The 64,502-nt window shown below is 47.9% G+C and overlaps 2 protein-coding genes, 1 long non-coding RNA gene and 2 pseudogenes across 3 annotated transcripts; 4 read left to right on the top strand and 1 right to left on the bottom strand.

Moving 5' to 3' along the window:
- Window positions 1-4,950: 4,950 nt before the first annotated feature.
- On the bottom strand, window positions 4,951-5,374 carry LOC123183103 (uncharacterized). The gene is made up of 2 exons (XR_006492432.1): window positions 5,187-5,374; window positions 4,951-5,101 (listed from the first exon to the last, which is right to left on the bottom strand). It is a non-coding gene; the product is annotated as an uncharacterized lncRNA (long non-coding RNA).
- Window positions 5,375-10,121: 4,747 nt separating this feature from the next.
- LOC123070559 (disease resistance protein RGA5-like) lies at window positions 10,122-17,478 on the top strand. Its single transcript, XM_044493814.1, has 4 exons — window positions 10,122-10,924; window positions 14,273-14,480; window positions 14,763-15,742; window positions 17,055-17,478. Exons 1-4 carry the CDS (start codon window positions 10,122-10,124, stop codon window positions 17,476-17,478), a joined length of 2,415 nt encoding a protein of 804 aa, XP_044349749.1.
- Window positions 17,479-27,470: 9,992 nt separating this feature from the next.
- LOC123070550 (disease resistance protein RGA5-like) lies at window positions 27,471-31,942 on the top strand (annotated as a pseudogene).
- Window positions 31,943-41,424: 9,482 nt separating this feature from the next.
- LOC123070540 (disease resistance protein RGA5-like) lies at window positions 41,425-45,515 on the top strand. Its single transcript, XM_044493792.1, has 3 exons — window positions 41,425-42,227; window positions 43,113-44,959; window positions 45,466-45,515. Exons 1-3 carry the CDS (start codon window positions 41,425-41,427, stop codon window positions 45,513-45,515), a joined length of 2,700 nt encoding a protein of 899 aa, XP_044349727.1.
- Window positions 45,516-56,685: 11,170 nt separating this feature from the next.
- Window positions 56,686-61,119, top strand: LOC123070531 (disease resistance protein RGA5-like; annotated as a pseudogene).
- The last annotated feature ends 3,383 nt before the right edge of the window (window positions 61,120-64,502 follow it).

The raw sequence follows: 64,502 nt of genomic DNA, 5'->3' as shown, positions 1-64,502 counted from the left end.
TAACAGTTCGTTCATCTCTTGTCTCTTTCTTCACATATACTCCTTTGCTTCTCATGGAAGGTGAAGTGTGTGTAGCGATGGTTTTAAGAGACTGCAATCAATATTGAAGAAGAGTGCAGGCTAGTGAAATAGCAACAGAGACTCTGCATTCCTGTCATTCCAGAGCAACAGCAGGGCGCTAGCTAGCACCCTGAATTGGTTGGAGGCCCGTGAAGCTACATGGCCTTGTAGGAAGAGTGATTGTTTCTGCAGCTGGCTGCAGAATAAATGGATTGTAAGCAAAATCCAGAGTTTTGTGGAAGGCTCACTTTACATGTTTCCTGAAGCAGGTAATGACCCAGTTATCTTTCCCCATTGGCAATGCAATTTTCTTGATGTTTGATGCTTAACTTCCACTTATGTTTTTTAAGAATTACAATTTAAGATGAAGTGAACTCTGTATAATCATCTTTCTTGAGAGTGGTTCTTCTACACCCACTCTCGATGCACCCACTCTGCTAAGTGGTTTTCCCAAATATAAACTGTGGTTTCTAGTCACGGATCTGAATTAGAATTGAGAATGAATGCTTGTAGTAAAAATGCAGAAACCAATAGTTCCCTCTTGGTTTGGTCCTGGCCCATATGTAGTTGCTGCCATGAATAGTGCTCGGAACGTAGAGTGCAACAATCTTTTATGCTTTGTTGATGGATGAATGATATTATCTTCAAGTTCGTTCTTCTGATCCAGTGGTCTTGTTTCACTTCGTGACAGAGAAGCTGACATGACAGTGAAGGCTCTGATGAACCTTGGACTCTGGCTGAGCTGGGCCTGATGGTGCTCGACGCAAGTCACCATGGCTAATTTTCATATGGCCTCTGGGTGCTCCGCACTCTGGTCTATGGTGCTGGCCAGTGATCGACCGTCAATGTTTGCTGTAATGTTTTGGCTATTTTTTCATAAGCCCTGCCACGTTATATGGCTGCTTCTATGGTTTTGTCGGCTACCAAGTTCTGTCGAAACTTTATGGATTCCTTGAGACTTGGCATCAGCGTATTGCGTACAGGTGCACCGCATTATAATCTATATTGAGTCGGTGCCGATTAATTGGTTATTCAAACCTGGGACTTGTTCATATATATTGTCCAGTCTTGTGTGTACCTGTCTGCAGGTGGCAGAGAGCAGAGAGCAGTCTGCAGGTAGTACGTGTACATCCCAAAAGGAGGGGCTATGCACAGGTACGCATGCCGACCAGTGCGTTGCAAGTAGGCAATATCCATAATCCATTCCATGGCCGGGACACGACTGCAATGCAACGGCCTCCTCTTGCTCCACCCTCCACCCTCGAGAACCACGCGACAGTCAATCCCGTCAACATGGTTAAACCAAACAGCTCAACACTCCTCACTCAACAAAAAGAAATAGAACCAAGGTGGTTCAAACAGTCCCGTTACATCATAATTCAATTACAGTAATGCATCACTTCAATATACATGTACGGTTTTGTACTACGCTGCCGTACTTACAAGGTCACTCTACATTTCTTACAAACAAAGACATGGTTATTTTATTTTAATGAGGTATCTACTCACACCTAGATGCCATATATACTTCACATTATTATTATTATTATTATTGTTGTTGTTGTTGTTGTTGTTGTTGTTGTTGTTGTCGTCGTCATCATCATCATCATCATCATCATTATTATTACTATTATTACTAATAGAATGCCCGTGCGTTGCTACGGGCTACAATGCATATAAGTAAATAAATAAATGATTAAGGTCGTCTTCAAGGTCGAAGTTCATTTTTCTCTCGTACGTCCGGACGTGTACAGATGCCCAGCGGGCTCGCCAAAATTGAACCGTTTGTCTGGGATCCCCCAAATCTAAACCATATGTGTGAGAGAAATGTGGTTGTCCGGACTATCCGATATGTTGTCTCCAACACGCGGGCCCAACACAAGAGGAAACCAACCCATGACTCACCCTTTTCTTTTCCTACAGGACCATTCTCTTCCGGCTCGGTTTCCCACTACAGGGACATTTCTCGTTGGAGCCCTCTCCTTCAAAACCCACCTCACTTTCACCATGCGTCTACTATGACAAAGAAATGTTCATGTGTTTTTTTTAATAAAGAAATGTTCATGTGTTACTATGGGTAGAAGGCGAGAAATACCACGAGCACATTACAACAAGTGCTAAAGTGCCTCTCGCATATCCCACCTTCCCATTAACCATTGTGATTCTCTAACATGCTTAAGTTTTGACAATTAAATGAGGAGGCAAAATTAAAGCACTCTCAAAGTGAAGTAAATCATATGATCCGATAGTTAGCTGTATTTTGTTTTAATTATAAAAAAACATCGTACTGGGTTGATGAACCCCTTTCTTCGATGTAATCTCATAAATAATGCAAGAGAGCCATGATGGCCTTCCTTAGAAAAACACAATGCTACCCAAATCCCACTCCAATGCCTATTGCAACAGGTAGGACAAAAAACGATCATAATCAACCTAATAAAAAGGCGTAAGACAAAAATAGATCTTAATCAACCTAACTGAATTCTCATGTGTTGCCACGAAACAACAAAAAATAGGATAATTAAATAAATATTCTAATTGGGAAATGTGCATCGATTCGTTCATCGATCTCCTCTAGTTCTCTTGCTTGGCGACGTCACCATGAAGCTCATGCGTGAGCGCGAAAACACCCGAAGTTCCGGGGCTCTTGTATGTAGCAAGATCAACCGGGCCTATTTTGTGGTGGTCGACGCGCGTCGGCACGTCCATCTTCATCTCTTGCCGCATTAGAGATGCCGGGAGGACTGGTGATGGGAGAGATGGTACCGCCAGAGAAGAGAAAAGAAGAAGGCGAGCAGGCAAGCCGATCATGTGTGTTACTTTTTTTTCCTTTCCCCTCAACGGGTGATATGTGTGCAATTCAAATTGGCCATAGGACAATAAAACATATAGTACACCATTATTCAAACATATAGCTCTCATCATGTATACTTCTCCAAGCAAGCTCACCTTCTCCTCCTCCAATCATTCATCCATGCACGGGAAAGCAGAAAGGAACTCTATTCTTCGTCCGTTGGCCGTGGCGGCATTAGTGATGTCCGACCACCTCCTCGCCCTGAGAGTGTTCACTCTAACACCAGCTCAGAGTTTGCCAAGTGAATCCACCGTGCCTCCGTTTCACTGAGTAATATGGAGTATGATTCAACTATATTTGTTTAATCTAATTTTTAAAAATTTGCAATTTCTAAGCATGCAGTCCGGATTCCAGCTAACATAACCTACAAAATATTGTGTTTATTCTTATGGAAAAACAACACTGAACTAATTCAGTTGCAAAATGTTGTATTTATGCATCCTATGCAATTGAACCATTTTGCTTTTTCTTTCTTAATCTCACAAAAGAACATGTACAAGGAGGCATGATGAAAAAGGAAAATTCTTTATTCCCAGTATGACAGGGGTCAGTCGTACGCTCACATCAGAATTTGAAAACTAAAAGTACATTATGTTGATATGGTACAGATAACCAATCTACTCATGTCTCCTTAGGCCTTGTACAATGGGAGATGCTTAGGGAGGTGCTTAGAAAAATAAACCGGGTTTTTCTGAAGCACCGGTGCCTATTTCTATAGAAGAGACGCTTAGTTAAGCGTCTACCCTGTACAAATAAGCACCGGTGCTTAAGGAAATCCTGGTTTATTTCTCTAAGCACCTCTCCTAAGCACCTCCCATTGTACAAGGCCTTATTGAACCTTTCCCATCCCACTCATCACACATACTATATCCCCCATTTTCAGTTCACAAAAATGAATATATGTTTGCACTACCAGGAATACCTGGGGCCACTAATCCATCACCAGTTTCAAGATGATACTGCTATTTTATGTAGCTTATAAGATAATGAACAAAAAATAACTGCAAGTTCCTTATACTATGAAGTTAAACCAACACGACTTGATCCATCAATACAAAAAAAACTGAACTTGTCACCGACGAAAGTGGAGAGGGAGAAAAGTACTTACTTCCATGATATTTTTCAACAGCTTGTGTCTTTAGCTATAAGATAATAAGCGACCCTAAACTCGATAAGATCATAAGCTATAACAATTATTAGCTAATAGTGGATCAAATATTAAGATTTATTGATCCATAAATGTTTCCAAATCTGGTTCATGGGTTCATCTCGAGAATATTCAGAGGATATTTGCCATGGCGTTTCGATGCCTTCAACCAACGCTCCTGAAAATTCTGTAGAACATCATAAGCTGTTGGATCATCAATTTTTGAATGCAAGTCATACCATGGTTCCCTAGGGCCGCGGGCATCATCTGACTGCAAATGGAGGACAAGGATAATTACTTTCAGTTTCCCTAAATAAAACTTTCAGAACAACAATTCAAATTAACACTAAGCATAGGAGAAGATGTAACTATTCTTCCTGTCTATTATGATCTCATTGCAGTGATTAAGAACCAAACATAACATAAGTTTCCTACTCCTGTAAAAAAAATAGACTCCAATAGCTGTTACATGAGAAGCTGCAAAAATACACAAGTACACGACAAAGGAGTCAGAGACTTACAACAAAGTTTGGATAGTAAAGTTTGAAGCTTGCCCAGGTATGTCGTAGCCTCTGATAAAAGCAACTATTTTTCTCCTATCAGCTCGAGCATCAACATCCACGACAACTGTTTTCTCGTGATGACTATAAGCTTTCTGTTCTCTCAAACAAAATTTGGACTACTTCTCTCAAACAAATTTTGGACAATAGTGAGAAATAGTCTCTGAATATTATCTACTCTCTCAGTCCCGAAATACGTGTCTCAACTTTTTACTAACTTCAGTACAAAGTTGTACTAAAGTTGAGACACTTATTTTGGGACGGAGGGAGTATGTCACAGCTGCATATTTAATTTCAGATGATAACCACAGATATAATGGTGAATTTTCAGCACATATTTAATTTAAAAATCTGTGAACCTTGGCCAACGGGGATGTATGTACCTTGTTTGGGATAGCTTAATCAGCCCAAGGCTTCTTCAATAGTCGGGCGCGAAGATCTGGGTGCTCAGGCGGCTGGTAAGCCAGACAACTTCTTCATCTACAAATAGAAGAGATAGTTTGTTTCTGTTCATCCAGCTCGACTGAAGATTGGAGGAAGGAAAGAGAAGGGGAAAAAACAAAACCTCGGTGGTGCAGAACAATGGCAAGCATGGGGTGGAGCATCCTCGTCGAGGCCGTGCTGGCCGGTCACCGGCTAATGTCACTGCTCTGTGCAGCCATGCTCGCCTATGCCTACTCCTCATGCACATCAAGTTGTCGACCTTAAGTCCAGCCTGCTTCTTTTTTGCTCTTTCCAACCAACTTCTTCACCATCTCCAAGTCTGCATCAATTAATTTTCTGTCCAGTTATAAGCATAATAATAATTCTCAGCTATGTTAAGGTGTGAGGTTGTGAACTAATTGACGAACATAAACTATATGCAACTCAAAAGCAGAGTGTTCAAAATAAGCAGAGAGGCACAGTTAACATTGATACTGATTTAATGAGTCTCTGCTGCCAAGTCAACCATGTGCATACACAATAGCCTCTTATAGGACAAGGTGAGTACTAACCCGACCTTGTTTTTTAGAGCACGCAAATTTCTTACAATATTTATTATAGAAGGAGAAAGCAAGTAATGCTACAAGAGAGCTGTCGTAATAATAGGAACACCAATAATACATCACTCCTAGATACAAATGGAACTACTCCCACATGCAGCAACTCCGGTTCCTCTGGCCAGCTTCCAAAGAAGCATATCAGATAAGATTTGAGTGGTCACATATTAGTGTTGGCAAATAATAAAGGCTCCAGCCGGTTAACATGACCAGAGAATCAAAACCTCACCGCTTCTTCTTTGAAATGAGGACCCTGCTCGTGATCCACCACTCTACCAAGACGTCAGAGACCAAGGGGAGGATGATGGTGTTCTCCAATCAGACATCCTCAAGGCAACAGTGCCAACCCTGCCTCGAGTAGATGCATTGCATTAGTAGTGAGATATCTAAGAAGTATGGCCAGCATAGTCCTTGCATTGGTCGCAGAGGAAACACACTAACCCCGCCATTAGAGTCAAGGAATGAATGGTATTGAGATATATATCTAAGTACATAATGTATGGTAATATGAAAACGTTGAATGCTGAAACCCCAACAAAACAGTGCATTCACACCTAGAATTTTGCTTGCAAAGTAAGTTATCTACCTATCCTGCTCATCCACTTAACGCACCACTCTATTAGCGATACTACCTAGAGTGTTGGTCTAGTTCCTCCAGCAATGGTAAATTAAGAAGAACCCAAGAACTCCTGCAAGTGTAGGATCAAAATGTTGATGTCATCTGCAAGTGCAGGATCAAAATGTTGATGTCATCTATAGGAAATTGCTTTCGAAAGCCTGTATGAGCGGAAAAGGGGGTGTTGTTCATACCTTAGATGGATCGGCCTGAGCCTTCTTCAAGAGGTTGGCGCCGAAGCTCCTGGTGATTGGGTGATTGATCCCCGTCGGCAGTTGGATCTTGCTGTTGCAGTGAACAAGACAAGATTCAGTTCAGTCCAAAGAACGGAAGAACAAAAAAACAGAACATTATTCGATCCTTGCGCTGATTTTCTTACCCGTCGAGGACGTTCACGTGGAGAACGTCGCCGATGTCCCCGAGCACCCGTCTGTTTCCTCTCACACAGGGGAGGCCAGCGCTGGCGCCGGCGTCCTTCTGCTTCCCTATCGGGTCTGCGGCACCTGGACATCACGAACGAGAAACATGAGTAAAGATCAAGGAATTGCTAGTTGACACACGAATCGGGCAGGAAACTCTCTCGCATCAGACTGTCCTGGTTGGAAACATTATTAATGAAAATTTGGTCTTGACGAATTAGACTATGAACATCAGAACTCAACTGAAACAAAGCCGTGAGAAACCTAACGGCGCAGCCAGGACCGAATCGAGAATCCCTAGAGCGGTTGTTTCCCATGCAGCGTGGCGAGAAAGAGAGATTATGTTGATGGGCGGACAGGCGACTCACCTCTGTTGGCTGGCCGTGGAGCGACTGCCGCGTGCTGGTTATGCGCCTGGTCGCCATGGGGATTGTCCCAGTGAGGTGCTTCCGGCGAACCCTGCCCCCGATTCCTCTCTGCTCCTACTGCTACATGTTCTCTGGTGGGGAGGAGGTGCAATGTTGACTTGTGGAAGCCCTAGAACGGGAAGGGGCAAGACGTTGGACAGCGGAGGCATGGAACTGTGGTCCCGTGATGGCGGCGGCGGCGGCGCCATCCCATAGCCACAACCTAGCAAAAATATCGAGGATAGGATCGAGAGAGGAGTTGGCGGCGTACTGTTTTTTTTTCTTTTTCGAGAGAGGAATCAAATGACCCATTCTCATATAATAGTAATGATTTATGATTGATCAAAGGTTGATCGTGATTTATTCATTTCCATATAAAAGTTACCAAATACTACCCAATTTTTTTATGCTTGATTAAAGATTGATCATGAATTATTCCTTCCATATAAAAGTTACCGAAAATTGATCTTATTGGCATATAAATTTGGTTTAAATAGATCGTGGGTAAAATTCCGTTATTTGTTTCCTTAAAATTCGTTATTTTATTTCCTAAAGTAAATTGCATTGATGGGAGGAATAAGTTGATTTAGGTAAGTTAGGAAAGTTAGACCTGCGATTTTTTGTATCTTAGGAAAGTGTTGGTTTACAAGAAAAGAATGGAGACGAAAATAAACCCGTAGAAAAGGGGTGGGGGAGGGGACGAAAAAACCAGACGAAAAAAAAACCAGACGAAAGTGGTGGGACTATTCAACCAACTCGTCCATTAGGAGTAGAGATTTGAACACTTGATGTCCAAATCTAGGACTAGGATGGAAGTTGTTCATATAATAAGTATATTGTTCATTCGGTCTTCCAAATCTGAAACTCCGGTTCGGTCGGATCGGACGAGTGGTACGCCTCGGTCTCAGTTAATAGACCACCAACAGTTAACTGAACTTCTGCGTCAGGTTCAGTTTCAGAAGCAACAGCAGTGAAAGGGGTCGTATGTACACGCATGCATGCCGACCAGTGCGTTGCAAGTTAGGCATCCATGACCGGGTGACGACGGGATTACTGCAACGGTCTCCTCTTTCTCCAGCCTCCAAAATCACGTCACAGCACAGTCAATCCTGCCAACATGGGGAAACCAAACAACTCAACACTCGATTCCTCATCAGACAATAAAAATAAATTGAACTCAGCTGGTTCTAACAGTCCCGTAACATAATCCACTTACATAATGCATCACTTTTTAGAGAAAAAGGTCTTACTCTAACTTTATGGATAAAGCCCAACGAACGAGCTTACAAAACATAAGGTTCAGATACATCCAATACCAAATAAAGTTCGACGCAACCTACCCTGGCTGCTTTTCGGGCGGTCCTGCAGTCGATCGCTGCTGCTATAACTTGGAGAGACCCTGGGCGCTCCACATTTGGGTCTACGGTGGTGCAGTTTTTTTTTCAAAAGGATGTTAGAACCTTCAGCCTCTGGATCAATTGATGCACACAGCCAAGAAGCTGCTGCTGCTAAGCCGGCTAATAATGCTAATAGTCAATATTTTTCCCAAAAATTGCCCTGTCCTTTGAGTCTTCCTGAAAATGTTTTTTATGGCATGTGGATATGATATGACATTGTATTACTGGATTTTCCATTGGCTTGCTTTTCTGGCTCCCCAAACATATGCTTTAGAGTTGAGCCTGTTGGAGTATAATGTCCAGCCCTCTCCCATAGTTTGGACTTTTGGATGAGTTGGCTGGAGCATGAATTCAATAAAGCCACCGTAATGCGTAGGTTTGGTTATGAAATCACCACAGCAATTGTGTATGCTGAATACTAATTTCAGATCTGGAATGGATGGAAGTGGTTTCATAACCTGGGACTTTGTTCATAGTATTGAGTATTGTGTCTGTGAAGCTCATAACCTGGGACTTTGTTGATCTGTCGGTTATGAAATCACAGCAGAGATTTCATGCTGTGAAGCTCATTTTCTTGCACCTTTTTGTGGTGACCGGGGTGTGCATGGTTTGGTATATCTCTAAAGCAATATCTCTCTGTCTGAAACCTGTGACACGATCTAGACAATGGCACGCTTAGCCCAGTTCATGCATGTTGAGTAGTAATACTGTATGACATATTCGAGATCTATGTTTAGTACTACTCCAAATCAGTTTGATATCTCCAGGAATGGAATGCACATGTGAAGCCTGACATTGATCGGTCCAAGCAAGTCACATGCTCACAAGAAGCTCAGGCCTTGTGGAAATTTTGATTTGATGGAGCCGCTGCATGCCCTGAGGCCTCAACTGCCTGGACCTCAGTGCAGTGGCAGCCTCCCAGTTAACTGACGGAACTGAATCGTGACCAGCTTAACACTTACAAAGCCGTCAGTCGGAGGCGTTCCGTCCAGTCCTCCGATGCCTCCCGCCGTCGTATACAAGGCCTGGCGCGTCGCCATCGACGACCATCGCCACACAACATTTCTTGTTGATCGATGATTAAATTTTGCAAAGCTGGCACGCCGGCATGTTTGCTGGTGTTTTATCTCGTGACCTCAATCTTGTCAGCATAGGTTTGCCAGCTGATTAAAAATCACACGCAGGCCGGCCAAGATCATGTTTAATTTTAGTTAACCCCTGGCTGGTTACCCCTCGCGCGCATCGCCGCCTCTTGTCCTGCAAGTATACATCCTATGCCAACATTAATTAGTTAATTAGCTGCGCAATTACAGATGCCCTAACGATCCATCCTAGGTGATTTTTGGTTCACGGGGTGTCTGGTAGCTAGTGTACGTTGTGCTGTCTTGTTCGTACCGTTGCTGGGTTACACTTACATCTCTATATATTCTACAAAATTGAACTTAATACAGCACTTGCCAAGGCCGGCCCAATGAATCGTAACGTTCCAACAGCTTAATGTCTTGGCGAGGATCTATAAACATGCTACCTTCCTTCTGCCCTTTGCACCAACTCTGCATTCCTTCTACTCTTAAAACACCAACATCTAGCCAGTGAACCAACAGAGCACGCTAGATAGGAAATGGCAGGCGGAATTGTGACCGTGGCTAGTGCGGTGATGAACCCCCTCATCAGCAAGCTCAACGCACTCATGGGCGTCGAGTACGACAAGTTCAAAGGGGTCAGGAAGCAGGCCTCGTTCCTCGAGAGGGAACTCAGCGCCATGAACGCTGCCCTCCAGAAACTCGAGCTCATGGATGACGAGCTCGATCCAACCATCAAGGACTGGGTCGATCATGTCAGGGATATGTCCTACGACATGGAGAATTGCATTGATGACTTCATGCACGATTTTCGCGCTGATGATGCCAAGGGAGGCCTTATAGAGAAGACTGCTCAATTCATCAAGAAGTTTCGACAACGTCTTCGGACAGTCGACCGGATGGAAGAGCTCAAGGATCTTGCCTTGGAGGCAAATTCTCGGCGCGAGAGGTATAAGATTGATGAGTGGAAGCCCGTCTCTGGTTCTGTGGCTGTTGACCCTCGGCTGCGAGCGGTCTACCAGGAGGCAGCTACTCTCATGGGCATTGATGGTCCAAGGGAGAAAGTTGCTACTTTGTTGATGGATACTCAAAAGAAACTCAAGGTGGTGTCAATTGTGGGATTCGGCGGTCTTGGTAAAACTACACTTGCCAAACAAGTGTATGACAAGACTGGCTCTCAATTTGACATCAAGGCATTCTTTTCAGTTTCACAGAGGCCTGATATAGCTGAGCTACTTAACAATTTCCAATTGAAACTAGGGATGGATGACCCTGTTTCGTCTCGCGCTCGCAAGGTTAATGACATCATTGAAGAGCTAAGGCAACATTTGAAAGATAAGAGGTATTACTTACTGTCAATAGTCGTCACTTGTCTGAGATTTTCTGTTTAGTTTAAGCTGAGTAATTGGTTAACATATGTTTTGAACTGATGTTTGTCCTTGCAAGCTGCATATTTAGTTGTTTGGTTCTTTGTGTGCTTATGATAGAAATAGAACAATTAAAAGAAATCATGTAGAAGAAAATGCATCTTTATAAAAGTTAAGGGCACTAATGGTTTATTTTCCATCCAGTGTCATAATTTCTAGGTGTTAGGGCATCTCCAGCCGTTCGGCCCCCCACGGCGCCTAAATAGAGCGGCCTGGGGGCGTGCCGGCGCTAGTTCGGCCCCTGGGGCGACCTAGCTCCCAGTCACGCCCCCAAGCGCCGGCCCCAGGATGCGGGAAATTTGAACTAGGTTGTTCCCGCTCACAAAAGACGCCACAAATCCGGCGATCGAACGTAGTCTGGCGTTACAAAAAACAGAGCGCCGCACGCCGCAAGTTCGCGTGCGCAGCGATTCACTCGGCGGGGTCGGCTCCAGGCGTTGGCGGAGTCGGCATGCGCGGGCTCGGCGGTGTCGGAGCTGCTTCGGTGCTGGGCTGTGTCGGCGCGGCTTCGGTACTGCTGGGCGGCGATGTAGAGGCGTCGTTCGGGCTTGGCGTCCGTGTGGTCGTGGGCGCGGGAGCTGGCGTCATCGGCGTCGTCAGCGTTGCCGTCTGCATCTTGTTCAGGATGAGGCCACACTCCGCTATGTACCACACCCTGAGCTGCTCGTCGTTGCTCTGGAGCATGTCCGCCCCGCCCATCAGAAAAGCCATGTCGGTGTTCCTCTTCTTCGCGGCGACGTTCGTCCGGAGCAGGTCGACGTTGGTCCGGAGCAGGTCGAGCTTGATGGCGTCGTTCGTCATCAGCGACGACCACCGCGCCTCGGTCTTCTCTTCACGTAGGACGGCCCGGGCCTGGGCATCGGCGAGGCAATGCTCGATGGACTCCTGCACTCGCGCGGTTGCCGCGTCGGCGTTTTTCCCCTTCTTTGCCAGTTTGTGGCCGTTCGGCCGCCCCTCTGACACGACCGGAGTCGTCGCGTCCGGCTTGTATGTCTCCTTGGCCTTGTCGAGGGTATGTCGGACTTCCGCCCACTTCTCGCACTTGTCAATGCGCTTGTAGACGTGGAGGTGTTTGAAGTCGGCGTCGAGGTTGTCACGCCGATACATGGTGAACATGCGCAGCAACTGCGCGGAGGAACAAACAGTTGGCGGGCGGCGGACGTAGACGACGAAGAGATGCGGGCGAACGGCGTGCGTACTTGATCCTCGACGTTGGCGCCGCTCTCCGGGCGAGCCGCGACCTCCTCGACGATTCCATGCCATTTGTTGCACGCCAACTGGATACGCCCCCAATGGTTCGCCATCGCCTTGGAGCCGCGCTGCATGTAGATGCCTTTGAAGTAGGGGTCGACGAGCTTCCGCTCGTCGAACTCGGCCTTGATGTGGTCCCAATACGTCTCGAAGCTCTGGTTCGTGCCGGTGGTCGGGTCGAGGCAGGCGACTTTCCATGCTTCGGCGAGGCATTCCTCCTCCTTGGACGTCCACTTGATGCGCGGTTCGCCTGGCCAAGCCACCCGCTTCTTCTTCTTCTGGCGCCCCTTCGTCGGAATAGGAGCCGGCTCCTCCTCCTCCTCCTCCTCCTCGGGTTCCTGCGCTTCGTGCGCGTCCTCGCCATAGACGTAGCCGAGCTCGGCCTCCATGTCGCCGCTGAGATCCACTACCTCGTCCTGGGTGGCGAACCCGGGAGACGCGGCGGCCGCGGTCGATCCTGTCGCGATGATGTCGTCCATGTCGGCTCATGTGTCGTCGGTGTCGCCGAGGTGCGAGAAGGGCAGCGGTCCACGGCGGAGATGGGCGTCGGTGTGGACGCGTAGGCGGGCGGCGAGTAGTTGTATGGAGGGTACTGCACGCCGACGAAGGCGGGCGAGGGTGTGCGCGTCGCGGGGTGGCCATGGGGGAAGGTCACGTTTGGGTTGAACCCACTGTGCGCGTCGCCGTCGGCGTAGCCGGGCGACGACGATCCCCATGGAGATCCGACGCCTTGCTGTCCCCAGGGCGCGTACTGGGCGTGGCTGACGACGGGTGGATTCATCATCCCTGCGTGGTCGACCGATGAGGAGGACGCCGCCGCGCGCGCTGCGTTGTCGCGGGCCTTCTTGGCGATGGCCCTGTTCCGCCGGTCGGCGGTGACTGCGTCGCGTCGCTGAACTTCCACCCTCCACTCGGCGTTCGACATGCCCGGTGGCTTCAATGGCGGCGCCCTCGGCTTCCTCTGCTTCGGCTGGGCCACGGTGCCAGTCGTGGTTGCCGCCACGCGCGGCATGGCGTACTTCTTCGGCGGCATGGCGGCGACTAGAAGGCGAGCGGGAGGGGGTTTGGCGGGAGAAAGGGAGGGAATGGCGGGAGGAAGGCGAGCGAGCGGGAGAGATGCGAGGGAAAAGCGTCAAGAAACGGCGGGAAAAGGACCTCAGGTCGTCGCCAGGGCAGACCCACGCGCCTTTTTCGCTTGTGCCGGCTCCCCAAGCGCCCTCCAGGGCGCCGGGTTCAGCCTGGGTCCGCCGGCATCAGTTTTGGCCCTAGCCGGCGAAAAACGGGCTTCTGGGGGCGCGACTGGGCCGGTTTTTTGGCGCCGCCGTGGCAAAAACGCCTGAGGAGGGCCTGTTGGGGGCGCGGCTGGAGATGCCCTTAGAGACATGCGACCCCCATGTGCCTTTAGTGAGAAGAGATTTTTCAAAGAAAGTCTTATGAATGTATGTGTGACCCGTATGTGCTAAGCTGTTTTGAAGTAAAAAAATATTCAAGGTTAAACATACCCTTCATCTATTTTATGGGAAAAACATAGTTAATCACTAGATTGATGTACGCAGGCAAATTGGCATATAGCTACTAATCATTTGAGATTTCCGATTTTTTTAGTTTATTGTGTTTTTATAAATATGAATATTTGTAAACAAATAATGCAACACGAATACAAACATACGACATACAGCTTAGTTGAAGTTCTGGTATATTTCACATGTAGTTCAAAAATTCCTAGAGTATATTGAAACACTTTTAATACTCCTCTAAGTCTTTATCAAAGAGAGTTCTTTTAAAAGAAAGGCTCTAGAATTCCCATGTGGTTCTTTTTTGCTAAATGATCACATGCTTTGCTATTTATTCCATTCATTATGACAATTCATAGTTTTTAAGAAAATACCCTACACCCCTTTGTCGAAAGGGTCTTTCTTATAACCTATTTTGTAAAATTTTGATGATTTATTTCTATAATATAATCATATCATATTATAATGTAACTAACCTCTCTCCATACATTTAAAAAGGTACCTTATTGTTGTTGACGATGTGTGGGATGAATCAACATGGAAAACTATATTGTGTGCTTTTCCAGAAGATTGTAATGGAAGCAGAGTAATAGTTACAACACGAGTGGAAGGTGTGGCTAGAGCAGCCTGTCATAATGACCGTGAGAGCATCTACAAATTGGAACCTCTTAGTGAAGAAAACTCAAGAAGGCTGTTATTAAATAGAGTATTTGGGTCTGTGCATGATTGTCCATCCGAACTTGAAGGCGTCATGGTTGAGATTTTGAAGAAGTGTCATGGATTGCCACTTGCAGTTATCACAATAGCTAGCCTATTAGCCGGTGAAGAAAGATCAACAAAGGGCTGGGAAAGTATTAGGGATTCTTTAGGTGCCCAATCTGCGACAAATCCTAACATGGAAGAGATGAAGAATATATTAAACCTTAGCTACATGCATCTTCCCGCTCATCTGCGGGCATGTTTTTTGTACCTTGGTATGTTTCCCGAGGACTTCGAAATCTTGACCGGTGATCTGGTTCGACAATGGATAGCTGAAGGTTTCATCAGTAGTTTGCATGCGCAAGATCTGGAGGATATTGGCAGAAGTTATTTGAATGAACTTATCAATAGAAACATGATTCAGCCTTCTGAAACAGAGTGTAGGGAGGAGTGTTGCAAAGTACATGACATGATGCTCGATTTGATCCTAAGTAAGTGTGCTGAAGATAACTTTGTAAGTGTGGCGTACAATTATCAAGAGATGGCAAGACTAAATGGCTGTAAATATAAGGCTCGCCGATTATCTCTGAGGTCCACTGTTGGTGGTGGAGCAACAAATGGGCCAACTATTGGTGTTGCCCTATCACAAGTTCGATCATTTACACTATTGGGGAACTCCATGCCTCCTCTTTCCTCGTTCAAGTATCTCCGGGTGTTCAGAGGTGACGGGGAGACACTTGACCTCACCGCTATTAGCCAACTGTTTCAGCTGCGGTATTTGTATGTTCGGGGACAAGATTTTGTACAGCTCCCTGCTAAACTTCAAGCGCTTGTTTACTTAGAGACACTGGCCATAATTGATGCCGATATCAAGAGCATCCCCTCAGATATAGTACATTTGCCTCGCTTGTCCTTTCTTCAAATTTGCATGGAAGAAGTGTTGCCAGAATGGATTGGGGATATGACATCATTGCACACTCTGATATTATCAAGGTACAGTTTCACCGATAAGGTCGGGGTGAATGTGATGAAGGGTTTTATTGGTCTCGGCAAGCTGACCAATCTAAGGAAAGTGGAGTTCCAAGTGGAGTGTATGAACAAGCTGGAACTTGAAGCTTTGGCCTGCTCCATTGGAAAGCTATGTAACCTGAAATATTTTACATTATACGGGCCAGGTACTGAAGTCAATAACCAGATGGACTCATTATCCATTCGTTTCCAACATATGGAGGAATTTCACGGGACTCTATGGCGATTTCGGAGAGTTCCCATATGTGACAATTATGCTTCTCTCCGCCCCCCGCCCCCCGCCCCCCCGCGTCGCCCCCGCCCGGGCGACTCGGGCGGGATCCCAACCCTAGCCGCTGGGGCTCCCCCTCCTTCCATCCCTCCCTCCGCCGCCGCCGAAGGACGCCGCCGGCCTTTTGCCCGGGGGCTGACGATGGTGGCGGGGGCCTTTCCTCTCTCCCGCGCCATGGGGACGGTGCGGAGCTCCGCGGCGTGAGGTGGCACGGCCGATCTGGCCTCCGTGGCGTGGCGGGCCTGCCTTGACCGGCGGCAGCGCGGCGGCGGCCTCGTCCTAGGGCGGTGGTGGTGGCGGTTGCGGCGGCCGGCCCTGCGTCGGGCAGCGGCCTTGGCTGCGTTCGGCGGTGGTGGCCGGATCTGCAGCGGCGGACCATCTGTCCTCGGATCGGCGGTGGCGGTATGGAGGGCCTGGTGGTTGGGTCGGCGCCATGTGTGGTTTGCCCTCCGGAAAGATCCGATCTGCCCGGTGCGGCTTGCTCGATGTACGGCGGCTCAGATCGGCGGCGACCCGTGCGCACAATACGTGATGGAGGTTCTTCGAGCGGATCCGGGTGAAAACCTTGTGCTCGGCTTGTTGCCAAGACCGGCGTTGGTGGCACCCTGTGGTGTCATTACCTTCTTGAAGGCATCGCCGTGGAGAAGCTCTAGACCTCTATCCGCTACCTCCGGGGGAAACCCTAGATCAGTTGATCGGATGACGGCGACGCGTTGGTGTCGTTTCCTCCTTGGGGGCGTCATTCTTGGAGGCGTACACGGGATCGAGGGACCAGCGGGTGCCTTATTGGTGGAGCGGTACTTCATCCTTCACATTGATGACGGCGAATCTCAGCGGCGTGGTGCAGTGGAGACTCGGCGCCCGATGCGCGGGGATGGACTCGCGCAGGTGGAGGTAGTTGTTTGGCGTCAAGGTGGCGTCGATGACGGAGTGGCCTGACAAGGTAGAAGCCTCAATATCTGCTCTGAAGACGGACCTGTGAAAGATGGCGGCGACGACACATGTGAGTGCGTCAGACCAGTTTATGCCCCAGACCCGGTATGTGGCTAGGCTGGAGCTTCTGGCTTTTGATGATAGGTTTAGGTGAGTAGACCGGGTATGTGGCCCAGGTAGCACCCCTTCATCATATGGATAGGAGTAGTGGCATATGTTGCCAAGATGGCGGATTCAGGCATATTGTTGTAATACTTTGTAAGGTCCTCGAGAATAATCAATAAAGTGGCCGTATGCATCTCCCAGATGCAGAGGCCGGGGGTCATCCTCCTTTTCTAAAAAAAATAAAAAATGGATGAGTGGTCTCCATTGCCTTCGCATCCTCGACTTGCGTGTGGAGGAGATTTCAACTGAGGAGGTTCATCTTCTTGGAAGGCTTCCGTCCCTCATGAAACTTGATTTGAGGCCATCGCATATCCCCAAAGAAAGAGCTATATTGGGCACAGGACTATTTCCGGTTCTGGAGTATTTTTTATTCGAATCTAGGGAAGACGTTATGTCATACCTGGGGTTCGAGGCGGGGGCCATGCCCAACATACAAACCCTCACTCTCCATGTCGCGAAGTGGTGCGGCGGAGTACCCATTGGCATGGAGCACTTGTTACGCCGCCAGAAGATCGAATTGCCGCAGCGTAGCTCCGGTGATTCCATCATATCATCCACGCTCAGGCATGCCTTATCAGTGCACCCAAACCACCCTTCTGTTGAATAATTAAATTAGTTTTTATTTATTTATTCCGTCGAAATACAGTTTGAATTTGTCAGATTATGTGACCAATCTAGTGTACCCTCGGTCAATTAGTGGCGGACATGCAGAGTTGGAAGCTAATTTGGCAGTTCGTAATGACGGTGGATATTATTTCCCGCTCGTAGCATATACTCCCTCCGTCCGGAAATACTTGTCATCAAAATGAATAAAAGAGAATGTATCTAGATGTATTTTAGTTTTAGATACATCCCTTTTTATCCATTTTGATGACAACTATTTTCGGACGGAGGAATACGTAGCCCTGCCAGAGAAGTCTCTCTTTTGCAAGATGTTGCAACGTATGCAGGCCCTCACGATTAAAGCGTTCGAAATCTCTTCGTATTTTTCTAGGGTAGCATCCTTCATCAGTGTGGAATGTTTTTCTTTCCTCTGTCTTCATTACTGATTCTAAGCTATATTCAGCAGCATGGAATGTTTGATATATATAGATGAGGAATCTCTCTCTATATATATATTGATGTTGTTGCCGGGGGATGACCTCCTTTTCGAAAAAAATATATTGATGTTGTTGCGCTCACTCTGTTTGGACATTTTTGGCTGGATTGCTTTTTAAAGACTTGCTGCATGATCTTGTTGTATGCGATGCAGCATTAGTGCTATGCTCGATTGATTATGTTTGTGATGTATGCTGAACAAGGGAGCACATGCTCGATTTGCTGACACTACTGGGACTTGTTCATATATATAGTTCAGTCGAGAGAGCGCGTGTGTGTATGTACATATATGTTACCTTGATCTATTCTGTCTTGTTCTTATATATGTGACTTGTGAGCAGTGAAAAAAATAGCGCACTATAGCGTCGCTAATAGCATATTTTAAGAGCCATGTTATTTTTATCATGGCATGCTATTTTTTCATTGTTTGTGAGTGCCATGTGGCTCTCTCTACTGGAACTTATGGAGATCACAACTGCGGCCGAGTAATTCTATCTCGACCCCGGGCTACCTCTGCCATTTTGGTCGGAGGACGGACATGTGGAAGTTCATCATGTGGCTCCACCGAGGAAGATGAGACGGACACTGCCAGTGCGAGGGCTTTAACACGGTGCCCTCAAGAAGGGTACAACTTCTGGTAGCCGCCTCCGTCCGATCCGGGGATCAAGTTTTCACCCAGAGCATCACGAAAGGGGTCAGAACACCGCGATGGAGCTTGCAAGGAGAAAACGACATCCACGGCCGCCGCCGCGGGCGGTCAACCCAGGAACCGGGCAAGTGGTGTACCCCGGTGCTCAAACCCCTCCGTCCCATCCTCGCTCCGCCAACCACCCACAACCATGCCGCCCGAGCGGCCGTGGTTGTCCGCCCGCACCCAAGCCGCGTGATCCGCCCATGATCATCACGCCTCCCACTACCAGGGCGCCGCCCTGCACCCAGACCACCCGTGACAACACCAAAGGAGGCGGCTTTGACCAGCTCAGCCAACCACAACCACCCCCGACACAACTAGCGACCACCCCACCTCAAACATCGCCAGATCTGCGACCAAAGAGCGTTAGGCCAGGGAATGGGGGACGAGGAGGAGCGAGGCACGACCACGACCGACGCCCCCTGTGGTGGCGACGGGCAGCTCAACCTCGTCGGAGCACCCGTCCCTCCTATTGGCCTCCCCACCAGAAACACCCCTCTTTCGTCCTACCACAACCACTAGCCCGGACCGTCATGAAGCCACCAACAACCGCCCGTCCGTCGGAGAAGAGGAGCAGATTAGCCGCCACTGCAGCCTAGGATGGGCCCAAGGGAGACCCTCCCGTGCCGCTCGCAGACATCCAGACATCGGGGAGGAAGGACCCGACCGGACGCGGGAGAATGCACCACCAAATCCCGCGAGATACCTAGAGCCCGCAGCTGCCGGCGCACCGCCATCTGATGCGCCCGACGCTGCAGCGCCGCCGCCCCCGCGCATGGCCAGCGCCTGTGCCCGATCCAGCTGTCCCGCGCCGTCCCACCATGGAAGGGCATGGGGGAGAGGAGAGCCCCGTCGCCGCCAATGCCGGCCGGTGACGGGGGAGGAGGGACGGGGAGGGGAAGGAGGTTGAGTGGTGACGATGGTTTCCCCCCGGGCCGCGTGACTTGGGAGGAGGGAGCCCCTAAGAGCTAATAAATGGGAGATGCCTGGCGGAGCTACAACAAGGCTCAATGGGCCGTGGCCCGCCCATGGTTAAGCTACTTTTTTATAAAGCCTAGCGCACAATGCTACGCTGACCTATACCGATCTGCAAAGCAGGAACGCAGCAGCCTGATACCTTTACTCTTTACCTAATAATAATAAAGGGGCTATTGCTTCTTACCACCGTAATTTTGTCCATTTTTTGTCTCTCCGTCGTACCCATATTATTTTCTACCGAGGTGGTACTATTCATGTGATCACGTGGCTCGCCACCCACGACTATTCCTTTGGAGCGATGCGACTCGAACGGAGCCTGCCTTGAGGGAAAGGCGCACGCTCAAACGAAGCCTACCTGAGGGAAAGGCGCATGCAGCTTGGGATGTGGCCCAACTAAGCTAGCCCACATAAAAGGCCTGGCAAAAATATAGATGTTACTTGGAATTGAACTCACGACCTCACACCTTCGCCTACCTATTGTCCACACCAACCGAGCTGGCTTGGTGCTTTGCTAAGAAGAAAAGTTTGTTTCACCTATTATTAGTCCCACATGGCGTCCTTAAATCCAATCCTACTAATTTATATAGGCCTTTCAATGTCCTGGTTATCAAGGAGTTGTCTCGGAATCAATAAGCAAAGGCTGAGATAAGGAAGCAAAGGAAGGAAGTCATACATGCACGTTGGGCCTTGAGGGAGATTAATGGAAACAAGGAAGTGTTGTTAGAGTTGTGTCGAATATTATTGTACAAGGTAGGTTACGGTTGGATTTGTGCCGGCGCCCGGGCGGCCGGGGTGCGGTATTGTAGTGGTATCAAGGGGAGGAGCGCCCGTAGTCATATGCCCTGGGGATGTAGCCATATCGGTGAACCTCGTTAACAAATCTCGATGTCGTGCTTGTGTGATTGCTTGGTCCTCGGTAGATCGACGGAGCGCCTCGGATTTATTCTAATAAGTGGTATCAGAGCAAGGTTCGATCTGGGGTTGCGGTTAATGATCTAGAGAAGGAGCAGAATTCATCGAATCGGCGGCGGGAGTTCTGTTGTGTCAAAGGCAATCGGAGACGGCGTAGGTTGTGTGGTAATAATAAATTTGTTATTCATATTTCCTTATATCACGATAAATGTTTATTATTCATGCTAGAATTGTATTAAACGGAAACTTGATACATGTGTGAATACATAGACAAAATAAAGTGTCCCTAATATGCCTCTACTAGACTAGCTCGTTAATCAAAGATGGTTAAGTTTCCTGACCATAGACATGTGTTGTCATTTGATGAACTAGATCACATCATTAGGAGAATAATGTGATGGACAAGACCCATCCATTATCTTAGCATAATGATCGTTAAGTTGTATTGCTATTGCTTTCTTCATGACCTATACATATTCCTCTGACCATGAGATTATGCAACTCCCGAATACCGGAGGAACACCTTGTGTGCTATCAAACGTCACAACGTAACTGGGTGATTATAAAAATGCTCTACAGGTGTCTCCAAAGGTGTTTGTTGGGTTGGCATAGATCGACATTAGGATTTGTCACTCCGAGTATCAGAGAGATATATAAAAAGTGAGCAATTACATTGAACAGTGTAAAAAAGAAATGTATCTTATCCATCACGTACAACATATTTAGTTACACATATGTATAAAACAGCCAACTCTTTTAGTCACCAATGTTTTTCTGTAAACCTTCCTTGGATAGTATAACAGTTACTCTTTTGACATTCTAATCTTCGGAAGATCAACATGACATTCATTTGGTTATTTTTTTTTTGCCGAAGCTTCTCTATGGACGAGGATGTTGCCAGGCGACTCGGGCTCTGGCGATTTGGGCGACGCACACCCAACCGACGAGCGCCGCTCGTCTGTCCGTGGCCCAAGGCTCGGCCTAGCGGAGGGGTCGTGGTAGACGCAGCCGGTCCTGGGGCGTCGCCGGTCGATCTAAGCTGGGCGCGGCCCGCTCATCCTGGCGCGCCCCGGCGTCCTCGCTGGTCCCTCCTCCTCCGCCTTCCAGGCCGCCGGCCCCCGTCGGCGTGATCGCTCCGGCGCCCCTCTCCCGCAGGTCTCTGTTCAGGCCATTCATTGCGGCCTTTGGCACTTCGGCTCTCCGATTCCGGGCGGCCCTTCCTCCCCGGCGACTCTGGCCCACCCTGCTTGGCGCTCCTGACCCGACGACGGCAGCTGTTCGTCGAGGGGAAACCCTCCGAGCTGGCGCTACCCCCCGCTCGCTGCCCCCTGCGCTGGAAGGCCAGGGCCTGTTGGGCCGCGACCCATCTCCGGCCTGCCCCCGCCCCCCTCGCTGGTGGGTTGGGCCTGGTGGGCCGACCCTCCCCCTGCCCCCCCTGTGCCCTAGGCCCAGCGCGCAAGCGAAATGGATTTGGCCTCCTGGTGGCTTCCCCGTTCCCCCACTCCCCCCACAGCCGCATCTCCCTCCTCGTCGCCTCGGCTGTCCACTACTACTCGCCCATCTGCCGCCACCGTCCCTCCTCCTGCCGATCTCCCGCCCCTCCTTCCCTCCCCGGCCATGGCCCGGGAGTGGGAGGACGGAGAGGCCCACCACAAGCGACGCTTCGACGACCGGCGGGACCCTCCCCGTCCCCTCCCCCAATGCTCTCCGTCGGGAGGACGACATCCGCCGTGAGCTACGGGATCGGGATGGGCATCGGGACGACCGCCGCTCCCTTGGTCGCTCTGATCGCCGTGGGGCTTCCCGCTCTCCCCCTCCCACGTCCGGGGAATGGCGGACGGCGCGTCGCTGTTCCCCTTCCCCCGCTCATCGCCGGGGACGCAGCCCATCTCCGCTCCGCTCCTCCCGCTCTTCCCTTCCTCGCCCCCTGGCTCCTCCGGTTGCCGTGCCGCCTCGGAAGTACGTCCCTCCCCACGCCTCGGCTACTACTTTGCAAGCCGGCGCTGTTGCCGGGGCCGGCCAGGTCAGAGGCCGCTAGGGGCAGGGGCGCAAGAAGAAGCGTCGCCTGGGCCGGGCTCCCGTCTCCCAGGCCGTGGCTGCCTCGGGTTCCGCCGGTGCTTCGGGGCCCGTCTTCGGCCTCCCCTCGCCGCCTTTCTTCAACTGTGGGGAGGTCGGCCATGTTGAAGTCAACTGCTCCAACCCGCCGTGCTGCTACATATGCAAGGATCCGGGCCACCCCGCCCTTCTTTACCCGGACAGGCCATTGACCGACGAGCTTCAGATGTACGGGCATGGGATCGAGGGGTTGGGTTTCTTCCATATTGAGCTTCCCGACGTTGCTCCACCCACCCCCTCCCTCCAGGCGATTGTGACGGTGGTAGATGGTGTGGCCTCGCCCGAGATGATCGAGGCCGAGCTCAACCAGCTATACCACCGTCAGTGGGACTAGCAGGTCACCCCGACCTCCGGGACCTAGTTCTTTGTGATCTTCCCCGACGCTCTCAGCCACGGCTACACTACACGCAGTGATCAGATCACCCTTGCCCTCAACAAGATCGTCGTCGACATCTCCGAGCCGATTCTGGACGCAAAGGCGGTGGTTGTCCTTGACACGGCTAGGATCCTCATCGCCGGTCTCTCGGACGTTGCGAGATCTGAGCACGTCATCCGCCAGATGTCTCAGATCCTCGGCAAGGTGGTGGTTGTGGACGAGCTCTCCCTCCGTAAAGAGGAGGTCCAGGTCAAGGTCAAGTGGCTGGACTCCACCAAGCTCCGTGCTACCGTCCGGGTGTTCTTCAATGACCAGGGCTTCGATCTTAGGATTGCACCTGAGCCCCCCAACCACGTGGGACGTCCTCGCTTCTCGAACGACGGCCACCCCGGTGGTAACCCCGGTGCCGGTGGGGACTACCATGGCCGCCACCACCACCGCTCCGCCCATACGGATGATGAGGCGTCTGACGACAGCCGCTCCCGGTACCCGTTACCCGACCCTCAGGCGCCTACCTCGGGTCGTGGGGGTCGGCAAGTCGGGCTGGCTCCCTCGGCCCCGCTGGTGGCCTCCCTCGCGCTCTCTGCGGGCTCCCTGGCCGGGCCGTCTGTCGAGAGTGACACGTCCAGCATCAGGATGGCGTTCATCCCCGCCTCCTCCCCGCGCTCCCCGACTAGCCCACCTGCGGCTCCTACTTCGGCCACCCCGATGACCTTGCCCCCTCCCCCCCGCTCCTCCCCTCTATCGCGGGGCCTGAGGCCGTGGTCGCCCTGCAGCCAACCCCGATGCCGGTTGTGGTTCCCCTCGCGGCCGTCATGCCGCCCCCGCCGTGGACTCCCTCCGTCCCCTCCGCTGGGGGTGATCCCAGACCCCCCCCCCCGCCGCCCCTGACGACGCTCCGTCGTTCGCGCCTCTGCTCCTCGGCTATGCCGGGATGGAGCCCCGGCCGGCCTCCCCATCGGCTCCGGATGCGGGCGTGGAGACGAGGGTGAGCACTCTGGTGGCCGACCACCCTCCCCCCCACGAACCGCAGCCTACTCCCTGTGTGGCTGGTCGACCTCCTCCCCGGTGACGGCCTCCCACCGCAGCGATTGGCTCGACGCTGCCCGGCCAAACAGTAGCCCAGCTTTGCCCATCCCTAAGCGGGCGGAGCTCCGGGCCGCAGCTCAGAATCTAGAGCCAGCTTTGGCGGCCACTTAGCCGCCCCTAGGACCGTGACGCCATCTCTGCCTTCATCGCTGACCTTTGCTCGTTGGTTGTCTGCTTGTCGCCGCCGCCTCCTCCTCCCCCCCCCCCCCCCGAGCCAGATTAGGGAACGGGAGAGTTCTCCGGCCTCTTTTTTATTTTTTTTATTTTTCTTTGGGCTTGTTGAGCTGTGCCCTCAGCGAAACCTCTTGTACTTCTTGTTGTGAGACTTGGGTGTGTGTGGTGTGAACCTTTGTGTACTCGGTGCTTTGTGGCGGTTTGCTTTATTTATAAAGCGGGCCGAAAGCCTTTTTTGGTGAAGCTTCTCTATGACCTTGTCTGATGTGTGATTTGGCGAGGAAGCGTGGGTAGCCAAGCAGAAAACAATGACGACCCTGTCATGGCGTGGACACCACGGCACTTCCACTCGCAGAATAAGAACGAGCAAGGCAGTCCTGACTTTGATGAGATCATGGACAAGCCTTGCGACTGCTGGAATATTAGGAAAATTCATGATTAATTTTATTAAATAATTCATGACTAATTAGCATGTAAAGCTCTAGCATACTAGATGACCGAAACAACACCATCACACATGCAACATCTATCATAATTAGAGACAAGAGAAGATCACGGTGCATGTACTGATCGTTCCTAGATGAAGTAGTTGTGGCTGTTGTAGGGCGGCGATGTTATTGATGATGATGTTGGTGGTGACAACGGCGCATAGCAGCGCCAAAACTTGGTGGAAGACGTCCTGTCTTGACGATTTTGAGCAGTCGCGCGGAGCGCTTCCCAAAAACCATATTCGCCCTCCCCTGGTGCAGGATCACAAGGGTGAGATATTTCTGAGACCTGCTCTCCCTTTCGTCAGTGCACATCCGTGTTCGGGATGGAGTGGACTACGGTGGCGACGCAAGTGCGACAGGAGGACCAAGTTGTGCCCCTGCAAGGCAACAGACCATTCACGCGCATGTCACATGCACACGCCATCATAGGTCGAGCCAGACCAGACGCTTCAAGCACCACGGAAACTCCATGGCACCCACTCGCCTACTATGATGGGCCAGCCCATGTAGATTTGGCATTTTATTTCCCCATGGTTCGCTAGATAGCATTTGAAAAAAAAAATATAAACGAAAACAAACTCAAAAAAGGGGAAAATGTGAATTGAAAAAATTTCACAGATTTTTTAAAAAGTTCATAAATTTGAAAAAAAGTTCATTGATTTTAAAAAGTTCATGAATTTTTAAAAAAAGGTTCATCAAATTTGAAAACATTTTGTTGAATTTTAAAAAGTTATCAAATTTTAGAAAAAGATCATTGATTTTTTATAAAATTTCACGAAATTTTTAAAAAATTCATTGTATTTAAAAAAAATTAACCGAAAATTTTCATTGGTTTGAAAAAAAGTCCGTCGATTTTGAGAAAAATGCATCAAAATTGAAAAAAGTTTATCAACTTGAGAAAATTGTGCATTTTAAAAAAAAGTAAAGAAAAAGGGAAATAATAAGAAAGAAAAGAAACAGAAATAAACAAAAGAAATAAACAAGTCCAAAAAAACACAACAAAAAAAGAAAAACCCGGCTATGGAAAGTATAATACAAAAAAAGGAGATATATTATCACAAGATGTGGTCTGTGTGGTTGGTTAGTGCACATTTTTTTAGTCATCCTGAAGACATTTTGTGCGGCATCATGCTGATATAACCAGTTGATGTGGTAGTATGCTAAGTTTGTAATGCATTGTACGCTAGACTTTGCATTGGTTTGCATTGCTGAAGAAAAGTTCAGACTTTGGCGGGTGTTAAGTTAACGAAAGGCAAAAATAGTGTTTCATGCCAGTCAGTTATGAAAATTCAACTGCAATTGAACATGGCAGTTCTAATTCAGTTTATGAGGAGATATGACTGTTGTGTTTCTGACTTATCTGACTTGATAAGTAGTATTTGATTTGTTGGTGAAAAGCTTCTTATTAGCACTAACATTTAGTGTACCCATGTGATTAACTTCTGATGTAGTAGCAGCTTGGTTGGGGTTAATTATGTATACATGATACACAACAACTGCAGATGTGTGTGATGGAAGTAATTTCAAGAACTGGGACTTGATCAAATTGGGCAGCCTTGTGTCTATGTTAATTGATCTCTCTAAGACTGAAGTGTGCAGGTGTACATACATGATATATCAGCCTGAAGCTGAAGGTACAATAGATCCACGACGCCGGTATCTCACTTAACTCGGAGGTATAACTAGCATAGAATAGATCCGCGACGCCGGTATCTCGACACTGTTGTTAGAACCCTAGTTGAGAATTTGAGTGGAGGCATAGGTTTGCTTCCGCAAGAAGTAAAATGTTTATAAAGCGCAAATAATATGGCCGAACCAAAGACCAATGCAGGATCAAGAGCAGAAAATAGCTAAGCCAAGGAAGGAACCATGGGACCTACCGTACATCTTTCTCAAGAAAAAATAAATTATGGTACACCCGTGGTTTTAAATTTCACTTTCAGAAATATTTCAGCACCTACTGAAATTACTAAATTTCAGGGAACTAGGTTTGTAGTTCAGCAAACTTTCACTTAAAATTCAAAAGAGTATTTAAAATAAAAATAAAAATATTTGAATTCTTATGCACAACTGAAATGACTGAAGTTAAAGAAAGGTTAATATTTTGGTGTCTACATGAAAGACGGTGGAATCTCAGTGAAAGGGAGTACACCGCAGTAACTTTTTTTAGCAAGGTATACACTGCAGTATGTGCTTACGTGATTTTATTTAGTTGACTTACTTTTTTTTTAGGTGAACTAGGGATTTATTCAATGTTCAAAGCCGAAGCAATACAAGCAATGTCTGGTAGAATCCCTAGCCACAACCGGCGACCTGGAGGGAAAGCTGAAGCCACCTTGGCAATGGCGTGTGCTTCAAGGTTTGCTTCCCTACACTCATAACGAAAACTAACTTTTACAAACTCATTCATCGATGCCCTAACTTCATCTATGACTAGTGCATAAGATGATAGCGTTCTTCCATTGATGTCGGATACCACCTGCATGCAATCAGATGCTACTACCGCATGTGAGATATGAAGATCGCTTGCCAGAGCTAGTTGACTTACGTGATTTTATTTGTAATTCATTTTAGTTCGTGGGCTGGGCTGGGTCGTGCGTTACGTGTGGTTGTGGGCTGGCCTGGTTCGCAGGGGCATATCTGTCTAAGTCGTCGTCGTCAACCTCTGAACAGTCCCGGGCCGCTTCGCCGGTCGTCGCGTGAGTCGTTGAGCTCTGCACAGACCTCACTCACTTCCAGCACTCCCCACTCTTCTAGGGTTCCGCCGCTACCGCCGCACCTCCTTGCTCCGTTGCTCGTCGCTACTCCCGTCGCCGGTGCCACTCGCACGAGCCGCCGGTGCATCCGCACTCCCAGCCGGTGCCAGATCCGCCTCCTCCCCTGGACGGATCCGGCGCACCTACCTCCTCATCTCGCTCGCCTCCGCCTAATCCCCGTCCGCCTCCTCTCCTTCATCCATGAGGTGCCTTCCCCAACCTCCCGACCTGTTTCCTCCACCACATCGATCAGGTAACACATCGACCACAGCCTGCATCTATCTATCTCTTAATTTACACCAACTAACTCTTGCTTCACACAGACAGAGCACCCGGATCTGTGTCCTCCCCGCCGCATTCCTTCTCCCCCGGCTCGCTGTCTTGCAATCTCCGACCTCCCTGTCTCCTTCCTTCACCACATCAGGTAAGATGCCCCTCGCCACTGCAGAGGATCCCAACCCCTCGCCACCAGTTAATTTTTTCATCTCTTTATTTATGGCACCAACTAACCTCGGCTTCACTCTGTCTGTAGCCAGTCAGCCGCCGAGCCAAGAGAGCAGTCGAGATGACCGGAGGAATCGTGACCGTGGCGAGCGGGGTGATGAACCCCCTCATCGGCAAGCTCACCACACTCATGGGCGACGAGTACAAGAAGTTCAAAGGGGTCAGGAAGCAGGCCTCATTCCTCGAGAAGGAACTCAGCGCCATGAACGCTGCCCTTCAGAAGCTCGAGCTCATTGATGAGATTGATCCAACCGTCAAGGATTGGAGGGACCATGTTAGGGAGATGTCGTATGACATGGAGAATTGTATCGATGACTTCATGCGACAATCTCGAGCCGACGATGCCAAGGGGGGCTTCATCAAGAAGACTGCTCGACGCATCAAGAAGATGCGAGAGCGTCTTCGGATAGCCGACCGGATGGAAGAGCTCAAGACTCTTGCCTTGGAGGCAAATGCTCGGCGCCAAAGGTATAATATTGATGATTGGAAGCCCACCACCAGCACCGTGCCTTTTGACCCACGAGTGCGAGCGGTGTACCAGGAGGCTGATACTCTCGTGGGCATTGATGGCCCAAGGGAGGAGGTTGCCACTATTTTGATGGATGCTCAAAAGAAACTCAAGGTGGTGTCGATTGTGGGCTTCGGTGGTCTTGGTAAAACTACACTTGCCAAGCAGGTGTATGACAAGATTGGCTCGCTGTTCGACTGCAAAGCATGCTTTTCAGTTTCGCAGAGGCCTGATATGACTGAGCTGCTCAACAATTTCCAGTGGAAACTAGGGATGAGGGATCCCGATACATCTCGCACTCGCAAGGTTGACGACATCATTGAAGAGCTAAGGCAACATCTGAAAGAGAAGAGGTATTATTTGCACACGCTACTCGTGTTAGATTTGAGCTGAATAATCGGATAGTATATATTTGGTATTGATTTTTATGCATCCAAGATCCATGCTTGATGGTTGCCTCTTTATGTTTTTGTGATAGAGAAATAGAGAGGAAAATGCAAAAAGATACATTTTTAGAAAAGACATATTGGAGTATTGATATATCCATCCGGTGTCATAAATGCTAGGGTATTAGAAACATGTTGCTCCCATCTACCTTTCTTGAAAAGAGTTTTTTTTATTTTTGAAGAGAGGGTCTGTAATGCCCTCATGAGTCATGACCCATATGTGCTAAACAAGTTTGAAGTTTTAATGCATTATTCACGTTTAGGGTTAAACAACCACTTCATACCTTTTTGTGTGAAAATAGTTAATCTGAAGATCGATTTATGCATGCGAGATTTGTGACTGTTTTTATCTTTCTGTTTCGTGTATTTGTGATACACATGGACACTATACATAAACTATTTGGCAGAAATACAATCATTAGAATTATCGATGTAAGTTTTGGTAAAAAAATTTACAGTGTGTAAAATTTGCTAGGGTATAGTGGAAACCTTTCGGTACTCATCCATGCCTTTAATAAAGAGTTCTTTTGAAAGAAACATTCTGGAATGCCTATGCAATCCTTATGTGCTAAATGGTCATATGCTTTTGGTGTTATTTTTCCATTCATTATGATAATTCGTAGCTTCTTTGAGAAGTTCCTATATCATTTTTGTGTAAAGAGTATTTGCTCGAACCTTTTTTTCCAGTATGTTGATAATTTCGTCCATAATTTAATTATGTTCAACTATAATGTAATTAACCTCTGCAAATATTTGAATAGGTACCTGATTGTTGTCGATGATGTGTGGGATCAACCAACATGGAATACTATTAAGTGTGCTTTTCCAGAAGATATTAATGGAAGTAGAGTGGTAGTTACAACACGAGTGGAAGATGTGGCTGCAGCAGCCTGTCAGAATGACGGCGAGGGCATCTACAAAATGAAACCTCTCAGTGAGCAAAACTCAAGAATGTTATTGCTGAATAGAGTATTTGGGTCCAAAAATGATTGTCTACCCCAACTGAAAGAAGTTATGGCTGAGATTTTGAACAAGTGTCATGGATTGCCACTTGCAGTTATCACAATAGCTAGCCTATTAGCCAATAAAGAAACGTCAAGGAAGGGTTGGGAGAGCATAAGGGATTCTTTGGGTACCCAGCTAGCCACAAATCCCACCTTGGAAGAGATGAAGAGTATATTAAACTTGAGCTACATGCATCTTCCTGCCCATCTGTGGGCATGCTTTTTGTACTTTGGTATGTATCCCGAGGACCGCGAAATCGGGAGGGACGATCTGGTTCGGCAATGGATAGCTGAAGGCCTTGTCAGTAATTTGGATGGGCATGACCTAGAAGATGTTGGGAGGAGTTATTTCAATGAGCTTATTAACAGAAGTATGATTCAGCCTGGTATGATATGCAATGAAGAGGTGGTGTCATGCAGAGTACATGACATGATGCTTGATTTGATCCTAAGCAGGTGTGATGAAGATAACTTTGTAAGTGTGGGGTACAATTATAATGACATGGCAAGATTGCATTGCAATAAATACAAGGTTCGCCGGTTATCTCTGAGTTCTGTGGCTAGTCGTGGAGCAACATATGCCCCAACTATTGATATCTGCCTATCACAAGTTCGATCATTTACACTTTTCTGGACCCGCCTGCCTTCTCTTTTGTTGTTCAAGTATCTCCGGGTGTTGAGAATAGAAGAAAAAACCAAGGTCAGGAGACTACACTTGACCTCACTGCTATTGGTCAATTATTTCTGTTGAGGTATTTGCATGTTACAGTGTCATGTTACGTACAACTCCCTGCTAAATTTGAAGGGCTTGTTTACTTGGAGACATTGGACATGCCTCGTGCCCAGCTCAAGAGCACCCCCTCAGATATAGCCCAATTGCCTCAGTTGTCATATCTTGATATTCGGATGGAAAAATTCATGTGTGAATGTATTGGGAATATGAAATCACTGCGCTCTGGTAATAGATGGTGATGGGTTGTCCATGAAGGAAGTGAACTCAGTGAAGGTTATTATGGGTCTCGGAGAGCTGACCAATCTAAGGAAACTGCAGATCGGAGTGAATGGTTGGGAAAAGCCAGAACGTGATGCTTTCGCCAGCTCCCTTGGAAAGCTCCGTAACCTCAAATGTCTCAAATTCACTAGTGGCTATACTATGAAGATAACGAGCTGGCCTCATTATCCAATCCTTTTCCGCATCTCGAGGAATTTATCAGCGCCCCTAGATGGATATTCTGTAGAGTTCCTGTATGGATGGGTGGTCTAAATTGCCTTCGCATCCTAGAGCTGCGTGTGATGGAGGCGTCAACCCAGGATGTCAATCTTCTTGGAGAGCTTCCGTCCCTCGTAGTACTCTGGCTCATGGCGTTAAATATCCCAAAAGAAAGAGTTAGATTGGGCACGGGACTGTTCCCGGTTCTGAAGAGCCTCACATTTTCTGCTATGGAAGGTGTTGGGGCTTACCTAGGGTTCAAGGCGGGGGCCATGCCCAACCTACGAGACCTCAAAATCTCCACATGGGGGGAACGCGCTGTACCAGTTGGCCTGGAGCACCTGTTACGCCTTGAGAAGATCGTTCTGGATGGGGCTCGCACCGGTGATGCCATAGTGTCTGCGTTCAGGGATGCTTTATCAGCACACCCAAATCACCCTTTCGTTCGCACCGCATTTTAGTTGATTTCTGGTGTCGAAATGCAGTTTGTATTTGTCATTCTGTTTTACCAGCGGTGAGTTGCTCAGCAGGCCTTTCAGTTAGTGATGGGCATGCGGACTACTCCCTCTGTCCCATAATATAAGAACATTTCTCAAACTATATTAGCTCAAAAAACGTTCTTATATTATGGGACGGAGGTAGTAATTTGGTACCATGTAATGTAATCTTATCTACCTCTGCATATTAATTTCCGCATGCATCATGAGGGTTACATCGAACTGAACTTTGCCTATGATTTCAGTAGTGGAATGTGCATGATTTGATATATTGTGTGATGACTGGATTGTGTGTTACTACTGATGACACTCTGTTGAGTTGACAGTGACTAGAACACATGATCTTGACCCATGACACAACTAGTTCGTTGCAACTGTCAATCAGCTTGCAAGGTCATGAAGAACTAACTAACGGTGGCAATAGAACTGTGTTTGCTCAACTACGCAATGGGCAGGTTAGTTAATTAAGTGTTTCGTTAAGAATTTTCTCATCGCGAGGCCACCTTCAGGCACGACCATCGCTAGGTCATCCTCAGCCACCTCCATCTCTTACCCATGGTCAGCCACCACCATCTCTTGCCCATGGTCAGCCACCACCATCTCTTGCCCTTGGTCAGCCACCACCAGCGCTAGGTCATCCTCAACCTGATGCCCATCGTCATCCTGCAGCTCCTCATCCCCACTCTGCTCCTCTTCTCCCGCACTCCAGTCCGGATCATCCTTCTTGTTGTCTATGCTGCTGCTAGAATCGCCGCTGCTTTCGCTACAGCCAGAATCGCTGCTGCTTTCGCTACAGCCATAGTCGCTGCTGCTTTGGCTATAGCCATTGTCCCTGCTGCTGCTCCCATTACCTGTCCAAATGCAACAATGACCGTTAACAATCGATGTGAGACAAAGCCAAATGTAGAGGAATAAGAAGAGGCAGAACGTACCGGCATCATAATCTTCAGCGTAGCGCATGCGACACATAGTCGCGTTGAACACCTTCACGATGAGCATGGTGGCGGCGTCGTCGTACCTGAAGAGAAGGAAATACCCCGGCCGCAGGTCGTAGGCACGGTAGAACTTCTCCCACCCACGAGGCAAGTACATGTGGCCCTCCTTGATCACCAACTCCACATCCCATAGCCTGCAAAACCCGCTGCCGGCCTGTCGCAGCTTCACATTATTTGGCGGATCTTCACCCATCAGCATGTTCATAAAACTGTCAGGCAGCCTCTGCAGTTTGGGACAATGAGTGATGTAGCAAACAACAGATATCATAATGAGATGGGTGAAGGGGAGATCTCTCGTTTTATATACCTGCGTCATGGATGATACTGAAGTCCCAAGTATGATAGTGAAGAACTCGGAAGCATCCAACTAGTACTGCAGTGTCGCAGAACGGCGGTGGCTGCTTCCCGCCATCTCTGATAAGCAGCAGAAGAGATATTTTTACGATACAAGAAGAAAGCAGTCACAACTACAGTAAAAACAAGCAACTACACACACAGGAGTTGTAAAATATCCCTATTATTCTTTTTTACATAAACATGTAATTAGTCAAGACAACTTCTCTCATATTTTTAAACTTCCATTTATTTTAATCTACGGTAGAGACATGACATCATCACTCCAGAAAAAACCAACAAATATGGCATCAGAAACATATGTGCCACCTGTCAGAAAATATAGAAAAGAAAGCACATAGTTATAAAGATTAGTATTCGAGACTTTGTAGCGAGCTCTGGTTTCTCTTAATGGCAATTTGGGTGAACCTAAAAGATATGAATTCAACAGGGGACCTCACAAGCTTTTTATTGAAACAAGCTCAACTATGAAGCTTCCATATAGCCGCAAGCCCAACAATTTGAACATTACGGCTACTACTACGAATAAATTTAGGAATACAGTCAAAATATCGGGGACAGAATTGGCACACAGGGTTCCCTGTCCATTTCCTTTTTACCATATTGTCCTAATAGGCTACATGCTGGAAAGAAATCAGCTTCGTTACTTTGGCATGTGAAATGTAGTTACAATACTCTAGCATCTACCACAGTTGACTGCCTAGAGCATAGTGAAGAGAATTCATTGGGCATGAGAACTAATAACTCGCAGCGTCGAGGGAAGCAAATCGTTGACTCAGATATCACGAATTTTGTAACTGAACTCGAAGTTAACTTGAGCTCCTGACCATGTGATGGCATAGGATTCTGAAACTGAACACCGACCAGATCCATGCCAGCACCACACAACACGTGGAGCCAAAAGTTACGGGGTCCTCTAAGTATGCAGAACTCTACAACTACTAGAAGAAGATAACCGAATTACCCTATGAAAATGAACCAGACAAGTCTCAAGTGATTTGCTTCACTCAAGGATAAACCTGCTACGCTACGTCCAAAGCATAGTCAAAACTGACAATCTGCTCGGGCGAATTTGCAGATAGACTAGAAACTGAAAAACGTAGCAGTTCATCCAGAAGAAGGTACATAACAGGGCATCTGCATTGGCAATAGCTGAACAAATCATAATGTCACGACGATGAAATCATCACTAATATATAGAGCACCCAGCACTAACAAGTTCATATCAACTCTCATTTTGGTCAGAACTTCAAACTACACAAAACTGATGTATTGCAGCTATATTAAGTGCTTCAAAACTAAACTGATGAAGCTGAAGCTAGGACACATCAGGCAGGTATAGTTTCGAGGATTTCCAGCAGCTCATATATGACAAAAAACAAGATATCCTCCTACCCAACTACCACCAATGGCAATGCAAATAGGGAAGCAAAATAATTGGCTCAGAGGGACGACCATATCCTACTTAAGAAGAACCAATAAGCACATGACTGGAGATGGACTTGAGAATCAACAACAATTTACAAGCCATGGCCATGGTCTCCACTCCCAAACCCTAACCCTATTAGAATGTTTTGAGGGCAAGAACCAATAAGCACATGACTTGAGGGCAAGAGGAAGAAGAAGAAGAAGGAAGTGGAGGGGAGGGGCTCACCTACAGTCGAGGGAGTACACGGCGCCGGCCTGGCTGAGCCGAGGTAGGGCAAAGCAGCGCGCGGACGGCGGCGTCGCGTGGCCTGGCTGAGCTGGCGGTCGTCGTCTCCTCCTCCTCGTCCTCCTCCTCCGGCTCGGGGCGCGGGGGAGCTACAGTGGTGGGGGGCGTGGGGGCGGCGGCGCGGGGGAGCTGCAGTGGTGGGGGGCGCGGGGGCGTGGGGGCGGCGGCGCGGGGGAGGTGCAGTGGTGGGGGCGTGGGGGCGCGGGGGCGGGGGTCGGGGTGGCGGCGGCAGGGGATGGAGGGGACGGAGGGGGCGTGCAGGCGCGGCGGCAGCGTACGGTTGGGGCGGAGGGGGCAAATTAGGTCGAGTGGGGAGGAAGGGAGGGAGGGGAATAGGCGGAGTGGGGGGAAGCTTACTAATGCCGCACCCAGCAGCGGTGCGCCATTATAATGTTTTTTAATTACAGTTCGAGCCCTCAGGTTATATTCCACCTAACCTAATCTACATCAGAACCCGCCCACTAGCCTGACTGGTCAGCACGCAGCACACACACTGGAGGTCCTGGGTTTGATTCACAGGCTCCCCAATTTTTATTTTTATGCATTTAAAATGCTATTTGATATTTATTTGTGTTTAAATATGTTCAAACTTGTTTAAATCATAACGGTAATATTTTTTTATAAAAACAGTAATAATTTTTTTTAAAAATATGTTCAAATTTGTTATTTGAAAATATTTATGAATATGAAAAAGGTGGAGTGGAGGGTGCGGTGGGTCATCGGCGACGGTGGAGTGGGGGAGGGTGCGGGCCGGGGGTCGGCGGCGGCGGCCGGTGGAGTGGGGGAGGGTGCGATTGATCGTCGGCGGCGGTGGAGCGGGGAGGGTGCGGTTGATCGTCGGCGGCGAGGGGGACATCGATGTCCCATGAACACGGTGCGCCATTAGTTGTTTTGCAAAAAAAAGAACAAAAAAAATTCAGTACTGGCGCACTCCTTGTCCGGGGCGCCATTACTAGTTACACTTCGGTCGGATGCGCCATTAGTATGTATGTAAAAATGAAAAAAAAATATCACTAGTGGCGCACCTTTTGTCTGGTGCCCCATTAGTGTCTTCCACACTAATGACGTATCACCAACTGATGCGTCATTAGTATATAGTAGCGGCGCACTACTTTTCTGGTGCGCCATTAGTGTCAATTCTATCTATAGCCCTTTTCTTAATAGTGTTTGCTCAACTACGCAATGGGCAGGTTAGTTAATTAAGTGTTTCGTTAAGAGTTTTCTTCTCTGAGTTCGGCAATGTGATGTCTCCAGGAAGTGTGCAGTCAATGTGATGTCACCGAGAGGGCATCTTAGGCTGGGGGCACTGAGAGAGGTGCAGATGGGTCGGGGTGGGTTATGTCAGTATACATGAGGTGGTTTCAACCGCATTTTCAAAAAAAAAAAATAGTAAAACTAAAAAGCATGAGGTGGCAGTTCGAATCTGACCGCCGCCTCCCAATTGGAGGGTCATCAACATGGATGCTTGCCATTTCATTAGGTACAATTTTCTCAAAAAAATAGAAGGGGAAATGAAGGTTTTTTTTTCTGGAATAGTGGAAAAGAAGCTTATTCATATCTACATTTCTTAACTTTTACAAAGCGGCTGGTTTCTGTAGTACTGAATATAACCTGACTGCTCTGGGCTTGAAATGTTTAGCACTGGACCAACCAGCCATCTCAGTTCTTAATCTAGCTTTTTGCCTAATATTTTTATTGTATAATATGCCTAATGTTCCCAGCAGAATGTTCCAATGACTTGGAGCAGTTTTGTTTCTCTATATGTATCTGCTTCTTCCAACTCTGGCCAAATCTCTGTAACGTCAATATCTCTCCGTAGCTAAGCAGAGGCTGCAGAGAATAGAGAGGCAGAGGCACAACCAACAAAATAAGCAACTGCCCGTCAAGGAGAAAAGACCAGAATCTGAAGAGTCTTACAAGGGTGGAGCTGCAGAGGAGAAAGCAACAGAAGAAGATGCAGCACAGAAGGCATCAGTCGAACAGAAGAAAGAAGCTCCTGCTACTAAGCGGTCTTCAAATGTTTTTCACAAAAGTAGTGACACTAGGCTACGAGTCATCCCGAAGAAATTTTGTGCGGCATCATGCTGATATAACCTGCCGATGCGGTATTATGCTAAATTAGCAAGTTTGTTCTGCATTGTACACTAGACTTTGCACTGGTTTGCTTCCCTGAACATAAGTTCAGAGTTTGGCGGTGGTTAAGGTACCGAAAGGCGAAAGTCTTGATTCATGCCAGTCAGTTATCAAAACGCGGTTGCAATTATACATGGTGGTTCTAATTCAGTTTATGAGGAAATATTATGACTGCTGCGTTTCTGACTTATTTGACTTGAGAAGTACTAGTATTTGATTTGTTGGTGATAAGCTTCTTACTAGCACTAGTCTACCATGTTATTAATTTGTGTTGTAGCAGCAGCTTGGTTGTGGTTAATTATGTATAGATTATAAACAACAAGTGCAGATGTGTGATGTAAGTAGTTTCAAGAACTGAGACTTGTTCAAATTGGTGTGCAGGTGTACATACATGATACATCAGCCTGAAGCTGAAAGTAGAATGCAGGAAGCACTATGCTTTGCTGTTGCACCAACTGAGACTCACATTACATGAAAGAATGGTTAAGTTTGAGGGTTACATATAACTGAATGAAGATGTAGTAACATATTTTTTTCCCTGGAATGCACATGATTACTTATATACTCCCTCCGTCCCAAAATTCTTGTCATAAATTTGTTTAAATATGGATGCATCAAAAGTCACGTTTTAGTATTAGATACATCCGTATCTAGACAAATTTAAGACAAGAATTTTGAGACGGAGGGAGTATTAATTTAGGTGACTAACTTCCCCTCAAAAATGTAGGTGACTAACTTCCACAAATTTGTGATGACTAAAATCTGCACTATACTCGCCGTCTCTGTCTGAAATTTGCGTCACAATAATGTTGACATTGGCACAGCTTAACCCCATTCATCAACATATATAGAAGTATGAGAAGTTGCATGCCAAAAACCATCCTATATATGTTCAGTAGCTGGTACGATGTCACGGGGTTCCACATGTCAGGCTCATGTATATGTTCACCAGCCAATGAAATTGGAATTTTAGAGTGTCTGTCTGTGTACGGTTGATCTGCAAACGCACGCCGTGGGTATCACTGTAAGCAAGTTACACTGGCGTATGCCCAGCAGGCAAATATTGCGCGGCGAGCCCAAGACAATGCACCACGGCACTGTTAGGATTTGTGGGCTATACGGTCTACCCTCTAATTCCTCTACCTTTTCCGTGGTGCCGCTCACAATGCATATTGAGGCTAGAGGGTAGGGACCTATTTATAGACTCCACTTCCAGGCGTTTTATTATTCCACCTGTTTCCGGAAAGATCTGTACGACTCCTGGGCAATGTTACCAACCACGATCAAACATGCCAGTTTTTTTTAGTCTAAATATACTAGTCCCTAGCACACATGTGTGAGTCATGTGCCATGATTAGATTGTAGTATATATGAGATCAACTTCCAATCTTAATCATGTGGGTCAACAGCCTGCAGAGCCGATCCTGCAAAACAAACCCAGCTCTTCCACCTTGTGATGTCCCGGGAAAAATACGTACGTACATATAAATTCCAGTAGAGTCGATCCCTATTAATTCCTCTATTGTATTCCATCACAGTCGTCCTCGGCATCTCGAGTATTACTTCCTCGAGTGAAATTCCGCATCAGTTATTCCCCGTCACAAACATTAATAATATGAATAATTCCATGTTGGTTTCAATAAATAATAATCATGTTGAATAAATGTTGAAAGCCACATAAATATCCAACATCAACCTTGCGAGACGCATCCACAACAACTTCATGTATGTGTGCGCAACCTCATGAGACGCTTTCACCGTAGGAAAATAAAAATTTCAATAAATATTGATTTGCCGAGAACCATTCCTGGGGCACTTGGTAAAGCAGGGCGACCGTCAGAGCAATGTCAACCACTGCTGGTCTTGCCACGTGGCAACCCTTTGCCGAGTGCCGTGCACGGGCTCTCGGCATATGTGGGGGTTTGCGAGTGGAATAATTCTACACCTACGAACAATTACGTGCAGTCCTACGTAACTTTCCTTCACCCATTCTCTCCCCCCCCCCCCCCCCCCCTGATTTTCAGTGGGGGTGGGCCCCTCTTCCCCCCAACTTCCAATCACACAATGCCAAGTGGCTAATTACGTAAAACTGAACTTCCAATCACACAATGCGAGTGTCGGCCTTTTGCCGAGTGTGCTTTGCCGCTTCGTATCGGCATACGTGGGGGTTTGCCGTGCTGTCACTTTTGCCGAGAGTTGTGTTCAGCATACACATGTTTGCCGAGTGCCCGTGGTTTGGCTCTCGGCAAAGAGCTATATACCCGCTCTATACGAAAATTTCAGTAGTGAATGCAGCAACCATTAGTCTCATGTTGGTTTGGTTCTGTCTACTTTCTGGTTTGCTCGAGACTTGGCATCATCGTATTGCGTACAGGTACACACCGCATTATAATCCATATTGAGTCGGTACCGATTAATTGGTTATTCAAACCTGGGACTTGTTCATATATATTGTCCAGTCTTGTGTGTGTGTTTCTATATGTGTACCTTGCTCTGTACTCTGTTCTTCATATGTGCCTCTCCTTTTTCATTTCTTGCTGTGAAGCCCCACATTGTTTTTGCTTCCAGAAGAGAGCAGTATGCAGTTAGTACTAGGACTAGAAACTCTTTTACTATTTGTATATGGCAGGTGAAGTTTGTCCAAATCTAGGACTAGGATGGAACTTGTTCATATAAGGAGTATACTGTTCATTCGGTCTTTGTGTATATGTGCGTTCCTGTCTGAAACTCATTTACTATTTGTATATGGAAGGTGAAGTTTGTGCAGCACCATGAACACAGTGATGTGTTATTTCTTCTTTTCTTTTCTTTTTGCTGAGAAAGGGATGGCCTTGAGAATCGGCAAGTATGGTTTTTCGTTGAGCCTGAGCCTGAAGCACTGTTTGAATTCTACCAACCGAAGCATAGAAAAAAAGAAACAATCTACCAACCGAGACTCTGAATTCCTGTTACACTGTATTTTACACTTGCTTGATCGGCAACCGTGGTGCTCGACTTACGGGATGACGCGCGAGGCCGCCGGGTCGGTGAAGAAGCCGGCCAATCACGCCGGTGTTGGAGTAGAAAACTAAAAAGTAGACGCTGATCAAAGCGACCGGCGAGAGAGCGAAAACCCGGATCAAAGGATCGGGAAAAAAGACTCTCTGGGGCAGCCGACCAACACGGCCGGCGGATGGACCCTAGATACGGGCGGCGCGGCCCCCGGTGGCGGTCATGGAGGCTGACCGCCCCGGGGGCGGCGCACGGGTGCGGAAGCGGCGGCGGCTAGGGTTTAGGATCGACTTGCGATAGATACCATGTTAGAAGGGAGAGAGAGGTTTGGTGGAATTTGATGGATATATTGCTTGAGCCTTGTGGGAATATATATAGGAGTACAATCATCTACTTGAAGTACAAGATAAGTCAGAACAAATCCTAATTTATCTCATCTTTCTTAATAAACATTATACTCAACAGGAGCTGCTGCATGCCCTGAGGCCTGAACTGCCTGGACCTCAGTGCAGTGGCAGCCTCCCAGTTAACTGACGGAACTGAATCGTGACGAGCTTAACACTTACAAAGCCATCAGTCGGAGGCGTTCCGTCCAGTCCTCCGATGCCTCCCGCCGTCGTATGCAAGGCCTGGCGCGTCGCCATCGGCGACCATCGCCTAGCCATATGAAGTTTCTGTTGGCGTTCGTCACACAATATTTCTTGTTGATCGATGATTAAATTCTGCAAAGCTGGCACGCCGGCATGTTTGCTGGTGTTTTATCTCGTGGCCTCGATCTTGTCAGCATAGGTTTGCCAGCTGATTAAAATTCACGCGGAGGCTGGCCAAGATCATGTTTAATTAATCAATGGCTGGTTAGGCCCCTTCTAATGCTCCATCTTGTACATGTGCTAAGGTTGCCAACTAAAAAAAATCTAATGTGGCATATGCTAGTTAAGAAGAGAGAGAGTAGTATGGTGACCCAGAAAGAAACGACGCTAAGCACGTGTACATAGGTGGAAAGACAATTCCGAGTCTACAACTAATTAAATGCATGAAGCTTAGCACCCAAAAGCTTAGCACCTTTGCATTGGGGACTTGAGTCTTACCCCTCGCGCGTATCGCTGCCTCTTGTCCTGCAAGTATACATCCTATGCTAACATTAAGTAGTTAATTAGCTGCACAATTATCCTAAAAAAAGAAACTGCACAATTACAGATGCCCTAACGATCCATCCTAGGTGATTTTTGGTTCACGCGGTGTCTGGTAGCTAGTGTACGTTGCGCTGTCTTGTTCGTACCGTTGCTTGGTTACATCTTTATATATTCTACTATTCTGTAGATTAACGTACACAATTGAACTTAATAAAGCACTTGCCAAGGCCGGCCCAATGAGTCGTAACGTTCCAACAGCTTAATGTCTTGGCGAGGATCTATAAACATGCTGCCTTCCTTCTGCCCTTTGCACCAACTCTGCATTCCTTCTACTCTTCACACCAACATCTAGCCAGTGAATCAATAGAGCACGCTAGCTAGGAAATGGCAGGCGGAATTGTGACCGTGGCTAGTGCAGTGATGAACCCCCTCATCGGCAAGCTCAACGCACTCATGGGCGTCGAGTACGAAAAGTTCAAAGGGGTCAGGAAGCATGCCTCGTTCCTAGAGAAGGAACTCAGCGCCATGAACGCTGCCCTCCAGAAACTCGAGCTCATGGATGACAAGCTCGATCCAACCATCAAGGACTGGGTGGATCATGTCAGGGATATGTCCTACGACATGGAGAATTGCATTGATGACTTCATGCACGATTTTCGCGCTGATGATGCCAAGGGAGGCCTTATAGAGAAGACTGCTCAATTCATCAAGAAGTTTCGACAACGTCTTCGGACAGTCGACTGGATGGAAGAGCTCAAGGATCTTGCCTTGGAGGCAAATTCTCGGCGCGAGAGGTATAAGATTGATGAGTGGAAGCCCGTCTCTGGTTCTGTGGCTGTTGACCCTCGGCTGCGAGCGGTCTACCAGGAGGCAGCTACTCTCGTGGGCATTGATGGTCCAAGGGAGAAAGTTGCTACTTTGTTGATGGATACTCAAAAGAAACTCAAGGTGGTGTCAATTGTGGGATTCGGCGGTCTTGGTAAAACTACACTTGCCAAACAAGTGTATGACAAGACTGGCTCTCAATTTGACATCAAGGCATTCTTTTCAGTTTCACAGAGGCCTGATATAGCTGAGCTACTTAACAATTTCCAATTGAAACTAGGGATGGATGACCCTGTTTCGTCTCGCGCTCGCAAGGTTAATGACATCATTGAAGAGCTAAGGCAACATTTGAAAGATAAGAGGTATTACTTACTGTCAATAGTCGTCACTTGCCTGAGATTTTCTGTTTAGTTTGAGCTGAGTAATTGGTTAACATATGTTTTGAACTGATGTTTGTCCTTGCAAGCTGCATATTTAGTTGTTTGGTTCTTTGTGTGCTTATGATAGAAATAGAACAATTAAAAGAAATTATGTAGAAGAAAATGCATCTTTATAAAAGTTAAGGGCACGAATGGTTTATTTTCCATCCAGTGTCATAATTTCTAGGTGTTAGAGACATGCGACCCCCATGTACCTTTAGTGAGAAGAGATTTTTCAAAGGAAGTCTTATGAATGTATGTGTGACCCGTATGTGCTAAGCTGTTTTGAAGTAAAAATATATCCAAGGTTAAACATACCCTTCATGTATTTTATGGGAAAAACATAGTTAATCACTAGATTGATGTACGTGGGCAAATTGGCATATAGCTACTAATCATTTGAGATTTCCGATTTTTTTAGTTTATTGTGTTTTTATAAATATGAATATTTGTAAACAAATAACGCAACATGAATACAAACATACAACATACAGCTTAGTTGAAGTTCTGGTATATTTCACATGTAGTTCAAAAATTCCTAGAGTATATTGAAACACTTTTAATACTCCTCTAAGTCTTTATCAAAGAGAGTTCTTTTAAAAGAAAGGCTCTAGAATTCTCATGTGGTTCTTTTTTGCTAAATGATCACATGCTTTGCTATTTATTCCATTCATTATGACAATTCATAGTTTTTAAGAAAATACCCTATACCCCTTTGTCGAAAGGGTCTTTCTTATAACCTATTTTGTAAATTTTTGATGATTTCTTTCTATAATATAATCATATCATATTATAATGTAACTAACCTCTCTCCATACATTTAAAAAGGTACCTTATTGTTGTTGACGATGTGTGGGATGAATCAACATGGAAAACTATATTGTGTGCTTTTCCAGAAGATTGTAATGGAAGCAGAGTAATAGTTACAACACGAGTGGAAGGTGTGGCTAGAGCAGCCTATCATAATGACCGTGAGAGCATCTACAAATTGGAACCTCTTAGTGAAGAAAACTCAAGAAGGCTGTTATTAAATAGAGTATTTGGGTCTGTGCATGATTGTCCATCCGAACTTGAAGGCGTCATGGTTGAGATTTTGAAGAAGTGTCATGGATTGCCACTTGCAGTTATCACAATAGCTAGCCTATTAGCCGGTGAAGAAAGATCAACAAAGGGCTGGGAAAGTATTAGGGATTCTTTAGGTGCCCAATCTGCGACAAATCCTAACATGGAAGAGATGAAGAATATATTAAACCTTAGCTACATGCATCTTCCCGCTCATCTGCGGGCATGTTTTTTGTACCTTGGTATGTTTCCCGAGGACTTCGAAATCTTGACCGGTGATCTGGTTCGACAATGGATAGCTGAAGGTTTCATCAGTAGTTTGCATGCGCAAGATCTGGAGGATATTGGCAGAAGTTATTTGAATGAACTTATCAATAGAAACATGATTCAGCCTTCTGAAACAGAGTGTAGGGAGGAGTGTTGCAAAGTACATGACATGATGCTCGATTTGATCCTAAGTAAGTGTGCTGAAGATAACTTTGTAAGTGTGGCGTACAATTATCAAGAGATGGCAAGACTAAATGGCTGTAAATATAAGGCTCGCCGATTATCTCTGAGGTCCACTGTTGGTGGTGGAGCAACAAATGGGCCAACTATTGGTGTTGCCCTATCACAAGTTCGATCATTTACACTATTGGGGAACTCCATGCCTCCTCTTTCCTCGTTCAAGTATCTCCGGGTGTTCAGAATTGATGAAGGCCTTTCTAGGGATGACGGGGAGACACTTGACCTCACCGCTATTAGCCAACTGTTTCAGCTGCGGTATTTGTATGTTCGGGGACAAGATTTTGTACAGCTCCCTGCTAAACTTCAAGCGCTTGTTTACTTAGAGACACTGGCCATAATTGATGCCGATATCAAGAGCATCCCCTCAGATATAGTACATTTGCCCCGCTTGTCCTTTCTTCAAATTTGCATGGAAGAAGTGTTGCCAGAATGGATTGGGGATATGACATCATTGCACACTCTGATATTATCAAGGTACAGTTTCACCGATAAGGTCGGGGTGAATGTGATGAAGGGTTTTATTGGTCTCGGCAAGCTGACCAATCTAAGGAAAGTGGAGTTCCAAGTGGAGTGTATGAACAAGCTAGAACTTGAAGCTTTGGCCTGCTCCATTGGAAAGCTATGTAACCTGAAATATTTTACATTATACGGGCCATGTACTGAAGTCAGTAACCAGATGGACTCATTATCCATTCGTTTCCAACATATGGAGGAATTTCACGGGTCTGTATGGCAATTTCGGAGAGTTCCCATATGGATGAGTGGTCTCCATTGCCTTCGCATCCTCCACTTGCGTGTGGAGGAGATTTCAACTGAGGAGGTTCATCTTCTTGGAAGGCTTCCGTCCCTCATGAAACTTGATTTGAGGCCATCGCATATCCCCAAAGAAAGAGCTATATTGGGCACAGGACTATTTCCGGTTCTGGAGTATTTTTTATTCGAATCTAGGGAAGACGTTATGTCATACCTGGGGTTCGAGGCGGGGGCCATGCCCAACATACAAACCCTCACTCTCGGTGTCGCGAAGTGGTGCGGCAGAGTACCCATTGGCATGGAGCACTTGTTACGCCTCCAGAAGATCAAACTGCTTCTGCTTAGCTCCGGTGATTCCATCATATCATCCACGCTCAGGCATGCCTTATCAGTGCACCCAAACCACCCTTCTGTTGAATATTAAATTAGTTTTTATTTATTTATTCCGTCGAAATACAGTTTGAATTTGTCAGATTATGTGACCAATCTAGTGTACCCTCGGTCAATTAGTGGCGGACATGCAGAGTTGGAAGCTAATTTGGCAGTTCGTAATGACGGTGGATATTATTTCCCGCTCGTAGCATATACTCCCTCCGTCCGGAAATACTTGTTATCAAAATGAATAAAAGAGGATGTATCTAGATGTATTTTAGTTTTAGATACATCCTTTTTTATCCATTTTGATGACAACTATTTTCGGACGGAGGAATACGTAGCCCTGCCAGAGAAGTCTCTCTTTTGCAAGATGTTGCAACGTATGCAGGCCCTCACGATTAAAGCGTTCGAAATCTCTTCGTATTTTTCTAGGGTAGCATCCTTCATCAGTGTGGAATGTTTTTCTTTCCTCTGTCTTCAGTACTGATTCTAAGCTATATTCAGCAGCATGGAATGTTTGATATATATAGATGAGGAATCTCTCTCTATATATATATTGATGTTGTTGCCGGGGAATGACCTCCTTTTCGAAAAAATATATTGATGTTGTTGCGCTCACTCTGTTTGGACATTCTTGGCTGGATTGCTTTGTAAAGACTTGCTGCATGATCTTGTTGTATGCGATGCAGCATTAGTGCTATGCTCGATTGATTATGTTTGTGATGTATGCTGAACAAGGGAGCACATGCTCGATTTGCTGACACTACTGGGACTTGTTCATATATATAGTTCAGTCGAGAGAGCGCATGTGTGTATGTATATATATGTTACCTTGATCTATTCTGTCTTGTTCTTATATATGTGACTTGTGAGCAGTGAAAAAAATAGCACACTATAGCGTCGCTAATAGCATATTTTAAGAGTCATGTTATTTTTATCATGGCACGCTATTTTTTCATTGTTTGTGAGTGCCATGTGGCTCTCTCTACTGGAACTTATGGAGATCACAACTGCGGCCGAGTAATTCTATCTCGACCCCGGGCTACCTCTGCCATTTTGGTCGGAGGACGGACATGTAGAAGTTCATCATGTGGCTCCACCGAGGAAGATGAGACGGACACTGCCAGTGCGAGGGCTTTAACACGGTGCCCTCAAGAAGGGTACAACTTCTGGTAGCCGCCACCGTCCGATCCGGGGATCAAGTTTTCACCCAGAGCATCACGAAAGGGGTCAGAACACCGTGATGGAGCCTGCAAGGAGAAAACGACATCCACGGACGCCGCCGCGGGCGGTCAACCCAGGAACCGGGCAAGTGGTGTACCCCGGTGCTCAAACCCCTCCGTCCCATCCTTGCTCCGCCAACCACCCACAACCATGCCGCCCGAGAGGCCGTGGTTGTCCGCCCGCACCCAAGCCGCGCGATCCGCCCATGATCATCACGCCTCCCACTACCAGGGCGCCGCCCTGCACCCAGACCACCCGTGACAACACCAAAGGAGGCGGCTTTGACCAGCTCAGCCAACCACAACCACCCCCGACACCACTAGCGACCACCCCACCTCAAACATCGCCAGATCTGCGACCAAAGAGCGCTAGGCCAGGGAATGGGGGACGAGGAGGAGCGAGGCACGACCACGACCGACACCCCCTGTGGTGGCGACGAGCAGCTCGACCTCGTCGGAGCACCCGTCCCTCCTATCGGCCTCCCCACCAGAAACACCCCTCTTTCGTCCTACCACAACCACTAGCCCGGACCGTCATGAAGCCACCAACAACCGCCCGTCCGTCGGAGAAGAGGAGCAGATTAGCCGCCACTGCAGCCTAGGATGGGCCCAAGGGAGACCCTCCTGTGCCGCTCGCAGACATCCAGACATCGGGGAGGAAGGACCCGACCGGACGCAGGAGCATGCACCACCAAATCCCGCGAGATACCTAGAGCCCGCAGCTGCCGGCGCACCGCCATCTGATGCGCCCGACGCTGCAGCGCCGCCGCCCCCGCGCAAGGCCAGCGCCTGTGCCCGATCCAGCTGTCCCGCGCCGTCCCACCATGGAAGGGCGTGGGGGAGAGGAGAGCCCCGTCGCCGCCAATGCCGGCCGGCGACGGGGGAGGAGGGATGGGGAGGGGAAGGAGGTTGAGTGGTGACGATGGTTTCCCCCCGGGCCGCGTGACTTGGGAGGAGGGAGCCCCCAAGAGCTAATAAATGGGAGATGCCTGGCGGAGCTACAACAAGGCTCAATGGGCCGTGGCCCGCCCATGGTTAAGCTACTTTTTTATAAATCCTAGCGCACAATGCTACGCTGACCTATACCGATCTGCAAAGCAGGAACGCAGCAGCCTGATACCTTTACTCTTTACCTAATAATAATAAAGGGGCTATTGCTTCTTACCACCGTAATTTCGTCCATTTTTTGTCTCTCCGTCGTACCCATATTATTTTCTACCGAGGTGGTACTATTCATGTGATCACGTGGCTTTCCACCCACGACTATTCCTTTGGAGCGATGCGACTCGAACGGAGCCTGCCTTGAGGGAAAGGCGCACGCTCGAACGAAGCCTACCTGAGGGAAAGGCGCATGCAGCTTGGGATGTGGCCCAACTAAGCTAGCCCACATAAAAGGCCTGGCAAAAATATAGATGTTACTTGGAATTGAACTCACGACCTCTCACCTTCGCCTACCTATTGTCCACACCAACCGAGCTGGCTTGGTGCTTTGCTAAGAAGAGAAGTTTGTTTCACCTATTATTAGTCCCACATGGCGTCCTTAAATCCAATCCTACTAATTTATATAGGCCTTTCAATGTCCTGGTTATCAAGGAGTTGTCTCGGAATCAATAAGCAAAGGCTGAGATAAGGAAGCAAAGGAAGGAAGTCATACATGCACGTTGGGCCTTGAGGGAGATTAATGGAAACAAGGAAGTGTTGTTAGAGTTGTGTCGAATATTATTGTACAAGGTAGATTACGGTTGGATTTGTGCCGGCGCCCGGGCGGCCGGGGTGCGGTATTGTAGTGGTATCAAGGGGAGGAGCGCCCGTAGTCATATGCCCTAGGGATGTAGCCATATCGGTGAACCTCGTTAACAAATCTCGGTGTCGTGCTTGTGTGATTGCTTGGTCCTCGGTAGATCGACGGAGCGCCTCGAATTTATTCTAATAAGTGGTATCAGAGCAAGGTTCGATCTGGGGTTGCGGTTATTGATCTAGAGAAGGAGCAGAATTCATCGAATCGGCAGCGGGAGTTCTGTTGTGTCAAAGGCAATCGGAGACGGCGTAGGTTGTGTGGTAATAATAAATTTGTTATTCATATTTCCTTATATCACGATAAATGTTTATTATTCATGCTAGAATTGTATTAAACGGAAACTTGATACATGTGTGAATACATAGACAAAACAAAGTGTCCCTAGTATGCCTCTACTAGACTAGCTCCTTAATCAAAGATGGTTAAGTTTCCTGACCATAGACATGTGTTGTCATTTGATGAACTAGATCACATCATTAGGAGAATAATGTGATGGACAAGACCCATCCATTATCTTAGCATAATGATCGTTAAGTTTTATTGCTATTGCTTTCTTCATGACCTATACATATTCCTCTGACCATGAGATTATGCAACTCCCGAATACCGGAGGAACACCTTGTGTGCTATCAAACGTCACAACGTAACTGGGTGATTATAAAAATGCTCTACAGGTGTCTCCAAAGGTGTTTGTTGGGTTGGCATAGATCGACATTAGGATTTGTCACTCCGAGTATCAGAGAGGTATCTCTGGGCCCTCTCGGTAATGCACATCACTATAAGCCTTGCAAGCAATGTGACTAATGAGTTAGTTACGGGATGATGCATTACGAAACGAATAAAGAGACTTGCCGGTAACGAGATTGAACTAGGTATGAGGATACCGACGATTGAATCTCAGGCAAGTAATATACCGGTGACAAAGGGAATAACGTATGTTGTTATTGCGGTTTGACCGATAAAGATCTTTGTAGAATATGTAGGAACCAATATGAGCATCCAAAGTCCGCTATTGGTTATTGATCAGAGATGTGTCTCGGTCATGTCTACATAGTTCTCGAACCCGTAGGGTCCGCACGCTTAACGTTCGATGACGATTTGTATTATGAGTTATGTGTTTTGGTGACCGAAGATTATTCAGAGTCCCGGATGAGATCACGGACATGACGAGGAGTCTCGAAATAGTCGAGAGGTAAAGATTGATATATTGGACGAAGGTATTCGGACACCGGATGGCAGGGGATCGACTTGCTATCTGATACCATGTAAGTTAGGAAGAATGGGATTGCATGCACTGATAATTTCATTGATCATACACGGGGCACATATATAGGTACAAGGGGTGCACCTGATGTCTTGTCTCCCAAGCTACGTACAAGTTATAGAGGTGGAGAGAGACGTGACAGGTGCAAAATATACAACCCAGACCTATATACGCACACACAGAGAATACATGTTGAACTATCTAGCCAAACTAAGATGAAACTGAAAAATTGATGCATGGAAACAACAAATATATTACATAGCGCATGCACTTCATCACCCAACAGCCGCCACCATTCCACGTCTGTCATGCTTTCAGCCCGCTTACATGCCCCACAATCTTCAGAGATTCCACTGCTAGAAGTAATCCCCGCTTTATTACAGACCAAAATGTCACATGTTGAAAGAAAACAAAGCAACTAACAAGACTTAGATTTCCTTGCTTGACGTGACGTATGGCTCACGTCCCAGGCAGTGGAAATCAACCGAAGTGACAGCAAACAAAATAAATAATACGTCCCCTGAAACCTCGGTATGGCCTCCAAACAGCTACGAGAACTGAATTCATAATTAAAAGTTTTTCCTCAAACCTATCATCGGCGCGGTGTTGGATTTCAGCTAATGTTGTGCAACAATCATTGTTTTTTTTGTGGGTGTGCAACATTCATTGTTGCTGCGATTCTGAAAACCACATATTTCTTGCAAACGTTGAACCTGTTCTGCAGCCCTTGAGATGATGCTAGTATTCTGAAAATAGAATCAGCTCCAGTTTCTGACAATCACAAGGCCTGCCTATAGAATCTGTGGAAGTAAAAAATAAAGCATGCTATGTGTACTTTGCGTTTCTTGGTACACAAATACATTTTCTTTAGATATATAAAAAGTGAGCAATTACATTGAACAGTGTAAAAAAGAAATGAATCTTATCCATCACGTACAACATATTTAGTTACACATATGTATAAAACAGCCAACTCTTTTAGTCACCAATGTTTTCCTGTAAACCTTCCTTGGATAGTACAACAGTTACTCTTTTGACATTCTAATCTTCGGAAGATCAACATGAGATTCATTTGGTTATTTTCTTTTGCCGAAGCTTCTCTATGGACGAGGATGTTGCCAGGCGACTCGGGCTCTGGCGATTTGGGCGACGCGGGCCTCCCGCCGGCGCCGCCGCCTCCAGTCTGCCTCGCCAGCGACTCCTCCCCACCCGACCGTCGCTGTTGTCCTCGCCTGTGCCTCCCGCGCTGTCGTCGCCGGTCGCCGCCGCCCCTCCCCCGGTCAGCCTCGAGCCCTCCCGCTTCCGTTGGTCGGACATGGCTGATGACGAGGAATCCTCCCTCGATGGCGACCGCGCTGGTGCTCACCCCCTCCCATGCCCTTGGTCTCGCCACACCACCATGTACTGCCCGTGGGAGCGCCGAGGCCTCGGGCCCGCGGCTGTCGCCGCACACCCGACCGACGAGCGCCGCTCGTCTGTCCGTGGCCCAAGGCTCGGCCTAGCGGAGGGGTCGTGGTAGACGCAGCCGGTCCTGGGGCGTCGCCGGTCGATCTAAGCTGGGCGCGGCCCGCTCATCCTGGCGCGCCCCGGCGTCCTCGCTGGTCCCTCCTCCTCCGCCTTCCAGGCCGCCGGCCCCCGTCGGCGTGATCGCTCCGGCGCCCCTCTCCCGCAGGTCTCTGTTCAGGCCATTCATTGCGGCCTTTGGCACTTCGGCTCTCTGATTCCGGGCGGCCCTTCCTCCCTGGCGACTCTGGCCCACCCTGCTTGGCGCTCCTGACCCGACGACGGCAGCTGTTCGTCGAGGGGAAACCCTCCGAGCTGGCGCTACCCCCCGCTCGCTGCCCCCTGCGCTGGAAGGCCAGGGCCTGTTGGGCCGCGACCCATCTCCGGCCTGCCCCCGCCCCCCTCGCTGGTGGGTTGGGCCTGGTGGGCCGACCCTCCCCCTGCCCCCCCTATGCCCTAGGCCCAGCGCGCAAGCGAAATGGATTTGGCCTCCTGGTGGCTTCCCCGTTCCCCCACTCCCCCCGCAGCCGCATCTCCCTCCTCGTCGCCTCGGTTGTCCACTACTACTCGCCCATCTGCCGCCACCGTCCCTCCTCCCGCCGATCTCCCGCCCCTTCTTCCCTCCCCGGCCATGGCCCGGGAGTGGGAGGACGGAGAGGCCCACCACAAGCGACGCTTTGACGATCGGCGGGACCCTCCCCGTCCCCTCCCCCAATGCTCTCCGTCGGGAGGACGACATCCGCCGTGAGCTACGGGATCGGGATGGGCATCGGGACGACCGCCGCTCCCTTGGTCGCTCTGATCGCTGTGGGGCTTCCCGCTCTCCCCCTCCCACGTCCGGGGAATGGCGGACGGCGCGTCGCTGCTCCCCTTCTCCCGCTCATCGCCGGGGCCGCAGCCCATCTCCGCTCCGCTCCTCCCGCTCTTCCCTTCCTCGCCCCCTGGCTCCTCCGGTTGCCGTGCCGCCTCGGAAGTACGTCCCTCCCCACGCCTCGGCTGCTACTTTGCAAGCCGGCGCTGTTGCCGGGGCCGGCCAGGTCAAAGGCCGCTAGGGGCAGGGGCGCAAGAAGAAGCATCGCCTGGGCCGGGCTCCCGTCTCCCAGGCCGTGGCTGCCTCGGGTTCCGCCGGTGCTTCGGGGCCCGTCTTCGGCCTCCCCTCGCCGCCTTTCTTCAACTGTGGGGAGGTCGGCCATGTTGAAGTCAACTGCTCCAACCTGCCGTGCTGCTACATATGCAAGGATCCGGGCCACCCCGCCCTTCTTTACCTAGACAGGCCATTGACCGATGAGCTTCAGATGTACGGGCATGGGATCGAGGGGTTGGGTTTCTTCCATATTGAGCTTCCCGACGTTGCTCCACCCACCCCCTCCCTCCAGGCGATTGTGACGGTGGTAGATGGTGTGGCCTCGCCCGAGATGATCGAGGCCGAGCTCAACCAGCTATACCACCGTCAGTGGGACTAGCAGGTCACCCCGACCTCCGGGACCTAGTTCTTCGTGATCTTCCCCGACGCTCTCAGCCACGGCTACACTACACGCAGTGATCAGATCACCCTTGCCCTCAACAAGATCATCGTCGACATCTCCGAGCCGATTCTGGACGCAAAGGCGGTGGTTGTCCTTGACACGGCTAGGATCCTCATCGCCGGTCTCCCGGACGTTGCGCGATCTGAGCACGTCATCCGCCAGATGTCTCAGATCCTCGGCAAGGTGGTGGTTGTGGACGAGCTCTCCCTCCGTAAAGAGGAGGTTCGGGTCAAGGTCAAGTGGCTGGACTCCACCAAGCTCCGTGCTACCGTCCAGGTGTTCTTCAACGACCAGGGCTTCGATCTCAGGATTGCACCTGAGCCCCCCAACCACGTGGGACGTCCTCGCTTCTCGAACGATGGCCACCCCGGTGGTAACCCCGGTGCCGGTGGGGACTACCATGGCCGCCACCACCACCGCTCCGCCCATACGGATGATGAGGCGTCTGACGACAGCCGCTCCCGGTCCCCGTTGCCCGACCCTCAGGCGCCTACCTCGGGTCGTGGGGGTCGGCAAGTCGGGCTGGCTCCCTCGGCCCCGCTGGTGGCCTCCCTCGCGCTCTCTGCGGGCTCCCTGGCCGGGCCGTCTGTCGAGAGTGACACGTCCAGCATCGGGATGGCGTTCATCCCCGCCTCCTCCCCGCGCTCCCCGACTAGCCCACCTGCGGCTCCTGCTTCGGCCACCCCGATGACCTTGCCCCCCCGCCCCTCCCCTTTGTCGCGGGGCCTCAGGCCGTGGTCGCCCTGCAGCCAGCCCCGATGCCGGTTGTGGTTCCCCTCGCGGCCGTCATGCTGCCCCCGCCGTGGACTCCCTCCGTCCCCTCCGCTGGGGTGATCCCGGACCCCCCCCCCCGCCCCCGCCGCCCCTGACGACGCTCCGTCGTCCGCGCCTCTGCTCCTCGGCTATGCCGGGATGGAGCCCGGCCGGCCTCCCCATCGGCTCCGGATGCGGGCGTGGAGACGAGGGTGAGCACTCCAGTGGCCGACCACCCTCCCCCACAGACCGCATCCTACTCCCTGTGTGGCTGGTCGACCTCCTCCCCGGTGACGGCCTCCCACTGCAGCGATTGGCTCGACGCTGCCCGGCCAGACAGTAGCCCAGCTTTGCCCATCCCTAAGCGGGCGGAGCTCCGGGCCGCAGCTCAGAATCTAGAGCCAGCTTTGGCGGCCACTTAGCCGCCCCCAGGACCGTGACGCCATCTCTGCCTTCATCGCTGACCTTTGCTCGTTGGTTGTCTGCTTGTCGCCGCCGCCTCCTCCTCCCCCCCCCCCCCCCGAGCCAGATTAGGGAACGGGAGAGTTCTCCGGCCTCTTTTTTATTTTTTTATTTTTCTTTGGGCTTGTTGAGCTGTGCCCTCAGCGAAACCTCTTGTACTTCTTGTTGTGAGACTTGGGTGTGTGTGGTGTGAACCTTTGTGTACTCGGTGCTTTGTGGCGGTTTGCTTTATTTATAAAGCGGGCCGAAAGCCTTTTTCGGTGAAGCTTCTCTATGACCTCGTCTGATGTGTGATTTGGCGAGGAAGCGTGGGTAGCCAAGCAGAAAACAATGATGACCTGTCATGGCGTGGACACCACGGCACTTCCACTCGCAGAATAAGAACGAGCAAGGCGGTCCTGACTTTGATGAGATCATGGACAAGCCTTGCGACTGCTGGAATATTAGGAAAATTCATGATTAATTTTATTAAATAATTCATGACTAATTAGCATGTAAAGCTCTAGCATACTAGATGACCGAAACAACACCATCACACATGCAACATTATCATAATTAGAGACACGAAAAGATCACGGTGCATGTACTGATCGTTCCTGGATGAAGTAGTTGTGGCTGTTGTAGGGCGGCGATGTTATTGATGATGATGTTGGTGGTGACGACGGCGCATAGCAGCGCCAAAACTTGGTGGAAGACGTCCTGTCTTGACGATTTTGAGCAGTCGTGCGGAGCGCTTCCCAAAAACCATATTCGCCCTCCCCTGGTGCAGGATCACAAGGGTGAGATATTTCTGAGACCTGCTCTCCCTTTCGTCAGTGCACATCCGTGTTCGGGATGGAGTGGACTACGGTGGCGACGCAAGTGCGACAGGAGGACCAAGTTGTGCCCCTGCAAGGCAACAGACCATTCACGCGCATGTCACATGCACGCGCCATCGTAGGTCGAGCCAGACCAGACGCTTCAAGCACCACGGAAACTCCATGGCACCCACTCGCCTACTATGATGGGCCAGCCCATGTAGATTTGGCATTTTATTTCCCCATGGTTCGCTAGATAGCATTTGAAAAGAAAAATATAAACGAAAACAAACTCAAAAAAGGGGAAAATGTGAATTGAAAAAATTTCACAGATTTTTTAAAAAGTTCATAAATTTGAAAAAAAGTTCATTGATTTTAAAAAGTTCATGAATTTTTTTAAAAAAGTTCATCAAATTTGAAAACATTTTGTTGAATTTTAAAAAGTTATCAAATTTTAGAAAAAGATTATTGATTTTTTATAAAATTTCACGAAATTTTTAAAAAATTCATCGTATTTAAAAAAAATTAACTGAAAATTTTCATTGGTTTGAAAAAAAGTCCGTCGATTTTGAGAAAAATGCACCAAAATTGAAAAAAGTTTATCAACTTGAGAAAATTGTGCATTTTAAAAAAAAGTAAAGAAAAACGGAAATAATAAGAAAGAAAAGAAACAGAAAAAAACAAAAGAAATAAACAAGTCCAAAAAAACACAACAAAAAAAGAAAAACCCGGCTATGGAAAGTATAATACAAAAAAAGGAGATATATTATCACAAGATGTGGTCTGTGTGGTTGGTTAGTGCACATTTTTTTAGTCATCCTGAAGACATTTTGTGCGGCATCATGCTGATATAACCAGTTGATGTGGTAGTATGCTAAGTTTGTAATGCATTGTACGCTAGACTTTGCATTGGTTTGCATTGCTGAAGAAAAGTTCAGACTTTGGCGGGTGTTAAGTTACCGAAAGGCAAAAATAGTGTTTCATGCCAGTCAGTTATGAAAATTCAACTGCAATTGAACATGGCAGTTCTAATTCAGTTTATGAGGAAATATGACTGTTGTGTTTCTGACTTATCTGACTTGATAAGTAGTATTTGATTTGTTGGTGAAAAGCTTCTTATTAGCACTAACATTTAGTGTACCCATGTGATTAACTTCTGATGTAGTAGCAGCTTGGTTGGGGTTAATTATGTATACATGATACACAACAACTGCAGATGTGTGTGATGGAAGTAATTTCAAGAACTGGGACTTGATCAAATTGGGCAGCCTTGTGTCTATGTTAATTGATCTCTCTAAGACTGAAGTGTGCAGGTGTACATACATGATATATCAGCCTGAAGCTGAAGGTACAATAGATCCACGACGGCGGTATCTCACTTAACTCGGAGGTATAACTAGCATAGAATAGATCCGCGACGCCGGTATCTCGACACTGTTGTTAGAACCCTAGTTGAGAATTTGAGTGGAGGCATAGGTTTGCTTCCGCAAGAAGTAAAATATTTATAAAGCGCAAATAATATGGCCGAACCAAAGACCAATGCAGGATCAAGAGCAGAAAATAGCTAAGCCAAGGAAGGAACCATGGGACCTACCGTACATCTTTCTCAAGAAAAAATAAATTATGGTACACCCGTGGTTTTAAATTTCACTTTCAGAAATATTTCAGCACCTACTGATATTACTAAATTTCAGGGAACTAGGTTTGTAGTTCAGCAAACTTTCACTTAAAATTCGAAAGAGTATTTAAAATAAAAATAAAAATATTTGAATTCTTATGCACAACTGAAATGACTGTAAAGAAAGGTTAATATTTTGGTGTCTACATGAAAGACGGTGGAATCTCAGTGAAAGGGAGTACACCGCAGTAACTTTTTTTAGCAAGGTATGCACTGCAGTATGTGCTTACGTGATTTTATTTAGTTGACTTATGTTTTTTTAGGTGAACTAGGGATTTATTCAACGTTCAAAGCCGAAGCAATACAAGCAATGTCTGGTAGAATCCCTAGCCACAACCGGCGACCTGGAGGGAAAGCTGAAGCCGCCTTGGCAATGGCGTGTGCTTCAAGGTTTGCTTCCCTACACTCATAACGAAAACTAACTTTTACAAACTCATTCATCGATGCCCTAACTTCATCTATGACTAGTGCATAAGATGATAGCGTTCTTCCATTGATGTCGGATACCACCTGCATGCAATCAGATGCTACTACCGCATGTGAGATATGAAGATCGCTTGCCAGAGCTAGTTGACGATTTTATTTGTAATTCATTTTAGTTCGTGGGCTGGGCTGGGTCGTGCGTTACGTGTGGTTGTGGGCTGGCCTGGTTCGCAGGGGCATATCTGTCTAAGTCGTCGTCGTCAACCTCTGAACAGTCCCGGGCCGCTTCGCCGGTCGTCGCGTGAGTCGTTGAGCTCTGCACAGACCTCACTCACTTCCAGCACTCCCCACTCTTCTAGGGTTCCGCCGCTACCGCCGCACCTCCTTGCTCCGTTGCTCGTCGCTACTCCCGTCGCCGGTGCCACTCGCACGAGCCGCCGGTGCATCCGCACTCCCAGCCGGTGCCAGATCCGCCTCCTCCCCTGGACGGATCCGGCGCACCTACCTCCTCATCTCGCTCGCCTCCGCCTAATCCCCGTCCGCCTCCTCTCCTTCATCCATGAGGTGCCTTCCCCAACCTCCCGACCTGTTTCCTCCACCACATCGATCAGGTAACACATCGACCACAGCCTGCATCTATCTATCTCTTAATTTACACCAACTAACTCTTGCTTCACACAGACAGAGCACCCGGATCTGTGTCCTCCCCGCCGCATTCCTTCTCCCCCGGCTCGCTGTCTTGCAATCTCCGACCTCCCTGTCTCCTTCCTTCACCACATCAGGTAAGATGCCCCTCGCCACTGCAGAGGATCCCAACCCCTCGCCACCAGTTAATTTTTTCATCTCTTTATTTATGGCACCAACTAACCTCGGCTTCACTCTGTCTGTAGCCAGTCAGCCGCCGAGCCAAGAGAGCAGTCGAGATGACCGGAGGAATCGTGACCGTGGCGAGCGGGGTGATGAACCCCCTCATCGGCAAGCTCACCACACTCATGGGCGACGAGTACAAGAAGTTCAAAGGGGTCAGGAAGCAGGCCTCATTCCTCGAGAAGGAACTCAGCGCCATGAACGCTGCCCTTCAGAAGCTCGAGCTCATTGATGAGATTGATCCAACCGTCAAGGATTGGAGGGACCATGTTATGGAGATGTCGTATGACATGGAGAATTGTATCGATGACTTCATGCGACAATCTCGAGCCGACGATGCCAAGGGGGGCTTCATCAAGAAGACTGCTCGACGCATCAAGAAGATGCGAGAGCGTCTTCGGATAGCCGACCGGATGGAAGAGCTCAAGACTCTTGCCTTGGAGGCAAATGCTCGGCGCCAAAGGTATAATATTGATGATTGGAAGCCCACCACCAGCACCGTGCCTTTTGACCCACGAGTGCGAGCGGTGTACCAGGAGGCTGATACTCTCGTGGGCATTGATGGCCCAAGGGAGGAGGTTGCCACTATTTTGATGGATGCTCAAAAGAAACTCAAGGTGGTGTCGATTGTGGGCTTCGGTGGTCTTGGTAAAACTACACTTGCCAAGCAGGTGTATGACAAGATTGGCTCGCTGTTCGACTGCAAAGCATTCTTTTCAGTTTCGCAGAGGCCTGATATGACTGAGCTGCTCAACAATTTCCAGTGGAAACTAGGGATGAGGGATCCCGATACATCTCGCACTCGCAAGGTTGACGACATCATTGAAGAGCTAAGGCAACATCTGAAAGAGAAGAGGTATTATTTGCACACGCTACTCGTGTTAGATTTGAGCTGAATAATCGGATAGTATATATTTGGTATTGATTTTTATGCATCCAAGATCCATGCTTGATGGTTGCCTCTTTATGTTTTTGTGATAGAGAAATAGAGAGGAAAATGCAAAAAGATACATTTTTAGAAAAGACATTGGAGTATTGATATATCCATCCGGTGTCATAAATGCTAGGGTATTAGAAACATGTTGCTCCCATCTACCTTTCTTGAAAAGAGTTTTTTTTTATTTTTGAAGAGAGGGTCTGTAATGCCCTCATGAGTCATGACCCATATGTGCTAAACAAGTTTGAAGTTTTAATGCATTATTCACGTTTAGGGTTAAACAACCACTTCATACCTTTTTGTGTGAAAATAGTTAATCTGAAGATCGATTTATGCATGCGAGATTTGTGACTGTTTTTATCTTTCTGTTTCGTGTATTTGTGATACACATGGACACTATACATAAACTATTTGGCAGAAATACAATCATTAGAATTATCGATGTAAGTTTTGGTAAAAAAATTTACAGTGTGTAAAATTTGCTAGGGTATAGTGGAAACCTTTCGGTACTCATCCATGCCTTTAATAAAGAGTTCTTTTGAAAGAAACATTCTGGAATGCCTATGCAATCCTTATGTGCTAAATGGTCATATGCTTTTGGTGTTATTTTTCCATTCATTATGATAATTCGTAGCTTCTTTGAGAAGTTCCTATATCATTTTTGTGTAAAGAGTATTTGCTCGAACCTTTTTTTCCAGTATGTTGATAATTTCGTCCATAATTTAATTATGTTCAACTATAATGTAATTAACCTCTGCAAATATTTGAATAGGTACCTGATTGTTGTCGATGATGTGTGGGATCAACCAACATGGAATACTATTAAGTGTGCTTTTCCAGAAGATATTAATGGAAGTAGAGTGGTAGTTACAACACGAGTGGAAGATGTGGCTGCAGCAGCCTGTCAGAATGACGGTGAGGGCATCTACAAAATGAAACCTCTCAGTGAGCAAAACTCAAGAATGTTATTGTTGAATAGAGTATTTGGGTCCAAAAATGATTGTCTACCCCAACTGAAAGAAGTTATGGCTGAGATTTTGAACAAGTGTCATGGATTGCCACTTGCAGTTATCACAATAGCTAGCCTATTAGCCAATAAAGAAACGTCAAGGAAGGGTTGGGAGAGCATAAGGGATTCTTTGGGTACCCAGCTAGCCACAAATCCCACCTTGGAAGAGATGAAGAGTATATTAAACTTGAGCTACATGCATCTTCCTGCCCATCTGCGGGCATGCTTTTTGTACTTTGGTATGTATCCCGAGGACCGCGAAATCGGGAGGGACGATCTGGTTCGGCAATGGATAGCTGAAGGCCTTGTCAGTAATTTGGATGGGCATGACCTAGAAGATGTTGGGAGGAGTTATTTCAATGAGCTTATTAACAGAAGTATGATTCAGCCTGGTATGATATGCAATGAAGAGGTGGTGTCATGCAGAGTACATGACATGATGCTTGATTTGATCCTAAGCAGGTGTGATGAAGATAACTTTGTAAGTGTGGGGTACAATTATAATGACATGGCAAGATTGCATTGCAATAAATACAAGGTTCGCCGGTTATCTCTGAGTTCTGTGGCTAGTCGTGGAGCAACATATGCCCCAACTATTGATATCTGCCTATCACAAGTTCGATCATTTACACTTTTCTGGACCCGCCTGCCTTCTCTTTTGTTGTTCAAGTATCTCCGGGTGTTGAGAATAGAAGAAAAAAGCCAAGGTCAGGAGACTACACTTGACCTCACTGCTATTGGTCAATTATTTCTGTTGAGGTATTTGCATGTTACAGTGTCATGTTACGTACAACTCCCTGCTAAATTTGAAGGGCTTGTTTACTTGGAGACATTGGACATGCCTCGTGCCCAGCTCAAGAGCACCCCCTCAGATATAGCCCAATTGCCTCAGTTGTCATATCTTGATATTCGGATGGAAAAATTCATGTGTGAATGTATTGGGAATATGAAATCACTGCGCTCTGGTAATAGATGGTGATGGGTTGTCCATGAAGGAAGTGAACTCAGTGAAGGTTATTATGGGTCTCGGAGAGCTGACCAATCTAAGGAAACTGCAGATCGGAGTGAATGGTTGGGAAAAGCCAGAACGTGATGCTTTCGCCAGCTCCCTTGGAAAGCTCCGTAACCTCAAATGTCTCAAATTCACTAGTGGCTATACTATGAAGATAACGAGCTGGCCTCATTATCCAATCCTTTTCCGCATCTCGAGGAATTTATCAGCGCCCCTAGATGGATATTCTGTAGAGTTCCTGTATGGATGGGTGGTCTAAATTGCCTTCGCATCCTAGAGCTGCGTGTGATGGAGGCGTCAACCCAGGATGTCAATCTTCTTGGAGAGCTTCCGTCCCTCGTAGTACTCTGGCTCATGGCGTTAAATATCCCAAAAGAAAGAGTTAGATTGGGCACGGGACTGTTCCCGGTTCTGAAGAGCCTCACATTTTCTGCTATGGAAGGTGTTGGGGCTTACCTAGGGTTCAAGGCGGGGGCCATGCCCAACCTACGAGACCTCAAAATCTCCACATGGGGGGAACGCGCTGTACCAGTTGGCCTGGAGCACCTGTTACGCCTTGAGAAGATCGTTCTGGATGGGGCTCGCACCGGTGATGCCATAGTGTCTGCGTTCAGGGATGCTTTATCAGCACACCCAAATCACCCTTTCGTTCGCACCGCATTTTAGTTGATTTCTGGTGTCGAAATGCAGTTTGTATTTGTCATTCTGTTTTACCAGCGGTGAGTTGCTCAGCAGGCCTTTCAGTTAGTGATGGGCATGCGGACTAATTTGGTACCATGTAATGTAATGTTATCTACCTCTGCATATTAATTTCCGCATGCATCGTGAGGGTTACACCGAACTGAATTTTTCCTATGATTTCAGTAGTGGAATGTGGTTGATTTGATATATTGTGTGATGACTGGATTGTGTGTTACTACTGATGACACTCTGTTGAGTTCACAGTGATTAGAACACATGATTGTGGAAATGAAACTGTCAATCAGCTTGGAAGGGCAGTAAAACTCCATGTCATCTCATGTTTGCTTAGCTACGCAACGAACAGTTTTAGATAATTAATTGTTTGCAAAGGTCGTTAAGAATTTTCTTCTGTGAGTTCAGTAATGTGATGTCTACCGGAATAGTTCAGATCCGGTGGTTTCAGATACAAGGATTCAGGGTTGTACAGGGAGGAAGCAGGGGAAAGTTTTCTCTTGTTGCCAACGCTACCCACTCTCCACTCACTCTTTACATTGGCTCAGTGCTGAACACCTGACCACAACAAGTCAAAGAGCAGCACGTCAGCCCGCTGGGCCCGTCTTGTCATTTACATGGGTGTCCACCTGTGCATGCTTGACCAAGTCATGCTCTTGTGCCGTCTTGTCGCCCTTGGCCATGACATACTACATGACGTGGTTTCAACCTCCTTTTCAAACAAATAAAAACATGAGCTGGTTGCAGTTTGAGTCTGACCGCCACCTCCAATTGGAGCGTCATCAATGTCGACGACGCCTGCCATTTCCATAGGTACAATTTTTTCAAAAAAGAAGAAAGGGAAATGAAGCTTATTCGTATCTACATTTCTTATCTTTTGTACAGCTCTGTAGAAAGATCGGCTGATGGTTTCTGTAGTCCTACTGAATAGTCTTCAACAGTTAACCGACTGCTCTGCACTTACGTCGCCGTAAACTGAAGCGTCCACCATCCAGTCATCTTAGTTAGTAATCTTTCTTTTTTTGCCTAATCCTTTTACTGTATAATATGCCTGATGGTGTCAGCACAATGTTCCAATGACTTGGAGCAGTTTTGTTTCTGTCTATATGTATCTGCTCTGGCCATGTATCTCTGTAACTGCATTTTCTGAATATCTCTCTGTGTCTAAGCGGAGGCTGCAGAGAGGAGAGAGGCAGAGGCACAACCAACAAAAGGAGGAGATTGTGAAGCTGCAGAGGAGAGGCAAAGAAGGCATCAGTCGAACAGAAGAAAGAAGCTCCTTCAACTAAGCGGTCTTCAAATATTTTTCACAAAAGTGGTGACACTGGCCTACGAGTCATCCGGAAGAATTTTTGTGCTGATATGACCTGCCGATGCAGTATTATGCTAAGTTGGCAAGTTTGTACTGCATTGTACACTAGAGTTTGCATTGATTTGCTTTCCTGAACATAAGTTCAGAGTTTGGCGCTGGTTAAGGTACCGAAAGGCGCTAGTCTTGATTCATGCGAGTCAGTTATCAAAACGCGGCTGCGATTATACATGGTAGTTCTAATTCGGTTTATGAGGAAATATTTGACTTGAGGAGTACTAGTATTTGATTTGTTGGTGATAAGCTTCTTATTAGCACTAACATTTAATTCTACCATGGGATTAATTTGTGTTGTAGAAGCTTGGCTGTGGTTAATTATGTATACTCCAGGTCATTATGTAGATTATAAACAACAAGTGCAGATGTGATATGTAAGTAGTTTCAAGAAATGAGACTTGTTCAAATTGGTCAGCCTTGTGTCTGCAGTGTACATCCATTGACTCATGCCTGAAGGAGGCTGAAAATCTGAGGTTCAGTAGCTGGTACGATATCTATCAAGGGGGATCCACGATCCATCAACATCGGCGCCTGTCAGATCCTCCCAATTGGTATACCATCAACGTCAACATCGGCGCCAGCCAATGAAATTGGAATTTTAGAGTGTCTGTCTGTGTACGTCGGTGTCACTGTAAGCAAGTTGCATGATGTGGAGTGAGACAGAGTTAGATTGGCGTATGCCAAGATAATGCACCTCCGCCTTATCCAACCTGTCCGCGCAGCCACCGTGGCCTGCCATGCGAACGGAGACATGCAAACACACGCACGTTCTTGGTCGCTCATTACGAGGTGTTATTAATCCCTCAGCATTTTTTATCACCAACCAGATGTACACAAGAGAGTGGCCACCCTGAGGCTGCTGCCAATGCATGGGTGCTTAGATGAGGTGCTAAGCACATTAAATAGCTTAGCAACTATACTCACCAATGCATAGGTGCTTAGCTTATGGTTGCTAAGCTTGCTTCATTTAATGATTTGGCAACTAAAGCTCTTCATGTATTGGTGTACTTTTTTTAAAATGTTTTGCCTAGATTCACGTGTTGTTTTTTTCCTGAGGTCACCACATTCATCTCTCTTCTCTTAAATAACTTGTCACATTAAAAATTTTGCCTACCAAAAGTGAAGCCCTTGTCGTTGAACGAATCAGATCGAGATAATACCCAGGACACGCCATCAAACTCCAGATCTGACACCCCACCACGACTAAGACGCCGGAGGAAACCATATCTGCCATCCACGAACCACGAACCCGGCACACGTTCCGTCTTCCAGATGTCGTCGATGCAGACCATAATCTGCATTCGCTCCTGGACTACCTCCCAAGCTCCACGCCGACGCTGGAGCAAACACCATCGCAACAACGGAGCCCGAGGACACAGGTCCACCACGAGGATGCCGCCTCCGCCACGCCATCCTTGCTTGAACAGACTGGTTTCCAAATCCATCCCCAACCATAGGATCGATGGCCTTGTCAGGAAAGGACCCGAAGAATCCTTATTCAGCGCTGTCATCGTTATCGCCGAAGCCAAGACGATGAACAACCTAATAATCTAGACTACGAAAGAGTAAAAACGATCCACAGCATGGATCCGACGACCCGTCTCACCACCGACGATCTGACACTACTAGGAAAAGGGCTATAGATGAAATTGACACTAATGGTGCACGAGAGAAGTGGTGCGCCACTATTATATACTAATGGCGCACCATGTGGTGATGCGCCATTAGTGTGGAAGACACTAATGGCGCACCAGACACAAGGTGCGCCACTAGGAACATTTTTTTCTTCATTTTCCAAACATACTAATGGCGCATCCAGGCAAAGTGCGCCATTAGTATTTCTGGCTAGTAATGGCGCACCAGCCACAGAGTGCGCCATTAGTTGTTTTGAAAAAAATTAAAAAAAAATTGTTAGTAATGCCGAGCCCCACCTCCCCTCGCCCCGTTGCCCCCTCCCCTCGCCGTCCCCTCGCCCCGTCGATGCCCCACCGTCCCAACCACCCGCCGCCGTCGTCGCCACCCGCCACCGCCCCCTCGCCCCACCGCCCCTCGCCTCGTCGCCCCATTCCTCCGCGGCGCGCCCAGTCGGCCGAGGCCCCCGCTGTCCCGCTGCCCAGCAGCACCTCGCTCCCTCCCGCCCGCCCTGGCACGGCCGGTCCCGCCGCCCGCAGCGACCCTGGCGACCGGTCCATAGGCAGGTACCTAGCCAC

The sequence above is a fragment of the Triticum aestivum genome, chromosome 1A (genome assembly GCF_018294505.1).
Source record: "Triticum aestivum cultivar Chinese Spring chromosome 1A, IWGSC CS RefSeq v2.1, whole genome shotgun sequence".
Lineage (NCBI taxonomy): Eukaryota > Viridiplantae > Streptophyta > Magnoliopsida > Poales > Poaceae > Triticum > Triticum aestivum.
Note: the sequence above shows the minus strand (reverse complement) of the source record. Positions and strands in the feature narration are given on the sequence as shown.

Coding starts and splice junctions, on each gene's coding strand:
- LOC123070559 (XM_044493814.1), top strand. CDS start 10,122: ATGGCAGGCGGAATTGTGACCGTGGCTAGTGCGGTGATGAACCCCCTC. Junction 10,925..14,272: donor CAACATTTGAAAGATAAGAG/GTATTACTTACT, acceptor ACATTTAAAAAG/GTACCTTATTGTTGTTGACG. Junction 14,481..14,762: donor GAAGGCTGTTATTAAATAGA/GTATTTGGGTCT, acceptor ATGTTTCCCGAG/GACTTCGAAATCTTGACCGG.
- LOC123070540 (XM_044493792.1), top strand. CDS start 41,425: ATGGCAGGCGGAATTGTGACCGTGGCTAGTGCAGTGATGAACCCCCTC. Junction 42,228..43,112: donor CAACATTTGAAAGATAAGAG/GTATTACTTACT, acceptor ACATTTAAAAAG/GTACCTTATTGTTGTTGACG. Junction 44,960..45,465: donor GCTTCTGCTTAGCTCCGGTG/ATTCCATCATAT, acceptor TGTCTTCAGTAC/TGATTCTAAGCTATATTCAG.